Below are 72,089 nucleotides of genomic sequence, written 5' to 3' on the forward strand. Positions count from 1 at the left end.
AAGCGCTAAAGGTGTTGAACATGGAGAAGGAATTGGCCGGCATCCAAAAGTTGGTCATCCTTAGCACCTGCGCGATTGTCCGACAATTTCTCGGTCAGGACTGAAACAGCACGAGCATGCAGATACGTGCATTCCGCAGAGCCTAGTCCCCCTATGGCATTCAGAAGCCCGGGGGCAGGTGAAAATTCTGGCTAGGTTCGCCTAGTTGAGAAGTGAGATAAGTCTGCCAAAAAAAAAAAAAAATCACTCCCGAAGCCGTCTACAGGATCTACTTCGTGATGTCCCCATACTGTGCTGGAAATCATACCACTCCCTTGGCCGAGTGGTTAGCGTCATAACTAACATGCCGGGTGTTCGGGTTCGATTCCCGTTCTGGTCGGGGGAATTTTTCGTCAAAGAAATTTCCTCCGACTTGCACTGTGATCACGCGTATTCTAGAGCTTGCCACTCAGAATGCATTCAAGGCGTGTTATTTGGCATAGAAATCTAATAAAAATGACGCAAGTAATACTACGTTGAGACGGCGAAGTTCTTCTAGGAACGTTAGTACCATTGAAGAAGAAGAAGAAGATGTATCCGATGTTAATTTTCAGTAGAGTACAATTCAGCAGGAGTCTGATTTTTTTTTCGGCCAGCTGCCCAACACCGCCTCTAGGCTGGTTAGGCCTTGTTCCCGCTGCAGCGGGCTACAGCGTGACTTGGGCGGGACGTGTGACGCTTACGATTAATCTTGTGTGTTCTTTCCGATGTGTTCATGCCAGGTTGACGTGTCCTGAGCGTGGTTTTGACGTGTGGCTGGCGTGCAAACGAAAACGCTTCACGCCGGCGATATTTGTACTTCTCCGCTTCTCTCTAGCATATGTTTGTTTGTAGTAGTGACATAATTTAATTTTTTTTGTTTTTTTTTATGTGCCCATGTGTGCCCATTTTTGATTGGTCCATTTTGTGCTCCTCAAATCGTACCGGCCAAAACGGGCAACCAGAGCAGCAGCGAAATAGAATGAAGCACGATTGGAAAGGAAAAAGAAAAAAAAATGAACGAAACATTGGTCGCAGTCTCACACATGCGTAAAGCTCGAGCCAGCCAGTCAGCTTAAAAATCCCCGCTCCGCTGCCGTAACGATCATTCTCATCCAAACCGTAAACCACATCGGTTCGCATCACAACACATCAACAAACCAACCAAAGCAGCCATGTCTGGACATGGTAAAGGAGGAAAAGTGAAGGGAAAGGCAAAATCCCGCTCGAACCGTGTTGATCTGGAGTTCCCCGCAAGGGTAGCTAGGCCGAGCGCGTTAGTACCAGGGCACCAGTCCACCTAGCCGGCGTTATATAGTTTCGGCCGCCGAAGTGATCGAGTTGGCTGGCAAAACTGCTCGCGACGATAAGAAAACCCGCATTCGGAACAGAACACATTCGGTTCGGTGGACATCAAGACAACAGGCAGTTGCAGCGAGTGGCGATTGGCAAACGCAATCGCAAAACGGCATCAGGTAGCAGAAGAAAAAAGTTTGTTCTTTATACAAACTGCTTTGGTGGTAAATCCAGAACAAGGCGGCATCGAGGGCGTTCGAAATGTTTTTTTTCAAAACCACGAGTACTAAGTTTTCTAAATTGGAACCATTCCATAAAACAAGGCGCTTTTCAGGGCCATTAAACCTTCCAAAAAAGTGTTTAGGAAATACAGTTCAATGCTTTCTAAAACAATATCCAAAATAATAATAAAACACAAATTGATTTTTTCATAATTTGTTTGCCAGGATATGATGAGTATGTGAATTTGGCAGTTGTTCTGAGCTTATTGATTAATTTTTTTTTTCATTAAATTTATCACCAATTCTTAAATTGCTTCTAGATTGAAAGTACAATAATTTACACTTATCTCGACATTTAGCTAATTGGACGGACCTGTAATGCGACATATTTAGTTGGACATTTTTGTAAACATAGAGTTCGGGGTCCAAATTATGACCCCAGATTGAAAGTCGACACTGTACCACTGCACTATGGTCCAGGAGGTGCATTTAAGTGGAAATTAGCATCTAGAGCTCGACAGTGATTCTCTAGACAAAAACTGTCTTCGGCAAAGTTGTTACATATAATAGAGCGCTCATTTTTATGTTATCGAAAATAGGATGACCAAAATTTACGATGAAACAAAAAATCTAACTTTCTTATCTTTATAGATAGAGGTAAACATAGTTCGGCAATATTGTAGCTCTGATTATTTTAAGTAACTTTGTGGAACAATATTTCTTTCTATCTCTTCAAATAGCCGATATAACGCTTTTTCTCTAGGTTGAGTTAGGGTTACCATGAAAAAAAAGGTTTTCTTGCTCTAACTTTTATATGTAAAATTCTACATCAAAACTGTCTTTGAATGATCTTTAGAGCTCTTCAATCCACGCATTTTACGGTGCATAACTTGTATGTATCTTAATGCTACTCAAAGTGATTGATGTTTTTTCCCCGAAAATACGACCTTTTCATTTGCTTGTCGTTCTTTTTGGGGCAAACATAATAAAAAATTATTGATAGCATTTTAAAGAGCACATTTGACTCTACATAAGGTGAAACTTTCAAAAGAGTGTTATTTTTTGTATTTGAGTAAATTAAATTTGAAATTATCAGTTTTTGCATATAAATGAACAAGTTGCAATTTTTAAATGCATATAGTAAGCGTAGACTTTAAAGCAGCATCACTTCAGTTCAGTCTTATAGCCACTCAACATGGAGGTTCAAAGAAGACACATTGTTGATTTCCTTTTTCGGTGGACGAAATATAGAAGACGTTATACAATTATTAAGAGAAAAATTTCTGACTATTTTCTTTTTCTACAATAAAATATATTTATTGTATGAAAAGAAAAGCGGGGACCGACAAATTATCAAATGCTTCCTGAATAGAAACCGTATGAAGAACAACTCGGGGCTCGACGTGTTATTTTTTAGTAATTTATTGACATATTTTACTGGCGATAAGTTGATTGATGACATTATTTTACCAAACTTTTGTTGTTCCTATTGTTTTATTCAATTTATTTTTATAATCTTCCGTATGTACATATTAACCTGTTTAAGTTGTTATAATGGAAATTAAATTCATAGTAATAAATAAAAATCATAAATCATACAAATAAAAAACCACAAAATCAAATGCTTAGCATTTTCCGGAATCAGAAGATCGGAATACTCTGGTGTTTGCCTATTACTAAGAGATAATACTGAATCCGAAGCTGTTGCGAAGCCCAGTTCTTCAGCAGAAAATTTTTCTGTAATCTCCCGAACACGGTTACGCTTCATCCTTTGGCTCAGCATTTGGCATTTCAGGCACTTTCTGGCACTCAAAACACATATATCTTGGCATTTTAATAATAATTGTATAACGTCTTCTATATTTCGTCCACCGAAAACAAAAACAAAAATGTGTCTTCTTTGAACCTCCATGTTGAGTGGCTATAAGACTGAACTGAAGAGATGCTGCTTTAAAGTTTACGCTTACTATATGCATTTAAAAATTGCAACTTGTTCATTTATATGCAAAAACTCATAATTTCAAATTTAATTTACTCAAATACAAAAAATAACACTCTTTTGAAAGTTTCACCTTATGTAGAGTCAAATGTGCTCTTTAAAATGCTATCAATAATTTTTTATTATGTTTGCCCCAAAAAGAACGACAAGCAAATGAAAAGGTCGTGTTTTCGGGGGAAAAACATCAATAACTTTGAGTAGAACTAAGAAACATACAAGTTATGCACCGTAAAATGCGTGGATTGGAAAGCTCTAAAAGTCATTCGAAGACAGTTTTGATGTAGAATTTTACATTTAAAAGTTAGAGCAAAAAAACCTTTTTTTTTTCATGGTAACTCTAACTCAACCTAGAGAAAAAGCGTTATATCGGTTATTTGAAGAGATAGAAAGAAATATTGTTCCACAAAGTTACTTAAAATAACCAGGGCTACAATATTTTCGAACTATGTTTACCTCTATCTATAAAGATATGAAAGTTAGATTTTTCATTTCATCGACAATTTTGGTCACCCTATTTTTGATAACATAAAAATAAGCGCTCTATTATATGTAACAACTTTGTCGAAGACAGTTTTTGTCTAGAGAATCACTGTCGAGCTCTAGATGCTAATTTCCACTTAAATGCACCTCCTGGACCATAGTGCACTGTCATCGCAAATGTTCAATTACAGGTTAAAATTACCTCCAATCCGACACTGAGTGGTGGTAATGCGACGTGCCATTGAATGTAATTTACTGTACAATATGTCACAAGCTGGATGGAAAGAAATTTCCCAACTGTGAAAGCTGTGGCGAGTGGCAAACGCAATCGCTAAACAGAAAGGTTTAGCCGAACAAGATGGGGATATCGAGTGATAACAAATCAATAAACTCTTTAGATTGAAGATAATTTTGTGATCCTGAAAAGGACCCTTTTTAGCCTGCATGTGAATCCAACGAGCGAACAAATCGTAATGAATGTATTTTTCTTTCTTTCTTTCTTTGTTTTTAAGAGGCTTTAAACTTTGAAGTTCAATCGCCTCTAGCCCAGTGGAGAGCCACAATAAAACCAGCTCAGAGGGGACTGTCGAAAGGGAAACCAAAAAACGCAAAAACACAACGCCAAAGGTTCTTTTCAGAACCACCAACATGTTCATAAAGAGTAAACTGTACACTAAACCATTTTTCAGGTAGATAGGCAGGTATTCACGTAGGAGAAGAAAATAAAACAATATATTTAAAATATATATTTAACAAGAGCTGTCCCCTTTGTATAGGAACTTTCTTTGTGTGGACACCGACTGGACAACATCGTTGCTGGACGAGCTGGACGGCGAGGGATCGAGTGCCCTTCTCAAGGCAAGAGGGCGGAAGTGGTAGCGCTGGACTAGAGTAGAGTAGAGTTTTCAAAGGGCCTTTCTCAAGGCTAGAGACGAATGAACTGCAAAAGTTTAAAGTCTCTATAATACAATACCTTCCTTCCTTCCCTTTGTATAGTCCTACGTCACTCCGGTTATGTCCCCGACCCGTCTTTTTTCTTCGAAAGTCACCATGGAACCATTCATACAGCCGTGTTTACGACATACTTGAGTCATCAATTGTAAACACGCAAGATCTTTGATCAATAGAATTATCCATATCAAAAGCAGGAAGTGGGTTATATCTATGGTATAACCGCAATGGTGACGTAGGACTATCGTTGATTTAGTGATCATTTGTTTGAAGTTGAATCTGAATCCATTCTGAATGAAAGAATAAATTAATATTTGGGGGACTTCGAAAACGAGAGCGTTACGTTGGAGGTACAAGGTTTTATGCATCCAATATTGGATATGAGAATATCCTACTGATGGGGAAGACTAATTTTCAGAAGCTTTCATGCTAATAGCACTTGATTGAAAAATAACAGAACCAAATGTATTTGATCGCAGTGTTATATATTAGAAAACATTTTTAAAAAAACCCTTTCTCATGGATGTATTTTTCAATTCCCAGGGGAACTGGCAGATTATTTTTCAGCACGTATATATATCAATTCGTTCAATAACGATGTTGCCTTGTCGATGTCGTCACGAAAAATGAATGTGTTTCACCACCAGAATATTGCTTAAGTATGTATTTTGTGCGTGATTGAATCGAAAGAAGGTGTGGTTTACGATGGCAATTTGGAAGGCAAACTAGAGGGGAATGAACTCTCTGAGTTTGAAACTTTCGGCGACTGAGCAATAATCAATTGAAAATTATATAATTTTCGCGATGAGAAACATTCTCCGTTGCGCGCGCATACAATATTGGATTCGAAAATTATCTACTGATGGGGAAGAATAATTTCAGAAGCTTTCCTTCTTCTTCTTCTTTTTCTTCAATGGCATTAACGTTCCTAGAGGAACTTCGCCGTCTCAACGTAGTATTACTTGCGTCATTTTTATTAGTACTTAGTTGAAATTTCTATGCCAAATTACACGCCTTGAGTGCATTCTGAGTGGCAAACTCTAGAATACGCGTGATCACAGTGCAAGTCGGAGGAAATTTCTTTGACGAAAAATTCCCCCGACCAGAACGGGAATCGAACCCGAACACCCGGCATGTTAGTTATGACGCTAACCACTCGGCCAAGGGAGCACATAAGCTTTCCTGTTAATTGCGATTGATTGAAAAATCACAAAACCAAATGTATTTGGTTGCAGTGTCATATGGATAGAAAACATTAGAATAGACTTTTTCGCATCAATGTATTTTTCCATTTCCAAGGGAACCGGCAGATTATTTTTCAGCAACGATTAGATTTTTCCCGATTTTCCTCGATACTCGAAGCCCATCAATGGTTAATGCTAACTCGATAACCACCTGTTAATGGCACTTAATTGAAAAATGTTTGGTCGCAGTGTTACATAGATAAAAAACATTAAAATGAACTCTTTCGCATGAATGTATTTTTCAGTTCCCAAGGGAACAGATTATATTTCAGCAACGATTGAATCTTTCCGGAATTTTCACGATGCTGAATGGCATCCAAACGAAGAGTTCCGCACGTGTATGTGTGTGTGTGGCGACTGGTTCGATCTCTTCCCGGGGAACCATTTGCGGCATCACTCTCCTCCTGATGGATTCCCTTCTGGCCTAAGGTGCACAAACAGGCTCTTGATGACACCGTTCATTCGCGCTTTCATGATAAACGAAGAGCTTCACCACAACAGCCACAACATGCTCCAATCGCTGTTCAATTAGAACTGAGTGGATTTCCGAGTGGCGCTCGCTTATATACCGATTGGTGATTTCAATAGCCTGTTTTGAAATCAATTTTAAGACTATTGAAACAAATTTTTGGATCAAAAAGTAACAAGTATATAACGCGTAGACATTTTATCTTTCGAATGAAGTGTTCATCATACCATTTCGTTCAGTTAAATAAAAATAAAAACCCCGGTATAGAAATGAAAGACGTAGTCCTACGTCAAAATAGGCGAGCAAAAAGAAAGTCCATATCAAAAATCCTTTCCGACCGGTGCAATCTGCCTTCAACATCTATTCGGTTCAGCTGTACTTTATTCGTCCCCATACAGTTCGTTCGCAAACATTTCGCAAATAATTCGTTCGCAAACAGTTCGTCCGCGAACCGTTCGTTAGGGAAATATTCACTCCACAATAGTTCGTTCGTCCACTCTTTTTGGCGAACTAGTTCTTTCGTACCGTTTGTGAACGGTTTGCCAATCTTCACTATGAAGTCCATAACAAAGGGTAGCTATAATTTCTCAGAAAAATTATTTTTATTTAACGATTTGGCCAACTCTAACAAAATAGTTTCACTTATCTCTAGTGTACTATCATTCGTCGCACAGAACGCACGAGGATAATAATACGGCTGCCTATTGAACAACATCTTATTACACCTTTATCTCTTCTTCTCCCGTGAGAACACAATCTACAAATAAAGTTCACGTAATCTTAACTCACAATAACAATTCCTAGCTTTCCTGCATCCCGCATTAACTAACAATATATGTATACAACAAATTTAAGCTTAGTGGAGTAATTCTCCAAATTATTCAAGATCACTTACAGGATCCCAAATATTTTGGAATGGTTCGATCTTTGCCTGGTATACGTTATCATGAAATAGTATTCTTCCAAATCACACATGTGGGCCTAATTTTATCGTGTGCACCATCGGGAAATTTCCTAGCGACACGGTTTATTTAACATGTTGTTTGGTATATAAACTTCTCTTGTCTAGAAAGAATTTCACGACACATATTAGTTGCATATTGCTTCATGCATTTATAAAAAGATCTTTAATATCTAACTAATACAGTTTTGCTTACTTAATTGATTGTAACATGTTTATGTCTCGTTTGTTGTATATTCGAATTTGTTAACTAAACTAGTCTACGTCACAATTGCTGGTTTAGTCATTGTTTTTTTTTGTTTTCAATTTTCATTCAGGAAATAGCTAGTGAAAGGCCTCAGAAATACAAACGTTCAAACGTACCAGTGATATTTTATTAACAGATTGAATACGGATAAAAGTCAGAAGTTTAAGTAATTGAAACTGGTGAAGGATCTCAGTGGAGTCTATCCTTAATATTATCGAGAAAACAATTAATCGATGTTTTGAAGTGTTCTATTTCGTACCTATTAAAAGTTGGGTAAAACTTTTTTTTGATTTGGGTTACGACTTTAAAATACTACGACTATTTCCAAAGGTGAACAATCAGCCGTGGAGATAACAGATTTTATATACAAATTTATTATACACTAAGCGTCTCACAACGTTCGAATTTTGCACAATTGACGAAATTGTTTTGCTGTTCGGATCTATCTTGGTTGTTGTCGGGTTGCTCGTGCCACTATTTATTGTTACACTCGAAAGCCTTAAGAGCATTATTTTATTGTAAAACGTGGATCAGATTGAATCTATTTGTTGATATGGTTTTGTTTGTGCTCACCGATAAAAATGTAAAACCTTAAAACAGTTTGATTGGAGTAGAACTATCCTATTGTTTCACCAACGGTGTGCGTAATAGTTTCGTTTCTTTTTCCAGTTTAGCTCAGCTTAGAAAAATTGGATGGCTATCTAGAATTTTAAACTCAACAATGATCTTCGCTTCTTCAAGCCTCCTTCGTTCTTTTTATTCTTTACGCTGCTATCGTCTTTGCTCTCTTTTTTGGCTTTTTTCTCGTCCTTTTTGTTACTACTGCTGGCACCGTTCGCATTGCTAGCGCACAGCTTAGCGTCAGATTTTTCTTTCTTCTCCAGCATCTTTTTGCTTTTCTTGTCGGGTTTGTTGTTTTTTCCGGCTGTTGTTCCCAGAGACAAAATATTGCTTGTGGTTTCCATCGAAGGCGTTGTCTCACTATTGGTTATTTTTGCCGCGATGATTTTTCCATTGGCTGCCGGAGTGGTGGGAATCTGGGGGAGGGCGCGAACTGTAGGCGTGGCGCTTAGTTCCGAGCACTGAAAAAGGTGAGATTATGTCAATTGTTGGTTGTGAAAAAAGGGTGAAACATTCGGTTGTCATTCTATTAGCAATAGATGGAATATTATAAAATTTGGACCGAGGGCTCCTGAACTCAACGACGAAATACACTGATCTTGATCTTAACCGTGATATTTTTAACCTTCGCTAGATACTAAGGTAAATGATGTTGGTTTGTCCGATTTAGGGAGTTTTAACGCAACTGTTAAATGCAAATCGATTTTCCTTCATGAAAATCACATATAATCAAGACAATTTTGGGTTTGTTGAAAAGCTCCAAGTCCCTCGTTGCTAATAATACCATAAAGCGTTCAAATTATCCAAATTTTTATGTGTTTTAACGATTTTCTTCAAAGCGAAGCTATGATCATGGTTTGTCCGCCTCTGATCATGGTTTGTTTTAAGGTTTCATCTTAAGCAGAAAAAAACGTTTCTGAACCTATCCTTGGCCTAAAAATAATAGAGAATGGTGCAGACAAACTTGCTGATTTGAAATGAGCGTCCAGAAGCGATGGTTGTGATTGTGTTTATGGTACTCGGTACATTCCAGGGAGCGAGCGCCAAGTCTTTTCTGCGCTCAGCCCAGGTAGTATCATTTAGTGAATAAAGGCGGAGCGCGCGTTCATCATCGAGTGAGGAATCGTGCATTGCGCACTCATTCCAATGCTAAAAAGTCTACGTTTTTTTCGAAGCAAAGTTTTGATTACAAGCTTCAAAATTATAGGTCACTAGCTGACCCGGCAAACTTTGTCCCGCCCAAAGTTGATTCGTTATCACATTCACGTTTTCTTACTTAACGCACGTTCATGGGTCCAATAGCAGGGCTGTTCATTGATTGATCTTCTAATCTACCCTTTAAAATTCCTAAAACTCCTACCAAAACTCGTCATTATAATGGTAGCGTCGACGGGGGGGTGTGGAGGGGGCGGACCAGGTACACGATTTTAGGGGTGCAGAATGATCCGAATTTGTATAAATAAAATGAATAAACATGATTGATTCCTTTTCTGGCGAGGGGATAGGGGATGCAAATCGACTTTTCCGCCCCAGGTGCGAGAGCCTCACTCGACGCTACTGATCATAATATCAGATTATTTTCAGACACAATTCTCGTACAAGATTTTTCAACCACTTGCAGATAACATGTTTCTCCGTTACATAGAATATATTTTTGATACTGAAAATATGATAGAATGAAGACAGCCCTTAATCGGACAATTCCTTTCTCAAGTTTTGCTCTTATCAACGCATTCGACGATCCATTTTTATTTATATGGATAGAAGACGATATAGGAGTGTGATTTATCACATTAAAATCCATTTCCACTTTCGAACGAAGATCAATTTCGTTAGCGCAAACATCAAATGGACTAACAACGCTTGTCAATATGTAATTGTAGAACATATGCGAATTGAATTTTTCGAATTTTTCCATTTTCCTTTGGAGTTTTCCGAAAATTTTCAATTGTCATGTTTCGTTGGAATGTAGTTGGTTGAAATATGTGTATTATTTTTATGGAACCCCCTCTCCATTCCAGAGGAGGGAGGGTTGTCATACCATCATTTCTCGTACCCAAAAACTCTCACATCCTAAATTTGGCTCCATTTACTTGATTAGTTCTCGAGTTATGCAGGAGTTTGTGTTTCATTTGTATGGCAGCCCCCTTGACATTAGGCAAGGCGCAAATTGAGACGCATATAGCGCGAGTAGCTTGGCGCGATATAGCGCCTGTTTTTGTGGCTAATGAAAACAGATAGAACGGCGCAAATTGGCCAGATGACACATACACACACACACAACCACAGTTTCTCGTGCTGGTCGTGCCGGTTGTGGTAGTTGTGTTGGTGAACAATCATATAGCGCCGTGGGTTTGACACTGTATGGCTGTACTGGTTGGGTGATTGTGTTAGTAAATAAATATATCGCGCAACTCTGTGTTAATCAGTCATTGTATGCGAGTGGCATGTTATTTACACCAAACTGCGACTCAATATGCGCTCCACCACGCTACGTTTGTGGCACGTATGAGTCGTGTTGGTAGTCTCGCGTTCGCTTACGAGCGCTATACGCTCCTCAATTTGCGTCTAGCCTTAGAGAGGGGGCAGGCGTGTCGAACCACCACAGAAACATTTAAACCTACATATGCAAATGCATATGCAAATTTTTGTTCAATTTGCTAGATTAGTTCTCGAGTTATGCAAACCCAAAATCTCTCACTATGCGAGTATTTTCTGGCTGGAACACGCGCTCTGTCTGGTCAATTTACTGTTTCAGCTTGACAACCGACGATCCTGCGAAAATTCTACCAACAACCAAACACTCTTCATTAACTATGTACTATCAGTACGTACGCGGTCTTCGCCCAAAAACAAACGATCTGTTTTTCGCTCTGTCCAACAGTGACTACGACGTAATTGCATTCACTGAAACCTGGCTAAATAATGATATTCCAAATTCCGAGCTTAAACGTAATCATACGATTTATCGTTGCGACAGAAATCTAGGCACCAGCTGTTTTCATCGTGGAGGAGAAGTATTGATGAGTGTGAACGACTAGAGAATATCGTCGTTCGCATTGTGCTACCGAAATCCGAGCGATTTGTATGCGCGGTTTATCTCGCACCCAAAAGTGAAACGGTTCTTTACGAGAATCATTCTGCCTGTGTTCAGAAACTAATCGAACTTGTCGGAGATAAAGGTCTTGTATTGGTTGTTGGGGATTACAATCTTCCCCACTTGTGTTGGATGCATGATGAGGATATAAACTCTTTGTTGCCAGTAATTGTTTTCTCTGAGCAACATTTTGCTTTGATTGGGTTGGCACAGCTCATCGCGCGGATGTCGTCTATAGACGACGCTCGTAGCGAAAGGGTTAGGCTACGGTGATACTGCCTACAGCTTCTTACAAAAATAAGACTGCACTAAATGCATACAATCGTAAGAAGTAAACAACCACATAGAATTGTATTGGTGTGGTTACATTGCTTCCCACTTGCTTCGTTTGAATTCGCCAGCTTCTATCGAACAAAATTGTTTGTTTCACTTTGTCAGTTATCGCACAATCAAGTTTCCGTGCGTACTCTGATCCAGTGTCACCTCAGCCTTAAGCGAGATCCCAAATCGTTTTGGTCGTACGTGAGAAGTCGAAAACAGACAAAGGGGGTTCCCTATTATGTCTCCTACAATGGAATTTCAGCCGAAACCCCACTCGAAACGGCTAACTTATTTTCGTCTTTCTTCAGTAGTGTGCCAAGAAATGACCGACCACTTTTGTCTGAAGCATACCTGGACAGTTTGCCTAGTTATAATTTGAATGTCGCGCCTTTCAACTTTACTGCCGGCGATGTGCTGAAAAAAACTGCAAGGATTAGATGTAGCCAAAGACGCGGGACCTGATCGTCTATCTCCGCTTTCCATCAAGAACTGTGCCGATTCGCTTGCCGTTCCCACCACCATCCTTCAATCATTCCATTAAGGAGGGCCCTTTTCCAAGTTTTTGAAAAACTGCTACTGTTACTCCTATACATAAGGCAGGCAACATACACGACGTCAACAAGATAGAGATGCCACGACTACTGTGGCATCTCTATCTTGAGTTGCTTGCCTAAAGCTTTGGAAAGTCTAATCCACGATTCGCTTTATCCTCACGTACATCGGATAATTTCTGAGCACCAGCATGGATTTGTGAGGAAACGCTCGACCATAATTTGGTTTCATTTGCTTGATTAATTCTCAAGTAATGCAGAAATTTGTGTTTCATTTGTATGGCATACAAATGAAACACAAATTTCTGCATTACTCGAGAATCAATCAAGCAAATGAAACCAAATTTGGCATGTGGAGGATTTAGGGTGCAATAAATGTTTCTATGATGGTTAGACTCTCCAATGAAACCCAAATTTCTGCATTACTCGAGAATTAATCAAGCAAATGAAAACAAAATTGGCATGTGGGTTTTTTAGGATGCAATAAACATTTCTATGGTGGTTAGACATTCCTCTCGTACTCTAAGGGTGGGCTGTCATACAAATGAAACACAAATTTCTGCATAACTCGAAAACCAATCGAGCAAATGGAGCCATATTTGGCATGTGAAGGTTTTACAGGGCACAAAACGATTCTATGGTGAATACACTCCTCCCTCCTCTCTAAGGGGGGCTGCCATACAAACGAAACACAAACTTCCGCATGACTCGAGAACTAATCAAGCACAATTTCGGATGTGAGGGTTTTTGGGTATGAGAAATGTTTCTATAATGGTATGACACCCCTCCCTCCTCTGGAATGGAGAGGGGGTCCCATAAAAATATTACACATATTTCAACCAAAAATATTCCAAACAAACATGACAACTGAAAATTTTCGGAAAACTCTGAAGGAAAAAGGGAAAATTCGGAAAATTTAATTCCCATATGTTCTACAATTGCATAGTGACAAGTGCTGTTAGTCCATTTGATGTTTGTGCTAGCGAAATTGATCTTTGTTCGAAACTGGAAATGGATTTTAATGTGATGAAACGCACTCCTATATCTTCTTCTATCGATACAAAAAAAAAGGACGCCGGATGTGTTGATAAGAGCAGAACTTGGGGAAGGAATTGTCCGATTTAGGGCTGTCTTTATTCTATCATATTTTCTGTATAAAACATTTAGTCCATGTAACGGAGAAACATGTTATTTGCCAGCGGTTGAAAAATCTTGAACGAGAATTGTGTCTGAAAATAATCTGATATTATAACGATGATTTTTGTTAGAAATACTAGGAATTTTATAATAAAAGGTAAATTCAACGGGGTCGAATAGAAGATCAATCAATGAACAGTTCTGCGATTGGACCCATGAACTTGCTCATAGTAAGAAAACGTGAATGTTTGAAGGTATTGATAACAAAATACAAATTTTGGGCGGGACGAAGTTTGCCGGGTCAGCTAGTCAAAAATAAAAAAATTAAATAAAATCTACACATGCCAAATTTGGTTTCGTTTGCTTGATTAATTCTCGAGTAAAGCAGGAATTTGTGTTTCATTTGTTTGGTAGCCTCCCCTTAGAGAGGGGGGAGGGGTCTCGAACTATCATAAGAACCTTCCCCGACCTCTTTTTCCAAAAATGACATTTTTCAAAAATTCATAACTTGTGATCTACTGAACAGATTTAGACAGTCGACATATCAAATTAAAGCTAATTAGCTAGTTCTCATTCTTGAAAAAATGCTACGCTTGCGAAAATTTCAGGTTTTGGTTTTGTCAATATTGATTGTATTTGTTTTTTATAGTTTTCATGGTCTCGAAACCAAGGGCTCTATTTTTTAAAATATTTTTTATGGAAAGCTGAGGATTTTTCACATAACACATCTCGAAACCAGGGAGGCATTTTTTTCGTTTTTGAGTATTGATTTTTCAAAGTTACCCTATGGTCCAAAAAATCATTTTTCCCTAAATTAAAATTATTAATTAAAATTATTATAAAAATTAAGCCCTAAAATGGCTTTTTTCAAAAATGTTTTACTTTTGAACTACTGGACTGATTCAGATGCTCGACATATCAAATTAAAGCCTACTAGCTAGCCTTTTTTGAAAAAATAACACACTTGCCAATTAATTGGGTTATAGTCACACACATCCAGTCTAGTCGCATAGGAATATTGAACGAAAACTGAAAACATGTTAACTTTAAAATATCATAACTAGAAAATTAAAAATAGCACATGTCTGGTATTCGGATATATTATGTGAAAAACTTCATAAAAAAGATTTCAGGAAAAAATATAAAAAGTATAGCGCCCTTGGTCCCGAAACGATGTAAGCTATAAAAAACAAATATGATCAATAATTACGGAAATGAAAACTATTTTTATTCAGAGTGTAATATTTTTTAAAACAAGACTAGCTCATTGGCTTTGATTTGATATGTCGATCATCTGAATCGGTCCAGTAGATAAAAATGAGATGATTTTTTGTAGTGAAAAAAATGGGACCAAATGAGTTTTCGGACCATCGGTCAACTTTGAAAAATCATAACCCAAAAACTAAAAAAACGCCTTACTGGTTTCAAGATGAGTTATGTGAAAAATCCTCAGCTTTCCAAAAAAAATATAAAAAAAATATCCTTTGGTCCCCAGACCATGAAAACAATAAAAAAACAAATAAAATCAATAATAACGGAAACATAATTTAAAACACTTTAAATTTTCAGCGACTGTAGTATTTTTCCAAAAAAGACCAGCTAATTGATTTTAATTTAAGATGTCGAACATCTGAATTGGTCCAGTGGTTCGAAAGTTATAAATTTTTGAAAAAAGTCATTTTTGGCAAAAATGCGAAAAAGTGGATTTTTCGGACCACCCTAAAATGGAAATGATCACTCCAACAAAAAAATAATAAAAAATATACGAGTCTAATAATTTGCGATAAAGAACAAAACTACCACTTTTGACGAAAATCTTAGAACCACTATATTGGTTTGGCATGGAATGGCTGTATATATAGATGAGCAACTGGGATAGCAGCGATTGCTTGTACTATTCGACCAATCAGAATGCCAGATTTTCGTTTGGATGATGCTTGGCATTTTTGCATTGTTCTATGGTTAGTTTCATAAAATATATAATTTTCTTCGTTGTAAAAAATTGTTGTAGAGTGTTCAGATCGATTGATGCAAAAATCTCGTAAAACCATCAGTAAATGGATGAGCAATAAGCGTCCGAGTTTGGACAATTTTTGCGATGCGATCAACTGTTTATTTTTCAGTTTGCAACTCCAATCCTACGTCAAAACACGAAAAATTTAATTTACTCATTTTGGGTAGTTTTGGCCAATTTTTCAGTATATTTTGATCTGAGAATTTTGATGAGTGTGTAATCTTTGAACATCATTTGACTGATGTAAACAATGTAGTGGCGCTATATACGCTATATCGGTAAAATGTATGCAAATGACCAGTTTGCTTCTCGTGAAAGAATCTCCTCAGCAAATTGCGGTGTAGGATTTCATTTGACTACTTTTTCCCATCGAAATCTTCCTTTATTGTTGGACAATGTCCACAGAATCCGGATAGTCGACGACTAAGACCGTACACGCTGCAAAAGCGATAAAATCCGTCAAGGAGTAAGTGAAGCGAAACCCAGTAAGATCAATCCGGACACTGGCTAATAAAGTAAATGTCTCGAAATCCTCCATGTATCGATTGGTTAAAGATGACCTAAAGGCATCGTCTAAGGCTAGGATGAAGCGCCAATAAATATCGGAACGGATCAACGCACTGCGGTTGAGCGCTCGAAACGATTGCTGAATCAGAAGCAGCCGATCATTTTGTTCTCAGTTGAGAAACTTTTTTCGATTGAACTCGTATTCAATTCTTGAATGGATTTCAACCCTGGAAACTGGGATGTTTCAGAGAATTCGAAATTTAATTTTACCACCAAGCATTCCTCTGGAGGCATGGTATTTGGAGCAGTTGCGTCGAATGTATAGAAATACCTCCTGTTTTCATAAAAGCAGGTGAACATTGAAGTTTACATGGATATTTTGAAGAACCAAGTACTTCCGTGGATTTAAGATAACTTTGATAAACACTAGAATATAGTTCTCCAACAAGCTGAAGCACCATTTCATACATCTAAACGGATCCAAACCTGACCGAAGGAGAACATATAATTTCGGTCGAAAAGTTATTTGTCCTTCAAGTAGTCCGAATTTGAACCCCCTCGACTGTTCGATATGGGCATGTGTTGAAGCGAAAGCCTGTGGATCCTCATATCCAAGTGTCACCCCCACTGCCAAGACGTGGGATTGAATTTCAGAGGAGTGCCTTATAAATTTGCTATCGCTTGAAGAGAGAAATTGAGAATGAATCTGGACATATCGAGTGATTATTTTTGAATTGGCTCAAATACATATGTGAATAAATGAAAAGGGTTTTCAATCATTAAAAACAAAGAAAAATGTTTTTGAACCATGAGGAAGTATTTTCGAATTTTTGTATGGGAAACTGTACGTTATTCACTAACTGTTTCAAATATGTAAATTCCCCGGCCCAATTTTGTGTGAAGCTCAAGTGAAAAGAGGTTAAGATATTTTTTCAAAGTCCAAATTTGTTTAGGAGAAAATTTAATGAACACTTTCCTGTATCCGAACGTATTCATACTATCGTTCAAATTACTCCGTTACGCATCACTTACGTCATCGATCGATATTCTCGGACAGCTGATCTCCTCCGGGAAGCGCCAGGGTTTCCTCAGATGTGGCTGCGATTGCTTCCAAACAACGTATCCTAGGGCAGCCTTCTTCAAATCTTTCACCATGCGAGGACCCAATGTGTGGGTCACCTTGTTAACTAACCACGGCGGGAGAGTACCCTGGGGGTCACAGTGCGCCACGTAATTCAACATGCAGCCAGTCTTTGAGGGGTCTTTGGTTCTGAGAACGAATCCGGTGATGTACGACATCGCCCTGCAAGGTAACGTACATGATTGTTTTCCGATTTGTCATTTCCACTGTGAGCAATTACCTCACATAGCCCTTCTTGGGAGGATAATTCTTGTGCGGTACCGAACGAGACAACAGCATCTGTTCCCCTCGAGGACCCGTGTCGAGCCACGATCTCTGCAGCACAAAATCTCGTGGCTTCAGCGGTGGTGGGCAGGACACTGTGAATAAACGACAAATGAGAAAGAAAAAAATCCATTATTATGTTTGGTGGCATAAACCGACGCGAACTCGAGATGAAAATGGTCGTGGCACCTGTGTCGATGTTGATAAAAGTGTTTGCACAATTGTAAAGCATTCAAGATCCAAGTGTGAAAGAAATATGAGCTAAACTTAATTTGTTCTAAGCTGTATGTACGGAAGGAACGGAATGTGCATTTTTAATGGCATCCATTATCAATACGAACCAGGCCGAGCGACAACGCTGAAAAATGCTTTCATCATAAACAATATGCCATTCTCTGAAACAGAATTCACAATTCAGTTCATCAATCGATATTTGCTCCCAGCAAAAAAAGCAAAAAAACATTGCAAAGTCGTTTGTCATCTGATCTGTGATGGATGAACGAAATTGTTTTTATTCCAACGCGGCTCACCGCTACTTGTAATACCCACTCGACTGAAATGTACTGCTATTCAAATTAGATTCTGTTATAATGGATGTTGGGAAGGACACGGAAGTTGTCCCGTCCGGCCAGGTGCTCAGTTCGTATGAAAACAATTTCCACTTAAAAAACAGAATCTGTTGATTTTATTCTTCAATGAGGCGGTTCTGAGGATGGTCTGAGAGCTGTACAGACAGTAAGTATTCCATTGCAATGAAAATTTAAGCCGATGTTTTAAAGACAATATATTATTTTCACTTTCCTCAACTTAAATTTTCTGGCAATTGATTGTAATTCAAACCAGGTTCGTAAATATTTAATGAAATCGGAATTTTGTACCAATGCACAATGGTCCAGGAGATGCATTTAAGTGAAAGTTAGCATTTGGAACCCGACAGTTATTCTCTAGACAAAAATTGTCTTCAACAAAGTTGTTACATATGATAGAGCGCTCATTTTCATGTTGCCAAAAATAGGGTGACCAATATTTTCGATGGAATAAAAAATCAAACTTTCTTATCTCTATAGATACAGGTAAACATAGTTCGACAATGTTGTAGTCCCAGTTATTTGAGACATCTTTGTGGAACAAGATTTTTTTCTATCTCTTGAAATAAGTGTACAAGTGTAAACAGCAGCTTGTGTAAGCTAACTGTTGTTTTTGTTTGCTTTTTAACGTGTTTTGTGTAGTTAAAAATTTAATTTAATTGACCAAGTTACTAATTTTAATTGTCTGGACTATCCTGTTTAAAAATATCCCTGATGAAGTTGTTATTTGGAGTGCAAATTGACTGTTAAGATTGTTTTGTATCACTTCAATTGTATCGCGCTGTTGTGGTTCATTCATCACCTTCGTGCCGTTGCCGGAGCGATCAACTTCGTGCTTGTTTCATTATCGACCGGCTGGGAACCGCCCGAAATATATTTTAAGGCGTTACAACTGCTCAACTGCCAGCATGGATAAAACATGTGCCAAATGCTTGTCGGGAATAACTGGCATTGATACCGTGGTGGTTTGCCGTGGATACTGTGGCAAATTATTTCACATGCAGTGCTCTGGAGTGTCACGTGCCCTGACGGGTTACTTCACTTCACATCGGAAGAACCTGTTTTGGATGTGTGATCAATGCGCAGAGCTTTTCGAGAACTCGCATCTCCGTTCGATCACCAACTTGGCCGATGAGAAATCACCTTTGGTTTCCCTGACGGAAGCTATCAGCAACTTGCAGACGGAAATCAAGCAGTTATCATCGAAGCCTGTTCCATCAATCCCGTCCCCTGTTGTTAACCCTTGGCCAAGAAGTGAACCAACTCGTCCTTCGAAGAGATTCCGGGGATCCGACTCTCCGATACCTAAAACATATGAGTGTCAGACTGGTTCGAAACTGCTGTGTCAGAATGTTGTTTCGGTACCAATCTGTGTACAACCGGAGACCAAATTCTGGCTCTACTTATCACGCATCCGTCCAGATGTGACAAGTGATCAAATCTCTGCAATGGTTAAAGCAAACCTGGAAATCGAAACAGAACCTGAAATCGTGAAATTAGTTGCCAAAGGAACAGACACCAACAACTTGCGCTTCGTCTCTTTCAAAGTTGGTCTTGATCCGGCTTTGAAGACGAATGCCTTGGATCCGTCATCGTGGCCGGAAGGAGTTCTTTTTCGTGAATTCGAAGACCACTCGGCTCAAAAATTTCGGCGGCCATCTGCTGTGAACCAAACATTCAAGCCAGCAGCAACCATCTCAGCCACAACATAGCCGATGAATGGACACCGGGGCGCACTCAAATAAGCATTTTGGAAGCCTCCTATCCACTTAGCACAGTCGAGCCCATTAGCCATGTATGCAGCCGTAGTCGCCCCGGCCCTGTGTCTGATGTGAGAGAAGAGGTCTTCCGACTTGCTTGTCTAGGCAAGTATGGATGTAATTTTCAACCTATCCTGCCTGACGATGTTCCCCCCTTCAGATTTCCAAACTCTTCCAGTCAACATGAGCAACGCTTCGAACCATCTCGTGTCAACAGACGTGTGACCACCAGCATAAATGATGTCTGGATGTACTTCCAGAATGTACGCGGTCTGAAAACAAAAATCGATGACCTCATCGTAGCGATTTGTGATTGTAATTATGAGGTCATTATCCTGATCGAAACCGGTCTTGACGACAGTGTCAACTCGCTACAACTTTTTGGAACCGACTTTAACGTTTTTCGTTGCGACCGTAGTCCACGTAATAGTCGCAAAACTACATTAGGAGGAGTGCTTATTGCAGTGTCAAGTCATCATAAATCTGTTGAGGTACGCACAATGCATGGCAATAATCTCGAACAAGTTTGTGTGTCTGCCTGTATTCGTGAAAAGCGGTTAATGCTTTGCGCCGTTTATATACCTCCCGATCGAAGTCAGAATGTAGGTGTTATTGATGCGCATCTATCTACGCTGCATGAGCTACGTGACATAATGCCTGATGGTAATCTTCTTCTTGCTTGTGGCGACTATAATAACCTTACATCACATGGGATTTGCTTGACGACGAAGCCTTAAGTCAGGAAGCTTCCACGATGTCTGCTGCCAGCGCTGCTCTAGTTGATGGTTTGAATTTCCTGCACTTTCGGCAATACAACTCAGTTCGCAACTATCGGGGTCGGATCCTGGATTTGGTTGTATGTGATGCTAATTGCAATATTGTTGTGAACGAAGCGATATGCCCATTGTTACCTATTGATCTGTATCATCCTCCGCTATTATTCTCCTTACCAACTCTAACCGATTGTGAGGACCGTGCTAACTGTGAATCATATGACCCTATTCAACAGCCGCTAGACTACTCCAAAATCGATTTTGCCATGCTCAACGATTATCTGCAGAGTTGTGACTGGAACAGTAGGCTGGCAACAAATGACGTTAATGATATGGCTGCAACATTTTGCCATATTATTTGCAATTGGCTTAATGACAATACTCCGAGACGAAAACCTGCTGCCTCTCCTGTTTGGAGCTCTCCTCCACTGCGACTTTTGAGACGCGACAAAAATTCCTGTCAGCGTAAACTCCGCCAATATCGAACCACTGAAACTAAACGCAACTTTCATCGTGCTTGCAACGCCTATAGAAAGCTCAATTCAGCCCTCTACAAGTCGTATGTCTTGCGTGTTCAGACCAATTTGCGTCGAAATCCCAAAAGTTTCTGGAACTTTGTGAACTCCAAACGTAAATCATCGACTATTCCAAAGTCCGTGTTTCTGGGCAATTTGGAGTCAACATCTGTGCTCGAATCATGCAACCTTTTTTCTCATCACTTCAGTTCCGTTTTTTCGAATGCGACTGCGAATACGGATGAAATTGTAAAAGCAGCTATCAATGTTCCAGAGAATCTCATTAATCTGCGCTTATTTGGGATTAGCTCTACGGATGTCACTAAGGCCGTTAAGAAATTAAAGAAATCGGTCTCTCCGGGTCCCGACGGTGTACCTGCAATAATTTTTTGCCGCTGTGTTGATGCTTTAGCTGAGCCCTTAGCCTGGATCTTTACTGCATCGTTGGATCAAGGAATTTTTCCCGAGATTTGGAAGCATTCCTTTATGTTTCCTGTTCATAAAAAGGGCGACAAACGAGACGTAACAAACTATCGGGGTATAACAAGTCTTTCTGCTGCTTCAAAAATATTTGAGATAATTGTGAAAGAAGCTATCTTCTTTCATGTTAAAAGCTACATCTCTCCGTCGCAACACGGTTTTATGCCAGGGCGCTCTGTGTCATCGAATCTGTTGGAATTTACGTCAACTTGTATTGCACATTTGGAAAACAAAGTTCAAGTGGATACCGTTTACACAGACCTGAAAGCAGCCTTCGATCGCATCGATCATGGTATCCTTCTGCGGAAAATGTCTCGATTGGGAGTCTCTGATAGTCTAGTGAATTGGCTCGAATCATACCTGCTCAATCGAACTCTCCGCGTTAAGCTGGGATCTTGTACCTCTGCGCCATTCATCGCAACATCGGGCGTTCCTCAGGGCAGCAATTTAGGACCATTGCTGTTCATAATATTTTTCAACGACGTGACGCTCATCCTTCTAAGTGGTTGTGTGCTCATATATGCCGATGACCTAAAAATCTACATCGTCGTCAAGAACATCGAAGATTGCCTTCGGCTTCAAGAAATGTTGAATCTCTTTGTTAACTGGTGCCGCTTGAACAAACTTTCTGTCAGTATATCTAAATGTGTAGTAATGACTTTTCATCGAACATGGACACTGATCACATTCGACTACTCGATTGATGATGTTGTACTGGAGAGAGTTGAACAAGTAAGTGACTTGGGGATAACGTTGGACCCAAAGCTTTCGTTTGATTTGCATCGATCAATGGTAGTCACTAAGGCGAATCGACAGCTAGGATTTATATCCAGGATTTCGAGGGATTTTTCCGACCCGTACTGCCTAAAGGTACTATACTGTTCACTTGTGCGACCAATTGTCGAGACTGCGTCTGTGGTTTGGATTCCGTACCAACTGTCATGTAGCATCAGAATTGAACGTATCCAGAGAACTTTCATTCGTCGAGCCCTAAGGCAACTTCCTTGGAGAGATCCTTCAAATTTGCCTCGGTATGCTGAAAGATGTCGTTTGCTGAGTATGGATACATTAGAACGCCGACGGAAAATTCAACAAGCAACTTATGTCGCAAAGATTTTGGCCAATGAAATCGACTCCTTTTACCTACTCTCGCGCTTGAATCTGCGTGCACCAAGCAGATCTCTCCGGTCAACGTACCTGTTGCGGCATGACCCACACCGCACTTCATATGGACAACACGAGCCTGTTACGAGCATGATCCACACATTTTCTTCAGTTGAGGAGCTTTTCGAGTTTGGAGAACCTGCAGCTTGTTTCCAGCGACGTATTACTGGTTCTAGGCTCATATAATATTAAACCCTCTAGTTCATTAAGACTTATGTCAGATGAATGTATCTTTTAATAAATAAATAAATAAATAAATAAATAAATAACCGATATAGCGCCTTTTTTCTATGCTACGCTAGGGTCATCATGAAAAAAACTGTTTTTTTTTTTGCTCTGAACTTTGTAGAACAAATCTTTTTCTATCTTTTATTATAATCGATTTAGCGCTTTTTCATGGTCACCCTAATCCATGAAAAAGCGGGTTTTTTGCTTTAACTTTTATATTTCAAATTCTACATCAAAACTGTCTTTGTTCGACTTTTAGAGCTTATCAAGGTCAACATTTTGTGATGCAGAACTTGTTAATATCTTAATCCTACTCGAAGTTATTGATGGGGTTTTACCCAAATACTCATGATTATAATTTTAATTTACTCAAACACGAAAAATAATATAGTTTCGAAAATCACAATCATGTAGAGTGAACTATGCTCTTCCAAATGCCGCCAATAAACTTTGTTTATATTTGCCCCAGAAAGAATGACAAACAATTGCAGATAGCGTTTTTTTTTTGGGAAGAAATATCAATAACTTTGAGTGAAGTTGAGATATTGACAAGTTGTGCATCGTAAAATATTTGTATTAGTATGCTCTGAAAGTCTTTCGAAGACAGTTTGTATGTAGAATTTTAAATATGCAAAAAAACAGTTTTGTCATGGTGACCCTAATGCAACTTAGAAGAAAGGCGCTATATCGGTTATTTCGAGAGATAGAAAAAAACTTTGTTCCACAAAGATATTTCAAATAACTAGGACTACAACATTGTCGCACTATGTTTACCTCTATTTAGCAATATAAAAAAGTTATATTTTTGATTTCATCGAAAATTTTGGTCACCCTATTTTTGATAACATAAAAATGAGCGCTCTATTATATGTAACAACTTCATCGAAGACATTTTTGTCTAGAGAATAACTGTCGAGCTCTAAATGCTAATTTCCACTTCAATGCACCTCCTGGACCATTGTGCAATGGTTCTAATCGAGTGATCGTTGAGGTCAATTCAATAACGCCAAATCACTCGTTCGCCGAACTTCAATAAGTTAGTTGTGACAAGTGTGATGTGGCATGTTCCAAATTGAGATATCGTTTTGATACCCAGACGACAATCACAATTCTGTACATTATCAATATATGCAGAATATTCATAAAAATTTAGGTCAGTTGGCATCGCTTTCACACGAAACGCGCAATTCAAGTTGATTTGAACACAATAAACACGGATGCTTTCACTTCACTTTCCTTGTGGACCTTGGCACTTGAAAAAAGCGAAATCATCCAATTGCATATGGCAAGTTAACATCCTTTACGTTTCCTTTTTCAATCACATATGGACGGCACAGAGTAATATTTTTTTGTTCAATCATATCATGATTGAATCTTCAACTTCAGATGCTTCGATATAGAATACATCGATATGCTTAGTGAACTTGTTAATTTTTAGTGTGCCCCACATCTAGAATCGTTTCTGTTGTCTTTAGTTGCGCGGAATACCCTACAACTCGGTGTTGTATTTTTTTAAATTTTCGGGCTTGCTATCTGGTAATTTTGTTTGTCATTCGATATACAAGGGAGAGGATAAAACATCTCGGTTATCTACACCATATTGTTTGAATGAACCTCATACAAAGAGCACAAGGTTACAGTGAAGTGCTTCGAAGAGCATCACGATACATAATACTAAATTGAATTTCTTTGAAGATATTTTTTTCATAATGACAGGATGTTTTAATATAGGGTGATTCTACAGGGTTTTTCAACGATTGTGTAACATTTACCGAAAGACATTTACTCGAAAAACAGTTACCTGAAAGAAATTCGCCGGAAATACATTTACCCGTAAGCGGCAACAACCCGGATGTAACATTAAATGTGACAAGTGTGACATTGATAGAATACTTTGAAGGATATTTAGAATGACTAGCAAATATTTTTCTCTGTGTATTATAGTGACTTTCAATACATTTGGCTGATTCGCCACTTTTACCATTCTTTTCGGAAGATTGCCGGGAGTGAGAGTTGAACTCGTGACCTTCAGCGTGAGAGGTATGGATGTTACCACTACACCAGATCGCCTCCACAATAGCAAAATTGGAAGTGCTCCCGTGGTCAAGTGGTTAGTGTCACACTTTATCGGGTTCGGGCTCTATCCCCATTCTGGCTGGAAGATATTTTGTAAAACAAATTTGTCACAGTTACGCGTATTCTAGAGCTTGCCATTCTGAATATATCCAAGGTGTGATATTTGGCTCAAAAAAAATATCAACAAAGAATTAAAAGTAACGGAATTAATACCTACGTTGATACAACAAAACTTCCACTGGGAACGTTAGTGCCTTTTTCTAGAATACTCGAAAAATTTGACTACTTATATGTTCTGTAGTGAAAAGAGAGATCGAAAATATAGGGGATTGTATCCAAGACACGACTGCTTAAGACGTAGGACTACGCATTCGTTTAATCTAATTTGTTTGTTTATTATATATATTTATAAATGCAAAGAAACTATTTATAAATACAAAGAAATTCCATAAAACAGTCTTCATTAGAAAGTTTCGGTGAGCCTGAAAAGAGTAAGTCATTTAAGGCCATCTACACACTGGTCAACTGAAAATGAACCTCAACCTGTTTTTATCTCAGCTGTCAAACTTGAACTCAACTTGCATCCGCACACGAAGCAACCTGAGGTACGCAACTTGGGATTGACAGGTATCGTTATGTTTTTTCTGTCATCCTTAAATCAAGGCGCCTAGAAGTATATCCTAAGGTGAGGCCGTTTCGTCACTAAGTTGGTTAGGGAAGCGGTATATGAAAACAGTACGGAGGAAAGCAGAAGTGGAATTTTTACTTGAAGCGAGAAAGAGACAGACTGATGAAATGTTTTTCGAAAAAACACAACTTTACATGAGAATTTTCTTAACATGAGCGAAATTAGGAAACAAAAGTACATGTCGGACTCGATTATCCGGAGTATTGAATTTTTTTCACTCCGGATAATCGAATCCTCTGGATAAACGAATCATAAGAAACGAATTTTCGCTCGGTAAACGTTTGCACTTATTTATTAAACGGTTTTATCTAGCTTGACCCGTTTGTATGTTTATGACTTTGTAACTTTGTAACTTTGTCTGTAGCACTGTACCACATTAATATAAATTTAACGCCCTTCCTGTTGACCGATTGATCTGAAGTTTGGAACACATCTTTATCTTTATAAAACTTTATAAAATTATCATTATAAAACTGCGTATTCTATGATCTTGAAAGTCCATAATGACGACCGCTACAAAATGGTGGATTATGTTCATATTTCCTCAAAATACCAAATACCGGGTATCGAATGAAAGGGCTTGAACAGTAAAACACATATATGTATGTAAAATGTAAATCAAAGATGGCGGCTGGATTACAGATTTTCTCAGAACCGCTTCAATGTGAGTATCAAATGAATGGGATTTACTAATAGAACACAGTTATTTATGAAAAATACAAATCCAAAATGGTCGTCACCATAAAATGGCGTCATATATATAAAAAAAAATTGACCCCGTTCCTGTTGACTGATTGATCTGAAATTTGGAAGACACTTTAAATTCTACTGTTCTACTAAAAATCCAATTTGGCCGTCGCTAAAAAAAGACTGAATGGCTTGACTTGGAGAACACAAAACATAATAAAAAACATGAATTTAAAAAGGTTGCCGCCACTAAATGGTCGACTATGTATTTTTTGCAATCCCCTCAATATCGATAGCAGATGAAATGATTTGACTAATAGAATACAGTACATCATGAAAATATTCCGAAGAAAATTAGGTAAGAAATAAACGTTGGATTTCCATTATCCACAGTTAGTTGTTTCATCATATACCCCGCGATTCTATTTTAGTCCCATCATTGCGCTAGATTAATGAATTAACGGATGTGATAACTATTAGCTGCTACTTACTGCCTAATTATTTTCTAGCATTAAACCGTTTAACTTAAAAAAGCTTTTTAACTCATTTGTTTTTCTAGTTTTCAGTAAATTATATGTATCATTAGTATACTTCTCTAAAATATAACCATTCAACTTTTTTTTTAATTTTTATTTCTTACCCAGCTTTCTTCGGAATATTTTGATGATGTACAGTATTCTATTAGTCAAATCTTTTCATTTGATACCAATATTGAGGAGATTACAAAAGATACATAATCGACGGGTTCAAATTTCAATTAATATGGGATAACCCTACAAACACTCAAACATACATACAAACAAGTAAAGCTGAATGAAACCAATAAAAAGTAATTGTTTATTTGGCAACTGCGGCCATCTTGGATTTGAACCAGTCGAGCACTTTCATTTGATACCTATATGGATGGGGCTTTGAAAAAAAATATGGCGCCATTTTGTGGTGGCGACCATTTTGGATTTGCGTTTTTCATGAATAACTGTGTTCTACTAGTCAATCCCTTTCATTTGATACCCATATTGATGGGGTGGTAAAAATATATATATCTGACGCCATCTTTATATTTGTTCAATAATATTACTTTAAACTTTAAACTTATATAATAATTATTATAAACCTTGAATAACCTATCAAGCATTGTTCAAAATTAAGTAATGCATTTCATTTTCCTTTAATATGATTGTGAAGACATTTGGCTACATTTTTTCGTACCATGTGAAAACATCTGAAAAAAACCACCTGGCATCCATAATTGAAACTCAACGAACGCAGAAATCGAAATGTCAACAATGGCAATAAAACGAAAAGGTTGCCGACACAAATCGCGCGCGACTCGACATGCTAGATTGCTTCCAACCAAGGCGCGTAGAAGTATATCCTAAGGTGGGTCAACTTGCTAAAATCACTCTTCAGCCATCTTGGAAGTCTACTGTGTTTTGTTTGTAAACAAAACACAATACGCTTGTGCCCAAGCTCGCTCGTGATCAGTCTGTCTCTTTTACACTTCAAGGAAAAAATTCCCCTTTTACTTTCTTCCGTACTGTTTTCATATACCGCTCCCCTAACCAACTTAGTGACGAAACGGCCTCACCTAGTACCATAGACCCGTCTTGCTTCCAACAAGTTGAGTCAACCTTGTCAACTGGTTGCCCAGTGTGCGGACTACCATTTGATTATACATGCTCTCAACTTTTTTGCGACATTCGTCAAGTTGATTTCCAACCTAGGTTGCATAGTGTGTAGGTGGCCTAACGCTTGGCTTTGTAGAATCAATTCTGCAGTTGCAGGCGACGTTGCCTTTGCAAGAACAATACACGAACTGGTCATATGTCGCAATTTATTTCTTTATTTCAATGCACGCATTGCACTGAGTATTCAACGATCCTTTTCGCATTTGGCACACACACACACTCGGCCATGTGAGATAAAATATTTGTTCCACCAACACCCACCGTTATTCCATATTCCTTAACCACTTCAATATATCTTTGGCAACCATAAAAACAACAAAAATGTCAATACTTCCATGTATAATGTGTCGTGCTTCATGTTGTCATGTTGCTCAGTGATGTCGCACCTATAGCCATCTTTCGCGCATTGCCATTCAACCAGCACCGAACAAACGTTCCACAGAGAACGCACACGGTTACACACAGATGCATCGGTAAAAATGAAACATCGCGAAAATGACCGTTCCTCGAATTCTCGGTCAAAACAGTTAACAAATCTAGGAGATTATTGCATTGGAACGAAGCCGATGCAAAACTAAGACAAGGCGTGACAACTCTTAGGGGAACCGCGGGTAATACGGACAGTGGGGGTAATATGGACGGGTGGTTGATTTGTATAGTTACATTTTGAATTTCAGATTCCTGTTAATAAAAACACCTTCTACATGTTATTCTACAATATTTTCCTATGGCAATGAATACGTATCAAAAGTGGAAAAGGGAAACAAAAACCGAAAATCATACATGATTCCGTGTGTGGATGTAATTTTAGCTGCTTCGATATTAAGCATTTTGAGTGGTTTAATATCAAAATTTAATTCGCTAATGGTTATATTCCGGTTTGTGAGTTAACATAGAAGCGATAATAAGATGTACGGTAAAGTATTTTTCATTTTTGAGTGGAAAATTTAAATTATTGAAATAATTGTAATGTTGGATAAAACGGACAGAAGACATTTGTTTTTTAAGTTTTTCACTTCCAAAATGTTATTAGAATCCACTAATCTAGATGTTCCATTACTATATCCTATACTCAATTTTCTCATCTTCCAACTTATTAATGTAGAGCCAGTTTGAAGCAACAGAGTCTGAAACAAAAAAAAAAGTTCTATAACTCTGTCATTGTTGAAACTCGAACATATGCGTAGAAGGATTTTTTTCATCAAATATGAACGTCTACAACTACCTGAAAAAATCTGAATAAATTTATTTTTTTCTTGTGAGAAGGGTGTTTTCTGACTTTAGGGGATGAATCAAAAATTAAATTCTTTTTTTTTTATTCAAAAAACGAATAATACATGCATAAAAACGAATAACAACAAAACAATTTTTTTTACTCGATTATATACAGGATTCGATTATATACAGTGAAAAGAAATCAGAGACTGTATATAATCGAGTACGCACTATAATACATTTATTCAGTTATGTATGTACCGTTTTGTTCACAATATTTCGCTATCCTTCACGCATTTTGAACCTATTATACAGTAATGCTTTTGAATCCGGATGCTTTCTAATTCGGACACTCTCTCATTACATTCAATGTCATACCAAAAGCATAACATTTTTTGCATGTTAAATTAATGTGACTGATAGTTACTATAGCAATTTAGTGTAGTGTCAAGCACTGTACCAAGCTATTGACAAAAAAATGGGGAAAATTAAAACAAATATTTGTGTTTCGCAAACTTATGTCCGGAATAAAAAGCACACTCAGAAGATTTTAAATCCGGATGGCGGAGCAAAGTAAACGATGGAATTTCTTATTGAAGAAGTTGCATAAGAGTGAATTAAAAGCAAAAGTATCCTGAATTCAAATCATGATTAAAAAAGTGTCCAGATTTAAAATCATGGCACAATGAAGATTTTACAATTTTTGAACAAGTTGAAGCTATACAAAAATTATACAAAAAAAAACTCGCATGTGTGACAGGAAAAGTTCAAAGTTTCATTGCCACAGGCACAATTAACAAAGAAATTTACCAGGAAGAATGTCTGCAAAAAGCGGTTTCTGCCTTTCGTCAAAAACCACGATAAAAATCTTTGTTTTTGTCCGATCTGGCATCAAACTTGGCAATCCTCCCAATTGTTACATTGTAGATGTAAAGCTTAATAGCTGTTTTATTACAATTTTTGGGTATCCAGATCATTGCGGATAAAGACATAAATGTGAACGTTAAATTTTCTACGTTTATAAACATCTGTCGCCGTATGGCAGCGCTGAGTGCATCGGTTGTCCAATAAGAGGCCTTTTGGACCATATTACAATTGCTGAAGCACCCTGTAGAATAACTGCACGCAGATGGCTCTAAATCAAAAAATGTCGTTTGTTTTTTTCAACACATTGTCGCTGTTACTTAACCTCTGTTCGACTGATGTTTATGAAAAATTTGACAAAATATCAGTTTCAGTTTTTTTAGGTGCACAGACCAGTCAATCAAACGATTTTCTTTTATTCATTGACCTCGAATCTTTTGTCATGTCTCCTGAAAACTAAAACAGCTCTACCACGAAAGTCATTCCATGCGGCAAAAGTTTCTGCCACCCCGTCAAGTTTTGTTTCTGATTAACTATTCTCGACTCGAATTTCTATAGAATGAAAACTCATTGAGTAATCCTTGTCGGTTAAGGCAAGTGGAATCGGTGAAATTGAGCAGGCACGTTGACACAGTACACGTTTCCGTGCTAACGAAAGAAAAAAAATCATGTAGCAGCATCATCTGTTGAAAAAACTTTTATCGTCTTTATATCCTTTCTTCCAGATCCAGATTCGAAATACTACCACAATTCACTGTAGGTACATTAACCTGTCCATTCGGACATGAAATGGAACGCAACTTTTCAATCCCACTGCTTGTCCCGACTACTCAGAAACTTTGTAATCATTGCTATGTAAGAACAACATGGTTCGTTAGCAAGTGTTTCATTCTTTCTTCGCAATAAAACCCCGGCGACATCGTTGTGTCGCAAAAAAAGAAATGGACCTTCAGCTTTTTAAATAATTCAGTCGTTAGATTTTTCACTCAGAATTCTCCGGTTTTCCGAACATAGGATTGCCTCTCAATTAACCACTGATAATGATTTTTGTGTATCTACATGAATGATTAAGGGGTTGAAACCAACAAACAAATTTTTTACGGATTTATGTTCCAGCAAATCTGCGGTAGAATCTATGGCTGTTGATTGCTCTAACGGGTGTGTTTTGTGCGAGATATAACCGTATTAGCGTAGCGCATTGTCTGACAACGATAATGTAACTCGCAAGGAGATATTACGCAATAACGGGTGAGTCATAAGTAACCGGACTAAATGAAAACACGTTTGTTAAAAAAAAATATTCATATTTTTATTGTATTTACCACTATCTGTCTAATTGTAACGCTTATTTACAATTAGACAGATAGTATCATGCCACTGGGCCACCTTGCGGTCCACTTCTTTGGCACATCTGATGATACGGTATTTGAGTTGCCAGAACACAAAATCTTCATCCTTACGGTGCTTTTTTCAATGAGATGATATTTTTACATCCTCTACGCTAGTTTGGGTGTAGAGGATGTAGAGGTGCTGGGTATTTGAGTTGCCACAACACAATATCTTCCTTAACCCTTTCGCTACGAGCGTCGTCTATAGACGACATCAGGATGATACTGCACATCGATCACACCTGCGCGATATGCATACTTTTCATACTTTCGGTAGCACTCCGACGGAGCGCAGTGAAAGGGTTAAGTGTCGCAGAAGTCAAAATTTGTGTTTTTGAAAACCGAAAAATCACTTTTTTTTTTGTCAAAAATTGACTTTTTGGCACTTGCTCGATTTTTCCGTCTGAAAAGTCAATTTTAGACGAAAATTTTTTTTAGATAACAGTGAATCTCGACGTTTCATGCAATTTAGAGACATTTGGCATCAAATCATTTTTTAAACCCGATTTCATACACCCCTTGGGTTATTTTTCGGTTTCTAAAAAACCCTAATTTTGACGTCTGCGGCACTAGTAAATGAAGTCTGCTTGAGTAATTTTAGGTTGGGGAAAAAGTTACCCATTATTTTTCTCGGTAGCTGGTGTTGGTGATCAATATCTCGCGTAGTATCGATCATACAATTTCCAGCTTAGGCTCGTTGTAAAGATGACGTTTCACACAAAAAAAATATTTTGCTGTTCATTGTTTGTTCCATTCGGTTGTGAGTTACAGGGAGTTAACAATGGAGGTCAACATAGAGAAAGTTCGGACATATTACATTTTTTCTTTTATAAATGCGAAAATGCAAGCCAGGCTACTGGAATTGTGAATGGTGTTCATGGTGCCGATCCTGCAACAGAAAAATACGTGCAATTTGATTTATTTTAGAGAAATATTTAATTTTTTTTTTGGATTTTTTCTATTTTTTTAAAAGTGTTATACACTAAATTAAGATCTCTGCTGTCAACAAATAGAAAGTTTGAAGCTAGCAATTGACCAGAAACGTCTAGAATATGCCAACAGAAGAGGTATTGTGTTCCATCAGGACAACGCAAGGCCACACAATTCCAAGAGCTTGATTGGGATGTTTTAATGCATCCACCATATAGTCCGGACCTGGCACCAAGCGATTACCCCCTTTTTGGCTTTTTTGTTTTAAATCAGAATTCATAATTTGTGGCCAATGATGATTGTTAACATACAAACATTCAGATGGGGGTCTCCGTAGCCACATTGGTTGCGCGTTCGCTTAGTAAGCGATCGATCGTGAGTTCAAAACTCAGGGCCCTCATTGACCATCTTTGTGTTGTTACAGAATAGCTACGTCCACGCAACAATCATCAGCGATGGAGATCGATCCACGGTCGAAATAAGATCGATTCATCCATACAACTGCTCTGCTCTGCAAGACACATCGGGCTGCTGTTCTATACAATAACTCAACAATGATCCAACTGGATAATGGAAGAACAGAAAGAATACTCTTACGCCTAAATGGCTACTGTGTGAATGTACCATATGTAATGGTATAGAAGGAATACTGGCGAATGACAACTGTGTAATGTGCTAATTATAGATATGATAACCATGTGACATGTACACGATTAAAATTCGGCTCTGTTACATCTAAAATGCTAATGAGCCTTAAATAAATAAATGGGATAAAAAAAATACAAACATTCGAAGTTTCGATAATTCATATAATGCGATATACTTTGATGCTCCACAAAGTTCGTCAAAAAAAGTTTTACCATCTTGCACCCATTTTTTAAATTTTCTACATGACTTCTATTTTATATGCAAAAAAAAATAGGTAAATGATTGTGGTTCGTCCAGTCGAAAATATGATCATGGTTTGTCCACTGTTTCGAATGCTCTAATTCAGCACACCTGTGTCGAATGAAGCATTCGAATGTTTCAAAACATATAAATAAAATTCTCTTTTTCATGATTCATAGTAATTTTATAGTATATTTTTACGGATTCACATGTTTTAAAGGATTATAAAATCCACCTTCTATTGGTGTCAGTGCGCCCCTCATTTGAGCTAACTTTTAACCCATTTCGATGACCTCAATTCTAATCATGAGTTGTCCGATTAACTAATGTTGTTTCTTTGGCAACCGCTTGGCGCGCTGCAGTTTGTTTATGGTGTCGCGCATAGCAGAAATAAAGTTTCTCTGTGTTTAGTGTGTTGAAGTGAACACTTTTAAAATGCCCAAGAAAAGGCAATATTCTGAAGAAAGCCTAAATTATGAATGAATCAGTATGATGACAGTAAACTCAAGTAATGATAAATGCAACATCTACTTGAGAATTCGATTTTCTTCATTCAAAAATGGTGATTTCTAAAACCGGACAAATCATGGTTTGTTTTTTTTTTTGGATAAACCATGATCAAAAAACACCGGACAAAAAAATAATTTCACCATCTTATGGGAGTATTAGCAACTAGAGACTTGGGGCTTTTCAACAAACCAAAACTCGTATCGATTATATGTGATTTTCATGAAGAAAAATCGATGTGCATTTACTAGTTGCGTGAAAACACCCTAAATCGGACAAACCAAGATCATTTACCCTATATATTTTAGATATTTCAAATTAAAGTTATTTTTTAAATTAAAAAAGAGTACTAATTTTTTTCTCAGTGTATATTATTTCACGCTTTAACATCAATACTCTATAACTCTTTCTAAGACACTATTTCGATACGACTTTTTTGTTTTTTTAGTTTTTGAGATATAAATTATCAAAGGTTTCTCTTACTAAAATCGATATACCCTATTTCAAAAGTTACACTTGAGTCAAACAATTCCCGAATGCTGTAGAAAACTCATATTTTACTTCAACCTAAACGGAATACAAACATTCATTCGAATCAAAAAGACAGGTTTAAAAATTGGCATTTTTAGTTTGATTTCATTTGGAATTGCACAAGGGCTTCGTTGGTGCCTTTGAAATTGCATCAATGCATCGAACTGACGTTATAGCGAAGCAGGCGTTAAGGTTGTGCGCCACATAATTATTTGAGGAATATCAAGCTAAACCGTAGTGAATGTCAAGCTGGAATGTTGTGAGTTACTTGGGTTCGCTTGCCAATCGCAAAACTGCCTTCAACAAGGATGGCATTTGTGCTAATCTTGATCATAATGAAGCAATGCAACTTTTTTCGAGGTTCCTGATATTAACAGATAGAATTTATTTCGTTTACTTAGTCACCAATAAAGTAAATATCGTTCTTGTATTTTGTATGTGTTTGGGTTTAGCTTGCCAGTAGAAAAACTTTCTCCACAAAGGATAACAGCTGATCTTACCTCGAGCATGAGAAAGTAATGCAACTTTTTTCGAGGCCAGTAATAGTAATATTAACAGTATGTATTCTTTTGAGCATAGCGCAAAATGATGAGAAGGATTTATATTCTAATTCGCTTCAATTCACCAATGTATGGCTCTGTATAAATCCTCTGCTGAACGCTTGTGTGACGCTGGTTGGCTTACGATGTACGAATGATGTCTAGAGGTGTGATTCCGCTGAAACAATACCGAATAACATGTAGCATAATATTTGATCACTGCAAGTATTGCCATTGTTGTTTCCATGCGGTGCCAAAGAAAGATTGATGTAGTTATGAGATGTGGAATGATGGTGCTGGTGCAACAAGTATACAGTGATAGACATTCGTTTAGTCGCACTTGAAAAAAACTTGAAACACTTACAAAACAATTAGGAATGTTCTTTTTATCTGGACACTTATTTGCTGTAGCGGTAGTATATTTAAGTCACTTTTATTGAAAGGACGCGCGTCACACTCACACACGCACTAGGCGGCATCGGTGGATGTAAATATTCAAACGTCGTTTTTTCCCGAGACATACGTTTAGCCGTAGAGCATGAAAATCAGGTATTCGTATAATCACCGAGCCTTCATCTGTATTTTTTGAAAAAATCCTTCGGAGTGTTCAATTTACGAGGTAAATATTAGATATGCAACGTAAGAAGTTGAGAATAGTGATTCACGTATAATTTTAAGGAATTGCGAAGGGTACTCTATTGATGGAGAAGGAGCGGAAGATAAAAAAGATGTTCAAAGAAGAAAAGTTTTCTAATCACTCGATCACAAAAAAAAATTAGTCGATCTGAGAAAGTGGTACGGAATTTCTTGAAAAAGGGCCCGAAATATAGGATAAAACAATCTACAATAGGGAACACCAAAGCTACTTTACGTCTTAAAGGTCAAATTACACACGAAGCAATCAAGAAACGATTGTTCTGTTCACAAATTAATGCAGAATTGGTTGTTCCAGTAACGAAGAGGCATTTTTCACGCATCTTGAACGAGTCACCAAACATCAAGTGAAAGAAACTTCAAGGGAATCTGAAACTGACCGCCACCCATAAGCAGGACCGTTTCAATTTCGCCCAGTAATACATAGAATGGTAACTAGAATGGCGAAACGTTGTGTTTTCCAACGAAAAAAAGGAATTTGAATGGTCCGGACTGTTACAGTTGCTATTGGCACGATTTGAGTCAACTGAATGTCGTGGGATCGAAGCGAAACTTTGGGGCGGAAGTTTGATGGTGCGGGGAGCCTTTTCCTGTCACAGCAAGCTTCCCATTTGTTTCATTTTCACCCGAATGAACACTGAAAAATATCTTGAATTACTGGAAGACGTGTTGATTGGTCATATTGAGAATAACGCTACTGAGAATATCGTTATTCAGCAGGATAATGCATCGATCCTCGTTTCGAAGCAATCAAAGGCATACTTTGCTGAGAAGTACATTCCGCTTCTTGAATGGCCCACACGCAGTCCCGATTGCAATCTCATAGAGAACCTATGGGGAATCTTGCCCGGGATTGTCTTTGCAAACGGACGACAATTTGACAACATTTCCAGCCTTAAGGCAGTAATTCAGGCGTGTTGGGCTATAATCGATTTGGCAACACTTCAAAAGGTGTTTGACTCGATGCCAAATCGAATTTTCAAAGTGATTCGAATTGGAGGTGGACATACTAAATATTAGCTACCGATTGAACTCGAATTTTGCCGCACAATAATTTTTTTTATCGAAATTTGAAGATGCGGCTAAACGAATGTCCACCCTAATTCCGCAAATTTGAATTATTTTGAAAATAAAAGTGAACTGTTACTTTTTTTAAATAATGAATTCAATGGAAAATAGACAATAATCGTCTTTTATAAGCAAAACTGAATAAAGAATCGACCTATTTCTAAAAATATTAAGGAAAAATTGGGTGCGGCTAAACGAATGTCTACCACTGTATAATCACCTGTAGCCGAGTGTATGTCAATTGCGAAAAAGGCCACCGGAATAGCGTTCGAGGTAAGTTTTCAATGCATTGACATGAAACAAATTGCGACATGCGATCAGTTTGTGTATTGTTCTGCGAGGGCAAGAATGAATCATCAATCAATTATCGTTCACTGATTCTACAATAAAAACAAACGACCAGAGCATTCTACTAAACAGTTATTTCTAAAATTTCGCAGCGATCTAGAATAATATCCGATGTTATTAATAAGCGACTTGAACAAAATAACAGCGGAGTTCTACGTCAACAATGTGGTCGTGTCTTGGACACAACCTCCTATACTTTTAATTATTTTTTGCAAAATTTCCAGAGCGATAAAAAATTGGGATCAAGAGAAGACTGTAAAAATCTATTGCTAGAGTTTTCACCAATAAGGATCAAGACCTCTATGATAGGGACATTATGTATAAACCTTTAGAATGACAACAAATTTTACAACAAAACGGTGTATATTTGACTCTAATCGGACAATCGGAAGTATATAAAAAATAGTTTAGAATTTCACCCATGAATAATGGATTAATTTTTCCCCAACATAATGTATTTTCGATTCAAATTCATTTTCGTAATTTACGTTTCCGCTATTTGATGATTTGCTCCCGGGAGCACGAATGGGCTTTTTGATATATGATGAGTATGAGATAGATTAGGTGTCTTGAGAATGATCACTAACTATGAGCACTGATTGTTTATTGTGGAATTAACTCGACAGATTTGCTTTGTTTCTTTAAATATTCATTATGCCTTATTATTGTTACAGAGAAATGTTGATTAGACCGAATGAATATTGTCTAGAAATCAATCTGAATCTGTTAGAAGTATCTGTATAAATTTTTTAATGTTGTTCAACAATAATATTATTAAGACGAATTTGCTCTCCTATTTGTGGAAGTTTTCACCGATGCGCAACTTTTCCAATCTGGTTAATGCGAAAATACATTACCAAAGTGGTTCATGAAAAGCGCGCCGGAAAATGTTTCCCGTCGCGAAGATGATTCTGATCTCGTTTTCAGGCCCATCATCGCATGAATAACTGATTTCGTAGCTGTCCTTCTATTTCGTTTTCTGGCATGTAATAGCAACACGTTCACGCCGTCGGCTACAGTTTTTTTTTGTGTGTTCCTAATCACGCTAGCAAATCGGATCACACGTTTACGTGCTAGGTGACTGAGCAGAAATTTCGCAACAAGTCATCAACACCTCTTAATATTGGTGGGAGAGAAGGCACGAAATTATATTACCAACTTCGATAAATACCTATAACATATTTCCGCCCCCAATGACACCCACGTAGTATTGGTCCCACGGCAACAATATCGGAAGCTAATAATGGCCAAATAAAACCCACCACACAAAACGTATCGATTATACTCACTGGCGTAGTATCCAACGTCATTGTTGACGTTAAGCACACCAATTTCCTCACTCGCCAACATATGCGAGTCCCACACCTTGCGGTAGTCCGGGTCGTGCAGCACATCGAAGAGAATATCCGCCGTAACGTCCGCGAACTCAGTGTGAATTTTCACCATGTTGAAGTTGCATCCGGCGACCGGACGCGTGTACACCTGTGTATCGGACTTTGATAGCTCCAAGGTCCATCCCTCGTGATCGTCCACCAACCGTTTCAGCGCCTCGAAATCACTATCCTCGGCGATACGAGCCATGCCTATGTGTACGCACGTTTATACACGCGCCAGTTCCGTTCAGCGCCTAAGTCAATAACCTGCAGGGGAAGAGACACAAGAAAATAATTTGAAAACTCATTACGAACGTAGGATTTTCGCCTTGGGCTTCAATAATGGAGAACAAATAAACAGTCGAAAAGGTTATTTTTCGATGTTCACCGGCAATCAGAATTCTACGTTGATTCCTCAATTGAGACTACAGCGCACTTCACGTATTATACAGGAATAATGCATATCATGATTCAACACTAATGGCACCGGTTTCACAAATGTGATTTAGGTGCTTGACTGCACAGATAAAACACGTTTCCAACAGTGTTTAAATCGTGCTAGGAGGTGTTCCGAAACATGATTATATTTCTCCAATTAACAGTGCCATACTGTAACATAATATGTGTCACATGTGTGATGGTCATTTGTTGCATCCACCAGAATGTTCCCCCGAGATAATATCGAATTACCTCGGCTGCAATGGCTATCGTAGATAACTCCGCCTTCCCACATGAAAGTACTGCTTTCAGTGTGCTTTCACTTACTTGCCGGCGAAGCATATCTCCCCAGCAAGCGAAGCAAAACGAACCGAGCAACCTTTCTGCTCCGGATCCACATCAAACAAATTAAATTAAACCACACAAATGTTTGGTTTTCGTGAAAATCCAGCACACACAGGCGTCAGTGTCAGAATCAATAGAGTTTGTAACTGACGGACGTTTCGGCACAAAGGTGTATTACAAGCAGAACACGTTATACGTTTGAACAGTACCTACTGCTGCTGACACAATCTGTTACACCTGATGACAGTAGCTATTCGCACAGGAGAATCCGTCACCAGTGGCCACGCTCACAGTAGGATAACACGGGGTGATTTGGTCATATGGGGTGATTTGGATCACCCTTTTAACTCAGAAGTTACGGCTCAACTTGGATTTTGTATAATGTCATTTCCGTCTATTGTTGAACCGTATGTACCTGAAGTAACAAAACTTTGGTAAAACTTCACAAGTAGAGCGAAACGGTAGCATCGGTAGTTCTTTGATCGTCAAAAAATGTGAATTTTCCGATCGTGGTTTTAAGGTTCTCCTGCTGACGCTGACACTTTTCGTGTATTGTGCAGTAAAGTTCTGTTCGTCTACAGAAGAGGAACAATTTGATGCAGCGAATCTATAAGTTTGATAACAATAAATGAAATTAATGGCATTTTAATGTTTGCGTGTTGTGTGGGGTGACATGGACACGTTTCTGTGGGGTGAATTGGTCCTACAGGTTTGATACTTTTCTTTGGTCTAATTGATTACAGATGCCGCTGAATTACAAAAAGAGGATGAACAGACAACGTTGGAAGAAAGAGACGCTTGAAAGAGCAACGTAGGCCATCGAGAACGGATTTTCTTTGACCAAGCATCAAAAGTGTTTGAAAATGCTCGACCAACAGTGAAAAGATTCATGCATTCGAGATGGTGTCAATCCAACTTTTCTGGTCTGGAATCTGGCCAAGACACCTGGTATCGATCCCAAAACATTGTTACTGATTGTAACATTATCCCAAAATACTTTACATAAACAAAAGTATGTTTTTTTCGATGAAAAACACACTGGACCAAATCACCCCACAGACGGTCCAAATCACCCCGCATCAAATTTTAATGTCCAAAAATCATCTCTTTTATTTTGTGATATATTCGGTAGATTGAAGCTTTATATAATGATTAAACATTATTTGTTGAGAGAAAACAAGTGTAGCCCAGCATACAATGTGACATTTTTGATTTAGACCGTATTGGTTTGGAAATATTAGGTGATTTGCCTAGGTGGTCCAAATTCCCCCCTTTTCCCCTACATGCTTCAATGCCGAGGAGCTGCTGGTTTTCCGGGACCTTTTTTTTCTTTCTATTCTTCGCACCTCGGGAGAAACCGGATAAATAATTCGCCGTTTTTATGTCGCTTACCGTCTTTACGTTTAAGGGAGAAATTTGGACCGATATTCTTTCAAACCCTTCCATCGTCGCAGCTTTTCCACGTAACAGCATTCTATTTTTCGGGGTGTCTTGGCGTGCGAACCGAAAATGTGTGTCATTAAATATGCATAAACCGAAAGCACTTATTACGAGTCGAATAAACCAACAAAGTCCGTAATGAATGTAAATTGAGTTGATGAATTCGCCGCTTGGAGTTGGCACTTTTTGCTGAGATAATATTTTTAAATTCTGTTGGGATCGGAATTTTCACCAAATTAGGAAGATTTTAGAAACCGTTTACCAAATGATGTTTGCTTTTCGCATTACGTTTTATCTATGTTCAAACAATTCATTTGTTTACGTTTACGTGCACCTATTGCATAGTTAAACTTGTGTTCTTGTATGCATATTTTCCAGAAATCATTTTGAACTTATGCTTAAAATGTAAACATTACGTGCACCGTGACAAACAGATTCTGTCACAATCTAAACCATAAATATTTTGAAGAATTTATTTAAGAGAAAAATTTTATCTTTAAAAATTTTATTCGTAATGTATGCTTAAAAAAAGACACTTTTTTATTTATTTTTCACTAGCTGACCCGGCAAACTTCGTCCTGTCCAAAATTAATTTTTCGTTATCACATTCACGTTTTCTTACTTAGCGTGCGTTCATGGGTCCATTCGCAGAACTGTTCACTGATTGATCTTCTAATCAACCTTTTGAAATCACCTTTTACCATAAAATTCCTAGTACTTATACCAAAACTCGTAATTATAATTTTCACACATAACTTTCGTTCAAATGTTTATCGATGGATAGGAATCTTAAGCCTAAATAATATACAACAATAGTTATCTTAACAAAAAAATGTATACGAATAAATTCGGCTCGGTGACAGCTGAATTGCTAAATGAGCCTAATAAACGGATGGGATAAAAAAAAAGATTTTTCATCCACTTGCAAATAACATGTTTCTCCGTTAAATGGAATAAATGTTTGATACAAAAAATATGATAGAATAAAGACAGTCCTAAATCGGAAAATTCCTTTCTCGAGTTTTGCTCTTATCAAAACATTCGGCGATCCATTTTATTTATATAGATTGAAGAAGATATAGGAGTGCGTTTTATCACATTCCAATCCATTTCCACCTCGAACAATGTTAAATTTCGTTAATGTGTCGAACCACCATAGAAACATTTATTGCTTCTTCAATCCTTCACAATTTGCTTGATAAGCTCTCGAGTTATGCACACTCCTCATCCCTTCTCCGCTCCACACCAACCTCCTCCCCACCCAATCCGTTTGCCCTCCCCCTGGAAAGAGGGAAGGAGTGTCGAACCACCATAGAAACGTTCATCGATCCCTAAAACCTCTATACGTCAAGTTCGGTTCCATTTGCTTGATTAGTTCTCGAGTTATACAGAAATGTGTATTTCATTTGTATGACAGCCCACCCTCTAGAGAGGGGGGAGGAATGTCGATTCACCATAGAAACGTTTCGTGCCCCTAAAACCTGATGTGCAACTTTTTGTTTTGCACCTAAATAGTTGAACTCCCTGCGCACGTCTGCTTTGCTTTCTCTGTTGAGGCGGTGCGTATGGGGACGCGCTGTTGTTTGTATGCTTTGCTTAGAACGAACGAAGACAAAGCGGGCGCTAGAATTTGATGTGTATGTGTGTGTGTGTGTGTGTATAGGATGAGACGCGCATCACACAAGTGAGAAGAAATGTTTAGTATCTGAGTTCTGCGCCGAGTAGAGGAGATTTGTCTAAAACGCGCCTGCCGGGCAATTTGACCCGCCTGATTTTATTGTAAACCAGCAAGAATAGAAATGCAATGGATATAGGCAATCGTGCTAGTCAATGATAGAATCCTACCATGCAAGTTTTACATTTGTAACATGCTTTAAAAAAATAAGAAAAATAATTTTCTTTGGAAGTAATTTTCGATGTAGTTTTCTACATCATTTCTATAAGTTTTTTGTTGCTTGAAACCGATTCAGAGGCGATAACTTTGGGTCATATTTATTGAGCCGAGTTCCCAGTGAATATCTCAGATGAAGAAAATGGTAAGAAAGGATTCATTTCCTTCTCAATTTGATTTTTTCCCCATCAGCTTACCATCGGGCAGTATGGCATACCCTCGATCGGGGCAATTTGCTCGCTTTCGGGCGTGAACATTTTCACAAGGGAAATAGCTTGTATGTGAGGGATGCCATATGATTTTTTCAAATATCTCTGCGTGGCTCGAATAGATGTCTTCAAATGTAATCATAATGAACAATAATGAGCAAACCATCACGATATTTCTAAATCATGTTCGATAAATCACACAAACAATTGTTCTCACATACTTTGAAATTACCTCTGTATGTTTTCACAAAATTAAATGTCTTCAAAACGAAAACATGTCTTTACATCTGGCATCTTTATTATGTGCTCAGAGAATGAAGGAAAACAGGAGCGCGGACTGGAGAATTAATGCACGAATACGGGGGGAACACGCTCACGCGGTTCCTTCTTTTCGGTGGTGGGCATGAAGGGAATAGATTGACGAATCTCTCATTCTTTCAAGCTGTTTCTCTGAGCTTTATTGTCTCTGAGACAAACAACTCATGGGCATATTATACTTCCGCTGGGCCATTTAACACCGTATGATTGGGAATTAAGCGCCTTACAAAATAAAATTCATAGCATTTTTGTTATTCAGTATCTAAAATACAGAACGATTACAGATGACTGAGGGTTAACTAATCTACGCACTGACGTAGTTGTTACCTTAAATTTTAAGAGCATGGTGAAGATAAATCCGTTCTCGCATAGGGGGTGCGTATTACACACTTCTCCTATACACTTTGCACTGTCGTGCTTATGAATTTTGTGCTCTTCGCACCAAGATACAATTCGAGTTTTCTATGAGCGCGCGCTGATGAAAATAAACTCGAGCGCAGCGCTGAGTTTGTTTTCTGTAGACTGGTTTCGTGAAATATCTCTGCACTTGCCTAATCAAACTTCAATGTCTGTATACCATTGAATTGATAATTAAATACTTGTTTGAAGAGGGTAATGACCTAGGTTTCATTTTGTAATTTATGAGAAACAATCATTTGAAAAACATATTTTTACATGCTTTGTCACGTCACAAAAACAGAACATTTTTTTAGTTTATCACATGAACTTAAGTTCAAACATTTTTAGACTCGGGTTTCTCATAGCAAACAATGAGGGTCAACAACCCACAACAACATCAATTTAATACATCAAGGACCGAAAAAATCTGTAAAACATACGCCTGGGACCGCACGTTTTGGCTTGTGTGAAGTTAGCGTTAGCTTGTTGTGAAGTTTTTGTTGTGTGCAAGTTTCTGTTCAACGTCTTGCTGGGTTTAATGAATAATGAATTATTTCAGTTGAAATAGATTGAGTGTTTATCAAGTAACAACCTTCACAATCATGCTCATTAGATAGAGAATTGAATCGTTCATCATCATTTCCACATAATTCTTTTTTTTTCTTGATCGTGCCAGAGAAAAGTTACAGACGTGAGTGAAACGTGAGCATGGGTCAATATATAGGAAAATATACGAAATTTTGAAAATCAAAAAGAGTTGTTCGAATAGAGTAATCGAAGTTTTTCGATGTAGAAATATTTAACATATCTTCCAGCCACAATTTTATTAATCAGAAAAGGGTTTGAGAACAGTTATAGGCCAAGTTGTATGGTAGAAATTTATTATTTTAAAGAAAATTGAAAAAAAATTTGAAAGATTCAGAACACATTCTTGAGATAGTACTTATTCAATATAGAATATTTTCATCTATCTTTAGAAAAATTTTCATTGGTCGGAAAAGGGTCCAAGTAAAGTTATAGGCCGAAATCTATACAACTTGTATTGGAGAAACAATTAAATTTAAAGAAAATTTTAAAAAGTTGTTTGAAAGGACCCAAAACACATTTTTGAGATAGTGGAGGCGATCTGGCGTAGTGGTAACATCCATGCCTCTCACGCTAAAGGTCACGAGTTCAATTCTCACTCCCGACATTCTTCCAAAAATGGAAGTAAAAAGTGACGAACCAGCCAAATGAGTTGAAAATCACTATAATACAGATAAAAAAAAAAAACATTTTTGAGATAATACTCATTGGATAGAGAATATTTTTATCCATCTTCAGTCAAATTTTCGGTGGCCGAAAAAGGGTCTGAGATAAGTGATGGGCCAAAACGTATACAAGTTGTAGGAGGGAAGTTAATAAATTCAAAGAAAATTAAAACAGGTTATTTGAAAAGAGGATTCGAGAGAAAATATTTCTATCTTTAGCCAACTTTTCATTGGACAAAACAGGGTCTAAGAAAAATTATAGGCCAAAACCTGTACAACATTGTAAATAAATTTAGACTTTTTTTTCAAAAAAAAATCATTCTCAATAGCTTCGAGATAAAAATTTTAAAAAAATACTGAAAGTGCATCTTACTATGATATATCGAGAAATATTATCAAAAAAAAATAATCAAAAAAAATCTGGAAATATTGATTTTTTTTTTTTTTTTGATAATTTAGAGATTCAGTTCTACTCTAATTCGTATTTAAATGTGTTCCTACGCCTTATATAGATATGTGTGATTTTTTCAGAATTTTAACAATGTTGCACTGTAAAAAAATATGTATCCTCAAATTTATATTTTTTTTAGAATTTTGAAACTCATTACTGGTTTTATTTATATTTAAATATGTTCGTATGTGTTTTCTGATATTTATTGTTTTTTAGAAAACTTCGAAAACTATGCGGTTCGAAATTATTTACTAAGTCTAAAAAAATCTTTTTAAATTCCGTTTGTTTATTTTCATGATCTTTATAATTGTATTGTATTCATGAGGTCGTAAGAAGTTCCCCAAACATTTTCATCATTAGGAAATATTTTATAGGGTACCAACCTAGAAAAAAGATAATATGGTTCACTATGAGAACTATAGTGAAAAAATGAATTTTTCTTTTTTCCCTATCTCAATAGACTTGGGAATGAAAATTTGAGAAAATACTCAAAGTAATTCTACTATGGTGTACCGCGACAAATTGTAACAAAATTCTATCGAAAATAATATTTTTAAAATTAAAGTATTTTTTTTATATTTCGAAATTTTGACATAGAACTACGTCTAACCGAAAGATATAGGCGGTGAAATGAAAATTTAGGCACCTAACATGTAGGAAAAAATGAAAGATTTCGAACGGTTATAACTTGAGCATTTCTTGGTAGATCGCAAAGATGTTTACATCAATTGATAGGAAATATTTCTACGCATCTATTAGAATTAATAACATTTTATTTTTCTTTAGATAAACAATTGAATATTTGTTAAATGTCAAGCATTGTCCAAACGCAGTATGTACCTCGTTTTGATTGGTTCAATTTGTGCTTCTCAAATGATTCCGACCAAAAGTTATACGCCTTTTCGGTTATGTTTCCGACATTATCCACCCGTCTTTTTGATTTTTAAATCCATTAAAACATAATTTTCATTTAAATGTATGTGGTTTCGATATGAGTTTTTTTTTCAGAATTGAGAGCGTGGTGGGGTACAATTTTATGGTTATTCGAAATTTTGGAATTTTCAAATTAAATTTTGAGAGACAGTAGGGTAGGGCGGGGCTAGTTGGTCATTTTTGAATAAATTTGGTTATAACTTTGTAGTACGAAGTTTTGCGTTAGAATGTTATGTACCACAATGAAGCTTACCTTTTATCAGAGAATCAATTATTTGACATTTTTCTTTTATTTAACGTCTTTGTATTTCAGAATATATTGACCAGCTAACCCCACACACAGGGTAAATTGGTCAATAATAGGCATGTTAATTTTGAGCAAATAATAAGCGTTTTTCCATTAGAAGTTTCCTTCATTATGAATAAATTAATTAAATCAAAACAAAAACAGTTAACTAATATCATGTAGCAAGTAATAAAACAAATTAATGAAAATTTCAAATTATCATCGTTGAAAATTAGTCAGACAATCTTTTCTAGCGATTTCGTCTCTCCTTCCACTTTGTGGCGAACCAGAGATGCCAGGTTTGAGGACATGTCTTCATTTTGAATACATTTGATTTTGTGAAGACACTTTGAAGACATTATGAAATATGTGAAGAAATGTCAGTATGTTAGCGTACGTGGATTTTAAAAAAATATTATTTCCATGAAATTCTAATTATTGACCGAAAATATCGTCAAAAAAGTAGGGCTTTAGTCTGAGCGATCGAAGCGGTCGAAATACATATTCTCTCTAGAAGACATGAGATCATTTTCGCTCGAAAATTCGAATGATTTTGACAATCAATTTCTATTATTTTGGCCCTACTATACAATAGATTAACCTAGATCTTTCAAACGACCACTTCATAAATCGAAGGTCTTCCGGTTACATGCCTTTTCTACAATTAGTTTCATGGATATGGTTTGAGTTACAACCAAAATTTCAAAGCTGAAATAAACAAATATAGTTATCACAGTTCCGTTTTTGTGTGAAGAACTTTCCTCCGATATTATGATGAAGACATTTTCTCGTACCATGTCAAGACTTTTGAAAAAAATCACCTGGCATCCCTGCGACGCACAACCGCTTGCATTCTTGCCTGCATTTGTTTTGTTGACATTTGTACCGTTCGCCCCGAAGTATAAAGAAATAGCCTCCAGGTATACTACATTACTCAATGCATTATTGTGAGTTCTGATATTCAATTTAAGCGTTCAATATATTTAATGAAAATTTAACAGCAAAAAATATAAATATGACAATTATATTGCAAGTGGTTTGTGTGGTGGTTGTCTCGTTTCAAATACACTGGGTTTAGCAGTAAAACATATGCCATCTATATTTGTTCATAGCTTGCGTAATGAAACACAGCATACCTGAAAATTTTATATGTGTTGCTCTCAAACGATCAATTTGTGTGACCAATTAGCCTATCTATATATGAAAAAGAATATTCATGAAAATTCAACAAAAATAATTTTAAAAGCGATTTTCATTAACACTTAAAGCTAATACGTACAATAAAGCTTTGTTTTACGTTTGAGCCGATTTTTTTCATGGTTATTAACCAGTTTTGGAACACAATTTATAATGCGCAAACCGTGAATGATTTTTGGCGAAATCGGAACCATGTCCGTATTTTTTAACCTACTTGATAAAAAGTTTTTTTGATTTGCTTATTTTTTTGTATCAGCAATTCGCTATTTTTCATCCATAGATAGCTAATTTTTTGGACGCTCAGATTCCAAGATATCGTCACTGACCAACTTACCCATATGACCAACTAGCCCCGCCCTTCCCTACTGCTTTGAAATGTGTTCGTACGTGTTTTTTATATTTATGTTTTTTTAATAATGTTACGAGGATTGAGCGTACTATTTTTCCCTTATTTCCACCGTCTGCATTTTTTATGTTCGTGGATTCAAATTCATAAGACTAAACTTATCAATATCCGATCTATTTGAAAAACTATCTAATTTCGCATACTCATTATTATTGTTATTATTGACTGTATTCTTTTTTTATTGTTTTCATAGTCTCGGGACCAAGGGCGCTATATTTTCTCATATTTTTTCTGAAAAGCTGAGGATTTTTCACATAACATATGTCGAAACCAGAGAGGCGTTTTTTTTCGTTTTTGAGTTATGATTTTTAAAAGTTAACCGATGGTCCAAAAAATCATTTTTCACATTCTTTCCAAAAATGACTTTTTTTTAAATTTATTACTTTTGAACTACTGGACCTATTCAGATGATCGATATATCAAATTAAAGCCAATTAGCTTGCCTTTTTTTAATAGATTTTTTTTATTTTTTTTAAATTTTTAATGAATTGAATTGATAATGTTCTAGGGCAACTATCCGAGGAAGCAACCGAAGCTTCAAATAAATTTTATAGAAGGTATCGGGGAAGCTTTACGTTAAAGACATCCCAATTGAGGACCAATACCGAGCTAATGAATCGATTATTGAATCAACTCTGACCCATGCATATCGACATTGAGGAAGAAACAAACGAAAAGAAAACCAACTGTAAGCGGAGAAGTCCTGAACTTACTGAACATCGAGGAAGAGATTCAAGCTTCTCATGATGCCGGTGAAGAGGATGTTCAGATTGAAGACCAAGTTCAGATGGCAGATGAAGAAATTCAGATTGAGGACGAAGATGAAGAAGAAGAATATGAAGGAGAAGCCGTTGAATACGAGGAAGGAGATGAAAACATGGAAGGAGGCGAAGTCGATATCTAGCACTTCATAAGAAGGCATTTTTTGAATTTTATTTTGCAAAAAGCTTGTGATGCTTTTTTCAATCAGAATCTCAAATTATGTTGCCAAATACTTATTATACCTGATGTTTTTTTAATAAGTGTACCTATCTAATCATATTGTTAAACAGCCATTTGTGATGTTTTTTCAATAAGTATACCTATCTGATTATGTTGCGAAATATTTGTACTACGCTATTTCAAATAATATTTTGATCTCTAGTATTGATTTTCGATCGTTCATTTAGAAAACCACACATTATTAAATCAAAAATATTAAAATATTAAAATATTAAATCATAAAAATATTGGTTAAACCGAGTTGAAAAATGAGCTCTGCGTATCCGAAAACATACATTTTGATACCAAACACGATAAAAACTAAAAATTTTGAACTTTGGTACTTCAGATGTACTTTGAGTATTTTTTCCAAGCTATTGAGAATGGCATAAAAAAAAGAAAAACTACGTTTTCAACCACAGCTTTAATAGGGAATCATAGAGGGATTCATAAAAATTACCTAATTCTCTAATTTGGTACTCTATACAATATTTTCCATAGCGCTTGTAATAAGGCTTCTTCCTACATATTACAAACACGCACACAATGAAATCATATAGCTTAGGAAAATTTAAAAAAATATATAAAATAATTTATAATTAATAATTAATTCCTGGAAAATGACTGAGTGACAACTCTGCAAAAAATTTTTTTTTAATTTATTAGATATTTCGTACTGTAGAATGCTTAAAATTTTACAGAAAAAAAATCACACATCAAAAACTAATACGAACACATTTGAATATAAATTAGACCAGTACTAGGTCTCAAAAAAATCAAAATTTGAAAATATTATATAACATAATTGGTTTTTGTATCGCGCAACACTAAAAAACGAATATCTGAAGATAATCACATATATCTAAAAAAGACATCGTAGGTATACGTTTGAATACCAAATAGAACACTGAATCTTTCAATCCCAGAAAAAAATCTAAATTTCATAATTTTATTTGTACTTCAATTTTTTATTTTTTTTAATGATTTTGCTTGATACATCATAGAACAATTTCATGCTAAAACAGCCGGCCGCTGACTTGATCCTCTCCGATTCCTCTTAAACTTGATACTTATAATGGAAACAACCTAAATCACAACTTTCTTTATAATAATACCAACTTAAATTACGACTGATTTTTAGAAGGTCGTATTCAAAATCATTGGTCTATCTTCCAAAAAAAAAAATTCCTAACTCCCCGCATAAAAAAAATCTGGGTGTATAGAGTTTATTGGAGTTTTCAAAATTATTTTCCGATGGTTATTTATTAAACTATTCATACGAAATTACAAAAATACGAAAATACGAATTCGAAATTTTTCGTTCAAACAATAACATCTCTGTACTGAATGGTCCAAATTTCTCTGTAAAATATTCCGTGTAAATTAATGTCAATTATGCTTTAAAGTGATTTATATCTCATCTTCATGCGCTGCTATTTCACGATTTAAAAGCATTTCAAAAATCGCCTAAAAATTTCGACTTCGCACTATGTTCTATTAATTTTTTTCGAGTGTGAAAAAGTTATATTTCCATTTTCGTTAAATTTGTTAATTTCCCTCCTACAACTTGTATACATTTTGGTCCATAACCTTTCTCAGACCCTTTTCCGGCCAACGACAATTTGGTTGAAGATAGATATAAATATTCTCTATCCAATGAGTATTATCTCAAAAATGTGTTTTGGATTCTTTCAAATAACTTTTTCAAATTTTCTTTAAATTAATAAATTTTTCCCATACAACTTGGCCTATAACTTTTCTCAGACCCTTTTCCGATTAATAATTTTAATAAGTGGTAAAATATTTCTCTATCGAATAAGTTCGACAACTCTATTCGAACAACTGTATATTTTCCTATATTGATCCACGCTCACATATCAGTCTTTTACGATAAAAAAAAGAATTATGTGGAAAGATGAATGATTCAATTCTATATCTCATGAGCATGATTGTGAAAGATGTTACTTGATAAACAATCAATTTATTTCAATTAAAACAATTCATTATTTATGGAAGACGTTGGACAGAATCTTGCACGCGACAAAAACTTTTATCCGCTAACTTTGCACAAGTCCATAAAGAAGGAACGCGAAAACGAGAGAGCTCGTGAGCGCTCCGTTAGATGTTATGATCATCGGTCCACAAAAAGAAGAGTATGAACTGTCTCAAGAAGATATTGTTATGTCACGAAAAGTATACGATCCATTCCAGCGTGACGTGACAACATTTAGACTCACTACAAACCCTTTTTTTGCGTTTTCATGTATGAATCACACAAAATTAAACGATATTATAGAAAATAATCAACAGTTGGGGAATATTTCATAGTTAGATTGGCTTGTTGTCAGTCAAATACTTTTCTGACGTAATACCATCTGACTTTTTGCTGTTTCGGACTGTTGCCATTTAGGAGGTTGGGTCAAGGTCTTCTTCTTCTTCTTCAATGGCACTAACGTTCCTAGAGGAACTTCGCCGTCTCAACGTAGTATTACTTGCGTCATTTTTATTAGTACTTAGTTAAGATTTCTATGCCAAATAACACGCTTTGAATGCATTCTGAGTGGCAAGCTCTAGAATACGCGTGATCACAGTGCAAGTCGGAGGAAATTTCTTTGACGAAAAATTCCCCCGACCAGAACGGGAATCGAACCCGAACACCCGGCATGTTAGTTATGACGCTAACCACTCGGCCACGGGTGGTTAGCGCCACTCCCCTAATAAATCGAATATCGTATACCGATGCCGTTTTGGAATAGAAGATGGTGACTTCCGGTTCGCTAAAAAAAACTCTAAAAGACCGCAAAAGGCATGAAATCCCACAATACGATCTGGAATGATAGTGTTAGAATATATCAATGAGTGCGGGAAGAAGAATGAAAAAAGAAAATAAAGTTTCATAGTGAGCAGATAGGATTTGAGCGAGTGGGAGATAATGTTAGAGTGGGGAGAACTTAACCTCAGAGCGACGCGTGTGGAGTTAGACAAAAAAAAGTTCACATACAAATACACACGCAACGCACACATACACACATGTATAAATAGAGTTAATAAAAAGATTCTGATAACAAAATCAAATGCGTTCCCCCGGTAGTGAGGGGCTCCCGATGAACCAGGTTTTTGTGAACCATTGATGGCAAGCGCCAGAGTAAATGTGCTAAACAATTACAAAGTAAAAACTGGGGATCGGTTTAGGACCACCTTTTGGAAGTCGGTTCAGGACCACCCCGATTTTTTTCACGGCATGCCGTGTACTACAGGTAACAGGTAAGGCGTTAAAACGGTAGAATGAAAAGAGCAAGAAAAAAGTCATATTATCAAATTGTCAGCGTTGTGACACCTTTCATTTGATACAAAAGGGGGTAGAGGAGGGGTATAAATAACAAATTACAACAAATAAATGTAACATTTCCCTTGCAAACGTTGCATGGATTGTTTTTTGTCAATGTTCAAACAGTTTATTGCCAAAAGTTTTAAAAAATAATTACAAAATATTTACTCGAATGTCGTTTCAAGTTCAAATTCTAAACGAGCTATATCAATTACGTTACCACATTTACAAACATTTTGAGAATTACAATTTTTTTTTATGTTTATATGCTCCTCAATTGAGGTCTCAAAAGCACCCCTATTGAGAGTCAACTCTGAGCCATCCATTGAGCAGAGTAATTAATTTTCGCTGCAATAGTCTCCAAGCTGGCTCCACGTACTCGCTCAGTTTGTGTTCTAATGTTTCGCATCCAATGTTACAGCTCTCACCATTGGTTCTATTCATTCGGTACATCAATTTTCTATGCTCAAGCTTTTTATTGGTCAACAAGAAAAGAGTACTCCGTTCACTCGAGGTCAGCTTTCGAAGCGTAATGTTCTTCCAAATGTGTCTCCAGTCTACTGCTGGATACTCACGAGTTACTTTCGGTATTTCAGTTTGTTCAATGTAATGATTTTGTATAGTGTCGGCGGAAGGATTTTGTTGGATATTGTCATAAATTTCGCGAAGGTTTGCAGAATACAGTCCTTCCTATATAATTCGATACATCTCCTTTTAACGATTTTCGCAGCATGAGAAATGAGATGATCCATCATTCGTTGCCTCCAGGCAATAAACCCTAGCAAACGATGTACTATAGCCATATAATTTTATTCGTTACGGTATATGATGAAAGGGTTCATACCAATGTTTCAGCACATTAATACATTCCTGTAATGAGCTAACAAAGATATATTATGTGCCGAAAGGAAGTGAGCTATCATTGTTCACATAGCTGACCGACGGAACCCTGTCCGGCGTTCCGTTTGATGACTCCACTGCCGAGTCTACATGCTTTGAGTGGTACGGTGAATGCTTTACAGTGACTATATTTGGAATTGCATTACTGCTTTGAGTCAAAAATGGAATTTTAAAGGTGATAGTTTTGTGCTATGTGTAACCTTTACCATTTGTATTCATTCTCAAATGTCCGGTTATTGTTCACCGGTGTTTTCAAATTATCGTATAGAAAAGGTGTGGCAAGGTGTCATAAGACACACAACATATCAATGTAACTTTTTTTTTTCATAATATCTATTGCTTAAAGTAACAACATTTTGTGCTCACTAAAACCTCCACATGCCAAATTTGGTTCCGTTCAGGCGTCGTGCACAAATTACATAACGCGAGGAGGGGGGGGGGGCTTGGAAGGGGGTTTCGAGATATAGTTACTTACTGTGTATTAGGGATAGGAAATTGCGTTACGTTGGGGCGAAGGGTTTCAAAATCAGTGTTTTCTCGGATCGATAGTGTCAGCGCGCAAAAATGTTTATTTTGATTTCATGGAACAAGGAAAAGTGAACAAAGGCGCGGATTGCGTCAAGGCATTCCAATAAGTGGGTTGAAACATAATGTTTACTATGTACATTTTTATCACGTCAATCCTACTTGTTCTTCTTCTTCTTTTCCTTAAATGGCACTTTGAATGTATTCTGAGTGGCAAGCTTTAGAGTACGCGTGACCACAGTGCAAGTCGGAGAAAATTCCTTTGACGAAAAATCTCCCCGACCAGAACGGGAATCGAACCCGAACCCTCGGCATGTTAGGTGTGACGACAAACACTCGGTCACGGGAGCACCAATCACGTCAATCCATCATTCCTAATAAAAGTTTTGGCTTCCGTTTTAGCTTACCCCGTATTTCAACTTGCCCCGCTGTACCTTATAAATTTGGGTGCCTATTTCAATTTTAGGGTGTTTCGAAAAATCAACGTTTTCCATTTGTTTCCAAAAATTTCAAAAAATCATAACTTTTGAACCACTGTACTGATTCCGATGATCCACACATCAAATTGAAATCCATGAGCTAGTCTTCTTAGAAACTTTCTTTGATATTACACTTGCGAAAAAAATGGATTTCGTTTCTGCAATTATTGATTGTAGTAGTTTTTTTTAAATATATTTTACATGGTCTCGGGACCAAGGGCGCTTCATTGTTTTATATTTTTTCTTGAAACTTGAGGTTTTTTTACGTAACCTATCCAACAATCAAAGAGGTGTTTTCATTCGTTTTCGAGTTATGATTTTCCAACGTGAACCGACGATCCAAAAAATCATTAATTCACTTTTTTTTCAAAAATTACGTTTTTAATAATTTCTAACTTTTGAACTACTGGACCGACTGGACATATCAAATTGAAACCAAGCCTTCTTTGAAAAAAGCACACTTTCGAAAAAAAATTGGGTTCTAGTCGAATATATCTAGTCTAGTCACTTAGGAACATTGAACGAAGACTGAAAACATGTAAACATTGAAAAAAATCATAACTTAAAAACAAAAAAAAAACACCTTTCTGAATTTCGGGTATGTTATGTAGAAAAACCTTAGCTTTCGAGAGAAAAAAATATAGCGCCCTTGGTTCCGAGACCATGTAAACTATGAAAAACAAATACAATCAAATCAACAAAATCCAGTTTAGACTAGAGTTAAACGAGCCATTTTTGGGAAAAATGGGAACAAATGATTTTTTGGACCACCCTAAAGTAAAAATGGGTACCCTAATGAAAAAAAAAATACCGGACTAAATATTTTGCGATAAGGAACAAAACTACCAATTTTCACGAATATCTGAGAACCACCATATCGGTTTGGCCTGGAATGGCTGGATATTCAGATTTGTATAGATTCAAACTAAGGAATGTTAGATACCACTTGTTTTTTCAGAAACAGAAGCCTAAAATTCAATCTCAAAAGAAGATTTTTTTTATATGAAACTGGCTTCTTCCCGAAACTCCAAGGTACGTTAATTAGAACTAGTTCAATCCGGAACAGGATCAGTTAAGCCGAATATCGAAAACCAAACGGCCACAACACAACGAGAGACACTATGAAACCAATGTTTTGTAAACGTCAAGACAGAGAAGTCGATAATTTTGATAAAAAGGGAGCTCGGAAGCAAAGAAATACATTATGTTTACTGAAATTGAAACTTATCGCCCTTATAGCACCCTGACCCATCACTTATCCTCTCATCGGGCATTAGCTTGAAAACAGTGCTGACCGACAGCGTTAAACGATTGACGTAGCACCAACAAAGATAGAGTATCATTTTCACCCTGAAAATATTATCCGTGAATCTTTGCTTCACCGTTCACTGTGACCTTGAGTAAACCGTGTGGGTCCTTTTTTATTCCGGCTGACACTATCAGATTTAGTATGTCGTGAATATACCACAAAGAATGGCTTCCTAAATATAGCGTTCGCAAAACAAACCCTACCGAATGAACAAAAAAGACGGGTGGGTAATGTCGGGGACATAACCGGAGTGACGTAGGACTATGCAAAGGGGACAGCTTTTATTAAATATATATTTTAAATATATTGTTTTATTTTCTTCACCTACGTGAATACCTACCTATCTACCTGAAAAATGGATTAGTTTACTGTTTACTCTTTATGAATATGTTAATGGTTCTGAAAAGAACCTTTGGTGTTGTGTTTTTGTTATCACTCGATATTCCCATCTTGTTCGGCTAAACCTTCCTGTTTAGCGATTTGTTGTCACTCGCCACAGCTTTCACAGTTGGAAAATTTCTTCCCATCCAGCTTGTGACATATTTTACAGTAAATTACATTCAATGGCACGTCGCATTACCACCACCAGTGCCACCATTACCATTACCAGTGCCGGATTGGAGGTAATTTTAACCTGTAATTGAACATTTGCGATGACAGTGGTACAGTGTCGACTTTCAATGTGGGATCATAATTTGGATCTCTATGTTTACAAAAATGTCCAACTAAATAAGTCACATTACATGTCCGTACAATTAGCTAAATGTCGAACTAATTGTAGATTACTGTACTTTCAATCTGGAAACAATTTAAGAATTGGTGAAAATTGAATAATCAGGAAAGTCCCCAACTATCAATAAGCTCAGAACAACTGCCAAATTCACATACTCATCAAATCCTGGCAAACAAATTATGAAAACATCAATTTGTGTTTTATTATTATTTTGGATAATGTTTTAGAAAGCATTGAACTTTATTTCCTAAACTCTTTTTTGGAAGGTTTAATGGCCCTGAAAAGCGCCTTGTTTTATGGAATGGTTCCAATTTAGAAAACTTAGTACTCGTGGTTTTGAAAAAAAACCATTTCGAACGCCCTCGATGCCGCCTTGTTCTGGATTTGCCACCAAAGCAGTTTGTATAAAGAACAAACTTTTTTCTTCTGCTACCTGATGCCGTTTTGCGATTGCGTTTGCCACTCGCCATTCGCTGCAACTGCCTGTTGTCTTGATGTCCGCCGAACCGAATGTGTTATGTTCCGAATGAAGGTTTTCTTATCGTCGCGAGCAGCTTTGCCAGCCAACTCGATCACTCCGGCGGCCGAAACTATATAACGCCGGCTAGGTGGACTGGTACACAGGTACTAACGCGCTCGACCTAGCTATCTTTTCCGGTGCAATTGGCGGATACACCTACGGGAAATTGCAGACCACCACGGTTCGAGCGGGATTTTGCCTTTCCCTTCACTTTTCCTCCTTTGCCATATCCAACCATGGCTGCTTGTGTTGGTTTGTTGATGTGAGGTGATGCGAAACGATGTGGTGTACGGTTCGGATGAGAATGATCGTTACGGCAGCGGAGAGGGGATTTTTAAGCTGACTGGCTGGCTCGAGAATTACGCATGTGTGAGACTGCGACCAATGTTTCCCTCATTTTTTTTCTTTTTCCTTTCCAATCGTGCTTCATTCTATTTCGCTGCTGCTCTGGTTGCCCGTTTTGGTCGATACGATTTGAGGAGCACAAAATGGACCAATCAAAAATGGGCACATAGTGTATTTGGACAATGCTTGATATTTCACAATTATTCAATTATTTATCTCAAGAAAAATAAAATGTTGTTCGTTATGATAGATGCGTAGATATATTTCCTATCAATTGATGCAAAAACCTTTGCGATCTATTGAGAAATGCTCGAGTTATTAGCGTTCCAAATCTTGCATTTTTTTCTACTTGTGCAGTGCCTAGATTTCCATTTCACCCCCTATATCTTCCGGTTAGACGTAGTCCTACGTCAAAATGAAGAAGAATTGAAAACGGTGGAGATGCAAGGTGTTGCTCCAGAACTATGGGGCACCATGGTTGTTAGGTTCGAGTTTAACAAATTGCGGATCATGAGAACCACATCAATATTATTAAACGCAAATTGAAAAATATGTGTTTGTATACACACGGCACGTAAACGAAAATAAGCTCGGCAGTTGGCGCGTATGCTTCCACCGCCATATAATATTTGTATTCCGGGCAAACTATTTTCTACGAAAACAGCTGTATCAAAATACAAACAACCATGCTTGCCTTCCGAATAATCGACCGTCCTAGAATCCCCACGCTCCAATGGCGGTTGTGAATTTCGGTAAACGAGAAATCTTGCCTGTTTGCAAATCATCGGCACAATAAATTAACATCACTCACAGCTAGCCACCATCAACGAATTTGGGGGGGGGGGCGTATTTATGTTCCGCTTTGGTTCGAACAAATTTTCCGCCCGGATGGATTTTCACCCATTTCTATCTACCGAGCCTATCGCACTCGTTCGTACGGATTAGTGGGTGGTTGCGTGTAATTAGTTACTGTTCGGTAGCGGCTCACTACGAACGGGCGTGAGTTCAAATAACAAATGGAAGCACAGCAGCTAGCGATTGTTCATTCTAATGGCGAATCTAAATATCGTGCAATCGAATTGATCTTCTATTGAACGTTTGTTCCCATTCCTATATACAGAGCTCTCGGGCTCCGGCTCTATCTGCATAAAAACAAAACCGATAAGGATATGATTGGAGGGGAAGCGCGAGTGTTGTATTACACACACAATTATGTTAATTGAAATTCTTCACCGAGTTGTCGGGCAGACGTTTCCGCTTACTGTTACATCATCATATATACATATTTATGAAAGGGGAATACGCATACCTCTTATCAAACCATTTTTTGATGGAACATTTCTACGGGTGGCATGTGGGCGTTATATCTCCCCCTGGATGAAACGGATAAGTTGGAGGGAAAGGATGGAATTAAAACCAACGCAATGCAAAGATTGAAATATAGCGGATATTTTGCTGAATCAGATAAAGAAGTTATTTGAATAACAAAGCAGCTTTAACTTGTACACTTGGGATACTCATGGAGTGCTCATGTTGAACTGATATCAGGTAGAACGTAAATTCATAAAGCCTTGGATGAGTTTTCAAATGTGTGTTATCGAATATGTTCGTATAATATAGATGCAACATGATGCTTTGTTAACCGGGATACAGTATATAACCTGTTGCATTTCAATGCATACAAAAGCAGTACATATGTAACTTATTGTCGTGGAGTATTTAGTGGCAGTTCTCATCATCGCCTTATATTTGGTTATTAGTCGAATCTTAGTAATTACCAATATTTGATTGCATATGGAATTATAATATCAACTCAAGCATTATTACTTTTAGCATAAACATTATTCATTGTATGCACATCGGTTGTTTTTGCGATGATTTGTTTGTGCTATAGAATAACATATAATTACCAGAGAGATTATTCTGGCGATTCTACGTGAGCATATCCAGAATGTCATAATATCATATTTACCAACACCTTCTTTGTATCAACATCGGACGGTGTGTTAGTTATCAGAACCTACCAACCACGTGAATGTCTTTCCCAACTAGCTAAATCCAGGCGACGGCAATGGAAACATAATCAGAAACTCTCCTACGAAAATTTATCGTTTATCCTCCTTTTAACGCAGTACTTTTGAAAATGAAAGCGGCCTCGCAAAACTTTTTTTTTTGTTGCAAATATGTTACTCTTTTAATCCACTTCTCACAACATTTCACCGCATCACTGCATACATATTCCTCTGAATCCTCTTCAACTTACTGTGGGTAAACGCTGGAAAACTCATTCAAATTTTCTCTCGAAGAACACAACACTAACACTTCTGAAGAACTGATGATTTGTTCATTACTGCAAATTGTGTTGGCTCAATCAATCCGTCTTCTGTCTGCCAATTACTGGCAAATCCAATGAACTTTTGCTTTTCAAAACACAAACACAATCCATCCAAGCACCGACAAGGATTCGAAACAACAAAAAACAAACGAAAGCTTGAGGAAATTATCGCTACACAATCAATTTTCTTTTGTGTTTTATCCACTTCTCAGCCGGGAACTGGGATTTGTTAACTTCGACCACGCGCACAAAGTCGCTAGTTAACTAAAGAAAAACTATGTCACGCAAGGAAAAACGCTAAATAGACACTGAACGGAGCCAAACGAACGCGACGAGCACGAGGTGTTGACTGCGTATACTCGCTCCGCACATTGTCAGTCATTGGTGTCTGTGGGAATCGGGATACACTAACACTCGTTTAAGGATTTCACCGCAGGAGTTTTTCCGAGCGGGTTAGGGTTACTAGCGACAAGAAGAAAGTAACGGAAAATGGAGATATGTTTGGACTCGAAGTCAACACCAAAGTGTTTGTTCTAAATGTAGAACGGTTACTTAGATGTCGTCTTATTAGATAATTAAATGTTCTGCCTCAATGTTAAACAAACGGATTTCCATTGTCTGCGATTTTTTTACATTGTTGCATCACATAAAATTGCTCATAGCTCAGAAATGTCTTTAAGGCGTGGTACACAAATTATGCAACGTTAAAAATGCAGATTTTTTACCCCTTCTCCTCTAAGTTACGTAACGCCAACATAATATGTGCACAAAGTCAAAGTCGTTTGGAAATCTATATATGAGGGGCTTAGAATGCAAGGGGCGATTTCTCTTCATCAACTTTTTCTTTAGTTAATAACTCAATTGCAAAAACGTTCCAATTTAAGTTTGCTATGGAATCTGATAGGTGAGGTTCTGACCTATCTTTCACATTGTTAAATACAGCTAGGAATGTATTTGAGGCTAAGCTATGACCAAAAGAGAGAGTCGATGTAGAGAAATCGATCAAATCACTTACACCCCTTTCATTCTAAGCCCCTGATATGAAAATGGATTTCTGTCTGTCTGTCTGCCTGATTCTTATGGATTCGGAAATTACTGAACCGATCGACATGAAAATTGATATGTGTGAGTTTTTGGGGCCGGGGAAGTTTTTCATTATAGTTTGAGACCCCTCCCCCCTCTCTAAGAGGGGGCTGCCATACAAATGAAACACAAATTTCTATATTACTCGGGAATTAATCAAGCAAACGAAACCAAATTTGGAATGTGAAGGTTTTGGGATGCAATAAATGCAATAAAATTATGAATCCTGATGTGATGTGGGAAAAAGCTAATTATTAATCTTCTTCTAAATGCAGCCATTAAAGAGTCTTCGTAGTCTAATTGGTTGCGTGTCCGCTACTAAGCGAATGATCATGAGCTCATAACTCAGAGCTCTCAACTGACCATCTTTGTGTGTTATTCTAGCCACTACATTCTCGCAACAATCATCATGTGGCGGTAATCCCAGACCCTTACTACTCACATTACGGCCTGCTGCATCGGTAATTGGTGCTATTTATAACACAACAATGGAAGCCTCATATCAACAGTCCCGCTGTGTATATAGTCCAACTGTGAGCATTCGAACAACAGGAATATTCTTACGCCGAAAAAAGGCGACATGTGTTGTGTATCGATGGAATAGGAATAGTCTTACGCCTAAATGGCTACTGTGTAACATACAACATTAGATGAAAATGTACACGAATAAATTTGGCTCTGTTACAGCTGAATTGGTAAATGAGTCTAATAAAAATAAACAGATGGGATAAAAAATGGAGCCATTCTCGAGATATCTAAAAAATATTTCTAATTCATTGTCTTTTTAATAGTAAATAGGCCCTTTTAATATGTTTGCCTTGTTATACCGTCATGTTCATGAAATTTTATGAATTTGCTTATACTTTCTAACAACTTCTCCAAATACATCATTATGGTTAAAATATATGTTTAGGAGTTACGTTGAAAAACGTTACATACAATTTCCAACAAGTCACCTATAACGGGTGTTAAATAAAAAATGAGAATTTTTTCAATACCTTTCAGTAACTCAAATAAAGAGCGTAAAATTTTCTTTCTCCAAGAAAATTGCTCTTTGGGAGCCCTAGAAACAGTAGGCGTGTTTGGTTTTGCTAGTTTGAATTTAGTCAAAGCAAAGATGGCGTCGAAACTAAAAGGTTTCGGATGAGCCAGGAAGAAAAGCAAAACACGCGATATGAGTAGCAAACAATATAACGTGTATTAACTGGTTAATGTTTATTATTGGAATGAATATCATGATGGCTACCAAGTGACAGTTCGTTTACACAGTGGTGCACCGCAGAAGTGGGGGCACAATGAGTGCAGTGGTTGCCATCCCAACACCCCTGCTCAACCACAGCATGTCTCCAGTCCTATTTTGGAGCACAGTCCCTTGAAGGTGGCCGCTGGAAGACCCTTGGTCATCACGTCGGCCTGCTGTTCAGACGAGCGTACGAACTTAATTTCAATGAAACCTTGCTTCAACAAATCACACAGGAAATGGAACTTTGTATCCACGTGCTTCAGCCTCTTGCAGTCCCGTTCATTTTCAGCTATCATGATTGTAGACTGATTGTCTTCGAAAACCGGAATCGGTCCATCCAAAGATTTTCCCAAGTCATGGAGCACTCGAACCGTCCACATCGCATGGCAAGCAGCCGTACACAAAGCTGAGAGCTCTGCCTCCGTAGAAGAGAGTGCAACTGTCTGGTTTCCTGGTTAACCAAGCCACAGTGCAACCATACAGCTTGAAGACTCCCCCAGTCACAGATCTCCGATCTACCAGATCGTTCGCCCAATCTGCATCGCAATGTACCTCCAGAGGTGGCGAAGCTTCGCTTAACTTGTACACCAATCCTACATCCAACGTACCTTTGATGTACCGCAACATCCGTTTCAAATGAACCCAGTGTTCATCGGTCGGGCATGACTGAAACTGGCTAAAGTAATTTATAGCCGCTGACAAGTCTGGTCTGGTCGTGAGGGATGCGTACATAAGACAGCCAACCAACTCACGATATGGTTTCGTCGTACGTTGCTGTTCTTCTCCCCTCTTTAATCGCAAACGATTCTCTATCGGAGTAGAAACAGGTTTACACTCCATCATCCCAAAGCGTTCTAGTAGTCCTTCGAAATATCTACGCTGACTAATTTTCATGACACCTGCCTGCAAATCATGATTGATGCACATCCCCAAAAACTGACGGATTTCACCATCGTCGGTCATTTCGAATTCATCAGCAAATTTTTCCTTCACAGCAACAAGATCTTTCAGCGATGAACCCACCAACAAAATATCGTCAACATATAGCACTAAAATCAACATCTTCTTTCCTACGCCACGCGTGTAGAGACACTGATCGTTTCTGCTTCGAACAAATCCTAGTTTATCCACAAAACCATGGAATCTCTCGTTCCAAGTACGAGACGCCTGCTTCAGCCCGTAAATCGACCGATTCAATCGACAGAACAATCCGTTCCCCTGCTTAAACCCTTCAGGTTGAGTCATGTACACTTCTTCATTCAACTCGCCGTTCAGAAACGCAGTTTTGACGTCCATCTGGTGAATCAACAGCTGTTCTTGGTTTGCCAATGCCAGCACCATCCGCAGAGTGTCGAGTTTCGCTACCGGGGAATACGTCTCCGTATAATCGAAGCCTTGCTTCTGAGAAAAACCCCTCGCTACAAGCCTCGCCTTGTACTTATCTGGTTTTCCGGGACCACCTCTCTTGACCTTAAAAATCCATTTACAGGTTACAGATGATCGTCCTTCCGGAAGCTTCACCAGAGACCATGTATTATTCCGCGTCAACGAACTCATTTCGTCATCGATAGCTGCTTTCCACATTTTCCAGTCGTCCCGCAGCTTCAATCCTTCAATAGTGCTTGGAATGTCTTCCACGAAATTCATCGCGCTAAGGGCGAATCCGGCATATTCCATGTCGAAATCTTGATGCCAAACCGGTACGGTCGTCGTTCGCTTAGGCCTTTCTTTTCCTATTTCCGGTATTTCTGTAACCTCTCGTGAATGAATATCCTCTTCTTGATTGTCGTTTTCGTCATCTGACGAATCTTTGCTCTCCTTAGCTTCAATGTTACGTATTTCAACATTCGTATTTACTGTTGATACATCTATGAATTGATTTGCAGTTTCCGTACCTTCGATGAAGTCCACATCTCGTGCCGTGACGATCGTCTTCTTCACGGGATCCCAGACACGATACCCATTATGGGAATAACCGATGAAAATACCGTTCCAGGCCTTAGCATCAAGTTTCCTTCTTAGCTCCTGCGGCACATGAACAAAAACTCTGCTCCCGAAGACTCGTATATTCGATACATTTGGCTTCTGTGACTCCCACAGCTCGTATGGAGTTTGATTCGACTCAATTGCAACCGTTGGACTTCTGTTCGTCAAGTAAGCTGCTGTCTCTACAGCCTGCCCCCAGAACTGCTTATCAATACCAGAATCTGCTAACATCGCTCTGGCCTTTTCAACAAGTGTCCGATTTAGACGTTCGCTGACCCCGTTTTGTTCGGGGGTATATGGTACAGTCCACTCAATCTGGATCCCTCTAGCCTTGCAGAACTTCTTGAATCGTTTGCTCGTGTATTCGCCTCCGTTATCGCACCTTAAACGCGAAATCTTCCGGTTAAACTTAGCCGTAACAAGAGCTTCATATTCCTCGAAACACTGCATCACCTCATCCTTAGACGACATCAGGTACACCATCGCGAAGTGGCTCCAATCGTCCGTGAACGTAACAAAGTATTTCTGCCCGAAAAGCCCTTCCGGCGTCACTGGGCCACACACATCGGTGTGTATTAGTTCAAGCACTCGCGACGTACGCTTACCTTCGCGCGATAAGAACGGTTTCCGCGTTTGTTTACCGACGAGACATGATTCGCACGATATAACACTTTTGTCCGTATCGACGTTCACTGATATTCCCGAAACCATTTCATTTCTTATCAGAGACTTCAAGCTTTTCTCGTTTAAATGTCCGTATCTTCTATGCCAGAGTTCAATGTTCTTTTGAATACGACCGCACGACATTAAAGAGGAATTATCCGCACTATTCCTCACCGTATAAAAATCAAGTTCGTAGAGTTTATTCCGCAAAGAACCACTCGCGACGATTTCGGATCCACGATAGATTTTTGTTTCTCCGCATTCGAAAACAACACGCATTCCAGCCTGCTCTACTTTCAGTACTGAGAACAGATTACAGCGCAATTTCGGTACATACAGTGCGTCTTTAATAATACAGTCAATCGACTTACCATTTACTATGGATACTACCTTTATGGTACCAAAGTGTTCCGCAATAATCGTCTCGCCATCCTTAGCAACTGCTATTTCGATGGGTTTTTCCAAGCTATGCAGCTCACTGAACAGTTTTTGGTCACGCACCAGATGATCCGTTGCTCCGGAATCGACAAACCATCTTGTCCGATTTGATTCTTGCAATCCAATCCCGTCACGTACACCAACGAAACATATGTCTCCTCGCTTATTCGATTTCGCAACATTTGCCTTCGAGTTCGGTCCCTTCTGACCGGATTGCGATCTCTTTTTCTCTGGGCAATCCATCAGCTTGTGCCCTTCCTTGTGACAACCAAAACATTTCAATGGTTTCTTTTTCTTTCCACCGAAAAAAGCAGCATCACTGTTTGATACGGATGACGATTCGATGCCTTTTCGTTTTGTCTCTTCGTCCAAAAGTCTACACTTCACGAATTCTATAGACAAATTTTCCTCAGGCATGGTTTCTAGCGCTGTCACCACCACGGCATACGACGAACCTAGCGTCAGGAGGAGATGACAAACAACATCTAAATCATCCAACTGAGCACCGGTGGCACGATATTCTCGCACTACTTTGTCAAATTTCAAAAAATGCTGCTGCAAATTTCCAACTTCAAACCGCATCGACAACATTTGCCTCTTTAAATGCATCCTGCTAGCGATGCTCCGACGCTCAAAAACATGATGCAATGTTTCCCAAATATCCTTCGGAGACTTTTTCTCCTGTATATACTCAAGCTGCGAGTCGTGAATTCGCGATATCAGCAGCGCCTTACAGCGTCGGTCAAGTTTCATTCGATCCTCCCGTGCTCTCGTTTTTCGAGTCTTTTCCGCTAGTGTGTCAGCCGGATCCTCTTTCAGCTCCTCCACATCCGCCACATTATTCAGCACGCACTCTGACAGTTCTCGCTCTTCGAGAAGTACGTTCATGCGGAATTTCCATGCAGCGAAATTAGAGCCATCAAAAAGTGGCCACAACAAACGGTCCGAAGTTTCCTCCTGCATTTTTCCGAATCACTCCCGATAACTACTTTCGCAAAACGTTACCTGGGCCCATAACCTAAAAGGTTTCGGATGAGCCAGGAAGAAAAGCAAAACACGCGATATGAGTAGCAAACAATATAACGTGTATTAACTGGTTAATGTTTATTATTGGAATGAATATCATGATGGCAACCAAGTGACAGTTCGTTTACACAGTAGTGCACCGCAGAAGTGGGGGCACAATGAGTGCAGTGGTTGCCATCCCAACAGAAACAGCACGTGCTCCGCGAACGCATTGTTCTACGAAACGCATTTCCAGCAAGGAAAAAAGTTCATGATGGCACATTTTAAGGAAGAAAATGTACCTGTCAGTACGGTATATCGTATCCTGGGTTCCCTGAACGTAGAGCGGAAGGTCGAAAGTGGTCGTCCGGTGACGATAATGACGAAGCAGAGGAAGACATCGTTAAAGAAGCTGTTTGACAACAAGGACGCAACCAGCCTGCGTGACGCCGGTCGGAAATATGGCTGCTCCCACGTATTGATCCATCGGACCCTCAAGATGGAAGGAATCGGCTGCAGGAAGAAGACGAGGTCGCTGGAGTACACGGAGGAGCAGATTGAGACGGTTAAATCACAGTGTCGGTGGATGACCAAAAAATACCGCGGGACGTCTTTCGTTCTGGACGACGAAAGCTATTTTCCGCTGTCCAAAACGCATATTCCAGGAAATGATAATTACTACTCCAGCGACAAATCATCCACACCGCCTGAAGTGAAATACAAGTTCAAGCACAAGTTTGAAAAAAAGGTTATGTTGTACATAGCCATTTCCGACCGGGGCATTTCAAAGCCTTGGTTTAAGCCGAGCGGTCTGGCAATCAACCAACAAATCTATCGAGAAGAGTGCCTCGATAAAATCCTGCTGCCGTTCCTGAACGAGCATCACGCGGATGGGAAGTACGTCTTCTGGCCGGACAAGGCGTCTTCCCATTACACCAAGAAGACGCTGGCGTATCTTGAGGAGAAAAAGATACCGTTCGTGCCGAAAGATCGTAACCCAACAAACTTGCCCCAGTGCCGCCCAATAGAGGATTTCTTTGGCTCACTCAGTGCCCTAGTGTATAAAAACAATTGGAGGGCCAAGGACACGAAACAACTGACTACAAGAATCCGGAATTGTATCCGGAAAATGGACGTAAGTGCCGTACAACGTTCTTGTGAGAGCATCGCGACAAAGTTGCGTCGAACAGCAGACCACGGCCCTTACTCAAACATTCACTGACATTTTTTTGAAGAAAATAAATTATGTTATTAATAAAAAATACTGAAATCGATGTAAAAAAAAAATTTTATATGTGATTGAAAAAAATCTCATTTCTATTTAACACCCGTTACATTGGAAGATGGGCACTTTTACAGGGGAAAAGTTTTACATAAGTTTAAAGGAGCCTAACTCCTATCTGTATAGTTACAAGTATATATATAAACATTTTTCATTAATTCTAATGTTAATGAAGTAGAGAACCGATTACTCGCGGTTTGCTCGAGTTTAGAAGGGTTACCTTTTTTTTCAGGAAAAAGGAAGGGATATAAGGATATGTTGACAATGCTCACACTCACATTCGCACTCACATTCAACATACTCAATTCTTAAGCCTATCTTATATCTAATATGTATTTACATTTCACATAATTCTATTGTTAGTAAGAAGGGATTTGATTTCTCGCGAAGGAAAAGGACAATCACACACGAAGATCGATAGCTTTTAGGAAGACATATATTTGGGACATGTAATCAAGGTCTAGATGTGCACCCGTGGCCGAGTGGTGAGCGTCTCACATTATCATGCCGGGTGTTCGGGTTCGATTCCCGTTCTGGCCGGGGGATTTTTCGTCAGAGAAATTTCCTTCGACTTGCACTGTGGTCACGCGTATTCTAGAGCTTGCCCCTCGGAATACATTCAAGGCGTGTTATTTGGCTTAAGACATCTTTAATAAATGACGCTAGTTAATACATACGTTGAGACGGCAAAAGTTCCACATGGAACGTTAACGCCATTCAAGAAGTAGAATCAAGGTCTAACCGAGCCAACACATCTCTCACCGGCACATTGGACTGCCTTCCTCTAGCCCGAAGAGAGTTTCTAAATTCGATCTGGCATAAACATAAATTTCTGCATTTCTCGAGAATTAATTATGCAAAAGAAACCAAATTAGGTATATTGAGGTTTTAGGGTGCAATAAATGTTTCTATGATGGTTAGACTCTCCACCCCCTCTCTAAGGGGGTCTCTCCTGCATTACTCGAGAATTGATCAAGCAAATGAAACCATGTGGTGGTTTTAAGTTGCGATAAATGTTTTTACGGAGGTTAGATATTTCAACCAAAAACATTCCAACCAAACATGACAATTGAAAATTTTCGTATAACTCTGAAGGAAAAGAAAAAATTATGAAAATTAAATTCCCATATGTTCTAAAATTATAGTGACAAGTGCTGTTGGTCCATTTGATGTTTACGCTAGCGAAATTGATCTTTGTTCGAAACTGGAAATGGATTTAAATGTAATGAAACACACTCCTATATCTTCTTCTGTCTATACCAAAAAAAGGATCGCCGGATGTGTTGATAAGAGCAGAACTCGAGGAAGGAATTGTCCGACTTAGGGCTGCCTTTATTATATAATATTTTCTGTATAAAACAATTATTCAATTTAATGGAGAAACATGTTATTTGCCAGCGGTTGAAAAATCTTGAACGAGAATTGTGTCTGAAAATAATCTGATATTATAATGATGAGTTAATAACTCAACAATGATCAATCAACTGTCTCCGCTGTCCGGTGGTCCAACTTGATAATGGAAGAACAGAAAGAATACTCTTACGCCTAAATGGCTACTGTGTGAATGTACCATATGTAATGGTATAGAAGGAATACTGGCGAATGACAACTGTGTAATGTGCTAATTATACATATGATAACCATGTGACATGTACACGATTAAAATTCGGCTCTGTTACATCTTAAATGCTAATGAGCCTTAAATAAATAAATGGGATAAAAAAAAAATAATGATGAGTTTTGTTAGAAATACTAGGAATTTAAAAAAGTAAAAAGGTAAATTCAACGGGGTCGAATAGAAGATCCATCAATGAACAGTTTTGCGATTGGACCCATGAACTTGCTCATAGTAAGAAAACGTGAATGTTTGGAGGTATTGATAACGAAAAAACAAATTTTGGGCGGGACGAAGTTTGCCGGGTCAGCTAGTTTTTAATAAAAAATCAAGAAAAAAATTTTGGCCCTTCAAAAAAGTAGTCTAAATCTTTTCTGAATATTTTAAGTATGCAAAGTTGCTTAAAAGACCCATGTAGTGACCACAACGTTTCGCTGCTATCTGATATGGTGCTGCCAACTCTTAAGACGAGTTGGCATGAAATTCGTCTGTGAAATACAATAAGTTTTAATGCGTAGGTCATCTTTAGTTCTCAATCAGTTCAAATAACTCATTCGGGATGATTTCAACCAAGGTGCGCTATGTTGTAGTGTGTATCTCGTCCTAGGCAGAGGATACACTATTTCAGGAGAACTTTTCTGATAAAAATAAATTTAACTTTAACCATACTTTAACCATACTTTAACTTACGGAAAGTGACATGTAATTTTTTAACTCGCTGTAGTTTGATGGTTTGAGGAAAATATTTTCAAAAAGGATCAGATAGCTTTACATCAACACGAATGCACAGTCAGAAGTGCCATGAAGTACTTACAAATCATTTACTTCTGTTTTTCATCAAAAACACCGTGATAATTGAGTAATTTGGCATCAATTCATAAAATCCGGAAAGTCATGGCATGGTTTAATGAATAGTTTTGCCAAATCAAAATCCTATCAAGAACTTATGAGGAGTGATCGTACGAATAGTAGATGCAGCTTACAAGCAGTATGAGTGATTTGAAGAACTTAAACTAGCAGTATCCTCTGTGTAAAACGAAATACACACTACAATATGGCGCAGCTTGGTTGAAACCTAAGTGGTGCGGACTCAATCCACTTCATTTTCAAGCAAATTCATGCATGTTTTCAAGCGATTTCTTGCAATAAATTCTCAGACCACCAGAGATGCCAGATTTACAAATATGTTTGTAAATTTACAGACATATATGTAAAACACTTTTTATTTTTGTTATAAACTTTTTGGATATAACAATATTTCACAGGTTTTTGAAAAATAAGAGGCTATATTCATCACATCAAAGATATTTGACTCACCATATGACATTTTTCAACAGTTTTAATACAGAAAAGTTATTATATTTAGTTTATATCAATATAAATGACGTTAGACCAGAAATAGAAAACTCTTACGCCTAAATGGCTGCTACTGTGTAAATGTGTGTACCATATGGAATGGTATAGAAGGGAATACTCTAACGCCGAAAAATGGCAACTGTGTAATGTGCTAATTATAGATATGATAAATATGTGACATGTACACGATTAAAATTCGGCTCTGTTGCAGCTAAAATGCCAATGAGTCTGAAATAAATAAATGGGAAAAAAAGACCGCAAGCCTTGGTGGATGTCCAATATATCAACGAAGAAATACTAATTTTTATAAAAATTAACAACGCGTATGTATGTATGTGTAGATCGTTAAAACATTTAAACACACTTACAACACATACGTAATTTTTTATTTTACAACTAACATATTCACTAGAAATATTTTTTATGGCAGAACAACGTTCGCCGGGTATATATACAGCCATTCCATGCAAAACCGATATAGTGGTTCTCAGATTTTCGTCAAAAGAGGTAATTTTGTTCTTTATCGCAAAACATTAGACCCGTATTTTGTATTTTTTCATTAGGAAGCCCATTTCCATTTTAGGGTGGTCCGAAAAATCAATTTTTTCCACGTTTTCCCAAAAATGACAAATGAAAATTAATAACTTTTGAATCACTGAACCGATTTAGATGATCGACATATAAAATTGAAACCAATGACCTAGCCTTGAAAAAACGTGATCCACTTTTCATCACCAGTCACCATCTTCTTAAAAATGGGTCGAGTTCGTTCCGTTTCAGCAGTGCTTCGCAGGCGTTGATTCGGTCTAAAAGATTTTTTTTGCGTCAACTCATGTGGCACCCATACAACACAATTACAACACTATCAAAACGACACTTGTAGCACAGATTGATCGTCTTTAAATAGCCGTATAGTATGACCCGATGCGATAAGTACAACACAAGATATGTTTGAGTGATATTGACAATATACGACATTTCTTTTTCCCCAACCCAATATGGTTTTTAAACATCAGAAAACTCTATGGAAACTATTCTACATTTTCAAGATCCGTATTAATGAATAAAAAGGATTGAGCTGTCTGATTGCGCTAAACATTTATATTTTTCATATAGTTGGCCTTCTTGGCTGAAATGTGTATTCTGAGAGAAACGCACATGAACTGGGAGCGATCGATTCATTTTCATTTTTTTTATGGGATCTACATTCCAGCAGGATGAAGTTGCTACCAAATCATGTAGAATGTTTGAATATGAAAACAAAAACACGACACACGATAGTTTTCTTATGCGCTGGTTTCGATTCGGCTTCCGTTCTTGATGTAAAAACCGCTCCGTTTCTATATTTTGAGAACTCCCAAAGTTTTGCGAAAATGTAATACTTATGACAGACATACAGCTGTACTACCGTTGTACTTCGAAAATTGTATGTCTGTCACCATGTACAGCGCTAGAACCATGCAAGCAACTCGGTACAATCGCTGTACCTGTACCGACCTATTTTACCGCTGTACATGGCTACAGTTGTACTGTCGGCAGCGCCACAAATGGTTAGTGGTGGGTAGCATGAACAAACTGAATCAAAACACTTGGTAAATATTCTTTTCATTGACTTTCTCTTGAGTTAATAACTCAAATTGGAAACATGTTTGTTGTGTTTGATAGTTTAGACACTAAATAAAAACCTTTTTCATTGAAATATGTGGTGAAAATTGGAAAAATTTCTGATTGTCAGTTTGACATACGGTACAATGTACAACCAAAGTATATCTGTCATGGTACGATAGTACATGTACAACGCTGTACTCTTACAGCGCAAGTACAGCTATATGTCTGTCCCTGGTATAACATGATCAACAAATTCTTTCATGGTTGCACACCTGACACTTGTACCAAGGCGCGTAGAAGTA

At 37.7% G+C, this 72,089-nt stretch overlaps 1 protein-coding gene across 3 annotated transcripts; it reads right to left on the reverse strand.

Moving 5' to 3' along the window:
- Positions 1-7,256: 7,256 nt before the first annotated feature.
- LOC129779509 (START domain-containing protein 10-like) lies at positions 7,257-59,823 on the reverse strand. Of its 3 annotated transcripts, none has more exons than XM_055787015.1 (5): positions 59,437-59,823; positions 38,407-38,757; positions 17,496-17,634; positions 17,167-17,437; positions 7,257-8,968 (listed from the first exon to the last, which is right to left on the reverse strand). In XM_055787015.1, exons 2-5 carry the CDS (start codon positions 38,696-38,698, stop codon positions 8,588-8,590), a joined length of 1,083 nt encoding a protein of 360 aa, XP_055642990.1. In that variant the 5' UTR covers positions 38,699-38,757; positions 59,437-59,823; the 3' UTR covers positions 7,257-8,587. The 3 variants fall into 3 exon arrangements, with proteins under 3 accessions (XP_055642990.1, XP_055642993.1, XP_055642991.1); XM_055787018.1 differs by lacking the exon at positions 59,437-59,823 and adding an exon at positions 59,198-59,384; XM_055787016.1 differs by lacking the exon at positions 59,437-59,823 and adding an exon at positions 59,084-59,207.
- Between the last annotated feature and the right edge of the window lie 12,266 nt (positions 59,824-72,089).

Source organism: Toxorhynchites rutilus, chromosome 3 (assembly GCF_029784135.1).
Source record: "Toxorhynchites rutilus septentrionalis strain SRP chromosome 3, ASM2978413v1, whole genome shotgun sequence".
Lineage (NCBI taxonomy): Eukaryota > Metazoa > Arthropoda > Insecta > Diptera > Culicidae > Toxorhynchites > Toxorhynchites rutilus.

Excerpts from the sequence above, each read along its gene's own strand:
- LOC129779509 (XM_055787015.1), bottom strand. The coding sequence starts at position 38,698 with ATGGCTCGTATCGCCGAGGATAGTGATTTCGAGGCGCTGAAACGGTTG. Across the intron at positions 17,635-38,406 it reads TGACGTTGGATACTACGCCA|TGTCCTGCCCACCACCGCTG; the intron begins GTGAGTATAATC and ends GTTTATTCACAG. Across the intron at positions 17,438-17,495 it reads CCCAAGAAGGGCTATGTGAG|GGCGATGTCGTACATCACCG; the intron begins GTAATTGCTCAC and ends GTTACCTTGCAG.